Below are 60,948 nucleotides of genomic sequence, written 5' to 3'. Positions count from 1 at the left end.
CCAATTTTACACGACTTTGAAGATGTTATAATCAGTTCTGCTTCCATTGAAAAGACGACACGTTCTTTGCAGGGTAGTTCGGGAGCTTCGGGAACAGATTCTGAGCATTGGCAGACGGTTTTATTACGTCATGGGGCTCCCAGTTCCCACTTGAGAGACGAAGTTGCAACTCTCGCCACAAAATGTGCAACCAATTCTTAACATGGTCGAAAGTGCAAGCACTGGTTTCTGGAAGGTTGATTGCGCTTGATAAATGTCCTGGCGTGCGACCTATTGGCAGAGGTGAATGTCTTCGGAGAATAATTCAAAAAAATGGACCTTGAAGAAACATGTTCGACTGATCAATTAGCTTGTGGGCTGAAAGCTGGCGTTGAAGGTGCAATTCATGCGCTCTCTGATGTTTTTGATGACAACAATGAAGATGGCTGTGGCCTGCTGTCGATGGATGCATCAAATGCTTTTAACTCGCTCAATCGTGAAACAGCGTTGTGGAATGCTCGAATATTGTGGCCTAGATGTTCTAGATTTCTCTTCAATGCTTACAGAGGCTTCGCATCGCTTTTCGTTGCTGGCGCCGATGAAGTGATATACAGTAGGAAAGGAACCACACAGGCAGACCCACTGGCAATGTTCTTCTATGGTGTTTCACTTCTTACCCTGATTCGGAAGTTTGGAGCAGATCACGTGTTCTGAGTACAGCTTATTTGTGGATTGGTGCTCGTGTTTTCTTACAAAGAGATCCAATGATTAAAGCATCAAAAGACATTCGAACACTTATTGGACGGCGCATTGAAGACTGGAAGGAAAACAAATTCGACAAGTTGTTGGCGGAAGCAGTGAGATATGGCAAAAGGAAACAAGTAAATCAAGATAATTTGGACGACAAACAGATCTCGAAAGTGTTTGGTTCATTAATGATGAAAGGCAAAGTGAGAAGTGCTATGCGGTGGCTCTCGGAGAGAACAAGCGGGGGTGTGCTTGATCCGATGCAAGAGGTGAAGAAAGGTGTGACGGTTTTAGAGATTTTGAAATCAAAGCATCCAGAGCCACACAAGTCACATCTCTCTTCGCGATTGCAAGTGCCAATTTTACACGACTTTGAAGATGTTATAATCAGTTCTGCTTCCATTGAAAAGACGACACGTTCTTTGCAGGGTAGTTCGGGAGCTTCGGGAACAGATTCTGAGCATTGGCAGACGGTTTTATTACGTCATGGGGCTCCCAGTTCCCACTTGAGAGACGAAGTTGCAACTCTCGCCACAAAATGTGCAACCAATTCTTAACATGGTCGAAAGTGCAAGCACTGGTTTCTGGAAGGTTGATTGCGCTTGATAAATGTCCTGGCGTGCGAGACCTATTGGCAGAGGTGAATGTCTACGGAGAATAATTCACAAAAATTGACCTTGAAGAAACATGTTCGACTGATCAATTAGCTTGTGGGCTGAAAGCTGGCGTTGAAGGTGCAATTTATGCGCTCTCTGATGTTTTTGATGACAACAAGGAAGATGGCTGTGGCATGCTGTCGACGGATGCATCAAATGCTTTCAACTCGCTCAATCGTGAAACAGCGTTGTGGAATGCTCGAATATTGTGGCCTTAGATGTTCTAGATTTCTCTTCAATACTTACAGAGGCTTCGCGTCGCTTTTCATTGCTGGCGCCGATGAAGTGATATACAGTAAGGAAGGAACCACACAGGCAGACCCACTGGCAATGTTTCTTTGATAGTGTTTCACTTCTTACCCTGATTCGGAAGTTAAAGGATCCGAACAATGTGTTACAAAATTGGTTGCTGATGATTTTGCGGCCATAGCAAAACTCAAGAAATTGGCGATATGGCTCCAAAACTTGATTGAGGAAGGTCCAGCCTTCGGTTACTTTCCAGAGCCTTCCAAAAATTTTCTGGTTGTCGATAAACAATATGCTGATGAAGCGCATCACATATTTGACAAGTATTCGATTACTATAGTGGAAGGGAAGAAGGTTTTGGGTGGTTTCATTAGAGACGGAAATGAGAAGGACATCTACCTGAAAAAGAAAGAACTTGAGTGGGTAGACAAAACTGAGAAACTTTTTTTTGTGGCAAAAGCAGAACCACAGTGTGCTTTATCAGGACTGACTCAGTCCCTACAAGCGGAATGGAATTTTTCCCATCGTGTTTTGGGTGGTTCTAGTCAGCTTTTTCAACCGCTAGAGAACCTTCTGATGGAGAAATTATTACCTGCGATACTTGGAACTTCGTCGATTTCATCAATGGAGAGATGTTTCTTTTGTTTGCCAGCAAGAAAGGGTGGTTGGTCTTAGAGTGTCTAACCCAACCAGTTTCGCTGATGAGTCTTACAACACGTCACCGGAAGCAGTTACGGTTCTTTATGATGCTATTGTTGATCAGCACGGTTTTTCCCATGGAGACCACAGAAATCAAATGTCTCGATCGCGGAAAAAAACATCATCGAATATTGGAAGAAAAACATGATGAGTTGTTGGGGGAGTTATTGAATGAGCTACCAGCAGACCAAGTTCGCGCAGTAAAAAGAATCAATGAAGGAAGCTTATCTGCCTGGCTGACAGCGTTACCGATTGCTGCAGAAAACATTGATCTTTCGGAAGTGGAGTTTCGGGATGCATTGAGTGTACGGTATAACAAAAACTTGATCGCTTCGCCAACTTTTTGTGATAGTTGCCAGTCAGTAGACGACTTAGCTTCTCTAGTGTGGAAGGATGTAAAGAGAGAGCTTGTTATTAGAGAACACAACCCGCAAGATGAGACACCCGCATCAATTGCAGATTTGTTTTGTCGTGGTGTTTATGTTAGACAGGGAGGAGCGTCTTTTGATATTCGTGTCTCTGACACCGACGCCATCTTTTATCAGAACAGAAGCCCCATGAGTGTTTTGCACTCAGCAGAGGTTGAGAAGAAGACAAAATATTCAGACGCGTGTCAGGAAAGACATATGTCTTCCACTCCTCTTGTCGTGTCTGTTGATGGGATGCTTGCTCCAGAATTTGCAAGTTTCCTTCGGAGAATATGAGAAGCATTATCTACCAAGTTGGAGAAACCCTATAGTAAATCTATGAACTGGGTGAAGTGCCGGCTGTCTTTTGCCGTGCTCCGTGCTTCCAGTGTGTGCTTCCGAGGCACAAGGACCAAGTGGAGGAGTCTTGGCTCAGACCATGATTTCTTACCCTAGAGAATTATTTACGGATGTTTTACAATGAAGAGAAATTGGCTAGCTATGTGCAGACTCTGCTAGTAATGTAAAACGTGGACCTAAACGAAACAAAATGTTGAAAAAATGAACCAAATAGATAATTTACTGATTACACTATAAAAAAAATATTGTTGTGGAGAAAGAAGTAACAGCTCAAACAATGATGATATAGAAATAGTTTAGCATTATTAGTAAGGGTACGCTGACTATGTTGATTATTCTTTTGCGAGGAAATCAACCTTACGCAATTATCGTTCATGACGCAAAAACTGAAGACTTGTGTGACCTTGTTAATTTCTTTTTCATTTGAAATTAAACCCAAGCTGGTGCATGAATGGAGCTTTTGAGGATCCAAATCCATTTAAATCGACGAATCTGCCAGGCATTGCACCATAAGAATTGATGATCAACAAAAACAGGATTATCCTGTTGGTCAACAAACTCTAGTGTGGTAAAAAAAATTAGAAGTAGTATTTTAACTGGAAGTTATTTACCCAGGCGTCCACCTGCTTTTAGTTTAAAAAAATCAAAGCACTTCGTATTAATGAAGAGAAGCCAAAATCATTCACACGCGATGTTTTTAGAAGTAAGTATGTGTTCACATTGGGATAAAGCTGCGAAATACTAAAACTCAGCTGGAAGCAATCTTTAATAAAGAAAATTGAAAGTTATTAAACCTCAAAAAAGCCACACAAAAGAAGTAATGAGAAATCCGAATGGAAGCTTGGTTGAATTCGAGCCTTATGATTTTTATTGGATAAATTTCGTGATTTTGATCTTTCCTTATACAAAAATTGTTTGACAAGTTTTCCAAATCTTTACTTTTTAATGCACTGACGAGACTTAGTTTTCTCGAAAAAACCTGCCAGAACCATGATAGATCGCAGCAATTGGTAAACACATTTTTAGGAGACATTTAAAGCAAAAAATTTAATCTTATTGTTTTGTAGTTTAATAAGAACTGAATCGTGATTACAAATACTGATTAGTAACAGAGAGCATCATTTACTTGCACCAAATAGAAGTTTCGAAATTTCAGATTTAAAAAAAGGTCTAAAAATTGTTCATGCTGTTTTCCTGAGTGCTACCACATGGGATAGTTTTGATAAGAAAAAGGTAATCAATTGAAAATAGTGTTTGAGAGTCAGATAACCGCTCATGTTGTGTTGCAAGGCAAGCCCTTGAAAAAATCAAAGGAAGAAAAGAAAACCGAATACGGTTAAATCGGAGTCACTATTTCGTAATTATTATCCAATTAGTGGACGCTTAAAAAACCACTAGCATCAAAATAAACAACATATTAGTGTGTTTATGATGACTTCAACACGGACTTTGATTGACCCTTAAAATGCCTAATATTGAAATTTTGTTGGCAGATTCTTTTATAGTTAACTTTTCATAATTTCTCAATGGTTGCACATTGAGAGAGTTTTCTTAGAGAAAAAAAAAACAAAAAAAATTGCAAAAAAATTGTTCGAAAGTATACAAGTAAGTGCATCTCAATTTCTTGAAAAGATCATCTGGAAAGAATTTGCAAACTGAACAAAACTGAAATGGAAACTCTCGCTCTAGCAGTAGGGCTATGCATTCTATGTTGATATTTTGATTTCTGCAAAAAACATCGGACTGCTCTGGTAAATTGGAAGCCACAGGGGGTACACAATCCAGAATCTTTTAAAATGAACACTTCAATAATTACCAAAGGTACCTGTATCTCACCACAAGTATTGGAGCAATATATGCGTTAGTGTGGTAGTGATGATTACAACTGGGATTTCAAATGAAACATTGCCAAATGATTGACACGTTTATGAAGTTACGTGCTGGGCCGCGCTACTTGTCAGTAATGACAAGCCTCAAAAAAACGCTTGACGGTTTCACAAAAAGTGATTTGACGTTTAATTGAAACTTTGTTAACAAAGTTGAGACTAAAGATATATAGCATGCTGAAAATATTTTGTAACATGAAATTAGCATCGAAACAATAAAAAAAAGAAAGACATTCAAAAATTGAAAATGGGCCAAATTGGCCAAATTGGCAAAATTGGCGAAAAAGTGGCCAAATTAGTGCACACTTTTTTATGATCTTTAATTATTCTATAAATATTAGCTTAGAATAAAACCTTAATATTTCCGAGAATTTTGTTGTCTCAGCGCACAAACAAAAAATTGAAGTTACCTTTCAAGGTTGATATAATTCGATTTAGTCCTACGCAGTCTAATCGGAAAGTAAATTCTCACCTTTAATGGAAACGCACAGTTGTTTTTTCCGTTTGATTACTTTTTATTATTAGGTTAATTTTGTTTTAGGGGTTTTCAAACTATGTTTTAATTAATTTTGCTCGTTTCGTGCTCAGTCAGACTTTTACAAAAGAAGACTAAATAATCAAATGTCTCGAGAAGTTGACTGAGACATCATAAAGATACATGCAAAAAAAATTTGAAATATCCAGATTATTTTAAACATAGGCGCTACGCGCAATACACCGAAGGCATAGAAACTGAAGCAAAAACCAAACAACTTGAACAACTAATAATTGAAGAATAACAGTTCTAGAACAAAAAATCGTACTAATACATGTATACACCAAAATTTTGCTATATCGAGAAAGAGCCTGAAATAACAGTTCTAGAACTAAAAATCGTACTAACACATGTATAGGTTAAATTTTTGATATATCAACGAAGATCATAAAATAACACTTCTAGAACTAAAAATCGTACTAACACATGTATACACCAAAATTTTACTATATTGACAAAGAGCCTGAAATAACAGTTTGTGAGCTAAAAATCGTACGAACACATGTATACACCAAAATTTTGCTATATTGGCAAAGATCATGAAATAACAGTTCGAGAGCTAAAAATCGTACTAACACATGTATACGTCAAATTTTTGCTATATTGACAAAGATCATGGAATAACAGTTCTAGAGCTAAAAATCGTACAGACACATGTATACAACAAAATTTTGCTATATTGACAAAGATCATGGAATAACAGTTCGAGAACTAAAAATGGTACTAACACATGTATACAATAAAATTTTGATATATTGACAAAGATCATGAAATAACAGTTCGAGAACTAAAAATCGTAATAACACATGTATACACTAAAATTTTGATATATTGACATAGATCATAAAATAACAGTTCGAGAACTAAAAATGGTACTAACACATGTATACGCTAAAATATTGCTATATTGACGAAGAGCCTGAAATAACAATTCTAGAGCTAAAATCGTACTAACACATGTATACACCAATATTTTGCTATATCGACAAAGAGCCTGAATAAACGTTGTAGAACTAAAAATCTTACTAACACATATATACACCAAAATTTTGCTATATTGACAAAGAGCCTGAAATATTGACAAAGGACCTGAAAAAACAATCGTAGAACTAAATGTCGTACTTACGCATTGTAGATCAATTTCTATAGCTATAATAAAATACAAAAGATTGTGTTTGTATGTGTAGCAAAACGCCTCCTGTCGTTTCAATCGGCCAATCGTATAAATTGGCATGTAGACTCATATGGGTCTCCGGAATAACTAAAAATCGTACTTACATATATACTTACAAGAAAGAGCTAAAATGAAAAAAAGCTATTAGTCTTATTATTTTGAGAAATTGTGAAGCAGTCTCAGAATTGACAGTATGTAGCAGTAAAACAATCCGAAAAACAAATCCAAAAAACAAAAAAAATACTTGCAAAGACATGACACAGATCTGAAAAATGTACCAATGTTGGTATTCATGAACAAAACTTCAATCAGGTAAAGATATCAGTTAAGTATTCCACAAAATCAAGTTCAAATTCAACCTTCAAAAACCGGCAAGTAATAAAATTGACATAAAACTTCAACGTTCAGCGTCAAACTGATTACGGAACGTCAAATTTAAACGGACGCCATTCGATTTCTCAAACGATCCATAACAATATCCAAATATCAACAAATAAACAAAACACACCTGATAAATAAATAAGCAATAAAAAAATAAATCAATACATAAATAAATAAATAAATACATAAATGAATACATAAATAAATAAATAAATAAATAAATAAATAAAAGCAAAAGTGAAATGTACAAATAATTAAATAGACATGAAAAAATATATATGAACAAATAACCAAACAAACAGACCCATAATATGAATAAATGAAAATAAATAAATGAAATAAATACACATACATAAATAATAAAAGCAAAACTAAATGAAAGAAAGAATAATTAAATAAATATAGAAATAAATATCAACAAATAAACAAAACACACCTGATAAATAAATAAGCAATAAAAAAATAAATCAATACATAAATAAATAAATAAATACATAAATAAATACATAAATAAATAAATAAATAAATAAATAAATAAAAGCAAAAGTGAAATGTACAAATAATTAAATAGACATGAAAAAATATATATGAACAAATAACCAAACAAACAGACCCATAATATAAATAAATGAAAATAAATAAATTAAATAAATACACACACAGAAATAATAAAAGCAAAACTAAATGAAAGAAAGAATAATTAAATAAATAAACAAAACACGTGATAAAAATAAACAAAAATAAATATGTACATACATAAATTATAAATAAATATAAGCAAACTAAACATAATTAAATAAATAGAAGAACAGATAATTAAATAAATAAAGATGAACAAACAAAGAAACAAACATACGCAATCACGTGACATAGCGCGATATAGTCCAGCCCACATGATAATTGATAACTGTGGACGTTATTTGTCGACACTTGACAACAGACAACATTAAAAAAAAAACCGTTACACGATACCATAACACCTTGACTAAAGTCTTCGGTGTAAAAATGAGTACCCAAATAAATCATCTGCGAAAATTGTGAACTTTACTCATATCAAAAAATAGAGGTACTATACGTCATTTCAGGTGTTGCGCACCCTCAGAACGAATAAGAATTTTATGGTGAAAAATGTCCACGGCGAGTTCTAAAGTGAGCTCACGAGGAAACTTTTCTATGAGGAGATAGCAACCAACTGTACAAAATTATTAGATATCTCAATTTCTTCAAAACATCAACAGGAGAGAAGTAGCTAACTGAGTAAGGCCGAAACAAAGAAATTCAGGATCGTTAGTATCGATATGCCTCTCATGTTAAGAAGTCAGTTCTGCTACCAAATTTGTCTTTTCCTGTGAACTGAAATTTGAAATGCTGTACAACTCGAAACCTTGTAGAGTTAAATAAACTAAATTATGTTCCAAACGAACCTGCATCTCACCGCAAGGGTTGAGGAGCTCTTCCAAGCTTATTTTTCTACTCGACAACGTATATGTTACTGTGGTGGTGCTGATGGGATTTCAAATTTTTTTGAAACTTCGCTAAACAGACTGTCAAGAACATGAGTCAGCGTATTTTGGCGGAGCTACATGGCAGGAATGAGAAGCTTCAAACAAGTCTACATGAAATCAGAAAAAGGGATTTGAAAATTGCCAAAAAAAATTTGGCAAAACTTTTGAAGTAAAATTAAACTGATAGCACAAAGTTCGTAAGACAATTAAATTCAGTTAACAAAAGCCGATTATTACTCAGAAATTTCAAACCTCTAAAAAATTTAGATGCAGCAATTTAGGTGCAAACTTTTCGGTAGAATGTATACTTTCAACGCAATCTCAAGAAGTGAAAATTGATTTTTCTGATCACGATTGATATAAATCCGTATATCACAAACATATTAATATGAAACTTAATCGCATCTCTGTTGGCATCGCAAGTTTTTGATTTCTTTTATAGAATTAGCTTTTCTATGGTTCTTTTTGATAGAATAACTTTGAACAGTAATTTAAAAGTTTTTGCCAATTTAGATTAGTATCAGGACTTTTTTGTCAAGAATCAATCTTTATAGAATGAGCAAATACTCCAGAGATATTTAAATTAATGGTCAAAAGCACTAGAGAATTCACCAATCAATTGTTTCAATTCTGAGTCATGAATCAAAGTAAGCCATGAAAAAACACGCACGATTACTTCAGAAATAGGAAATTGACAATACCACATAGATTCCACCTTTCAAAAATTTGACATTAGACACAAGTTATTGACACGTTGACACACAAATCGTATTGCATTGAAAATATAAAAACAATTAACGAAATCACTAAGAAACTTAATCATTCTAGAAATCACTCAACTGAAGAAATGATTAGATTATGTAGTAAGCAAAATTTTTTTGTTAATTTTTTGAATGAATTCGATTTGAACGACCTAAACATTCATGAAAAACGCAGCAAACAATTGCTCATTTGACATCATTAGTGCATTCTCAATGGTTTTTCAGATCTTCGATAGAATTACAAGATTTTTAAAACTCTTGAGTTTTTCTCCGTTTAACTTTGTGTATATGCAAATTATGTACTTGAAACATTTTACTATAGTCCTTATTTGAACACTCAGTTAAGTTGGAGTCTTCTAAACAGCAGTGTTTAAGTAGCCTCTGATAGGTGCTTCTTGTGTACAAATTACCTTATGCATTTCTTCGCTGGAAACGAAAATTAAATGATTGTTTGACAAACAAAAATGACTCAAAGATTGTAAAAGGTGATCAATCTATTTCAAAATTTTAAAAGTAAGTAATTGCACAAAATTCGTAAGACAATCAAACTCAGTTAACAAAAATCTAACATTACTCGGAAATTTGAGAAGCATTACTTGCATTTTTTTTATTCGGCAGCCACCTTCAAAACGAAATCAAACGTCGACACAGAGGCGAAGCAGATCTTCGCACCATCTGTGATGCAACAGAAACATTAAAAAAACCTAAAAATGAAAAAAAAACAGGTGGACCAAAATTTTCGAACTTCTGGATAGAAGACAACTAGGGGACTAAAGCTGGAGGTACGTGTTTGTTGTTTTTTGACTGTGTTATACTGATGTGGGACAAAAGCGGTTTTTCAAACAGTGGAACTGCCCAAAAATTTCAGTTATTTTTCTGCTAAAATTATTGTGAACAGTGGAAATTCATTTGATATTTTTTATTTTTGCTATTGTTCGCTTGAAACAAAAATTAAATGTTTCTTTGACAAACAAAAGTTACAAAAATCACCCAAAAATTCTACAGAGTGATGAATCTACTTAAAAGGTTTGAATTTAAAATAATAGCGCAAAGTTCGTAAGACAAGGAAACTCAGTTAACAAAAGCCGAAACTCACTCAGAAATTTGAGAAGCATTACTCAGAAGCAAAAGACAACCCAAAAGATAAAAAATGAAAACTGACAATTTGTTCAGACCAAAGTTCTAAATGAATTTAAAATTTAAGAATTTCGCGGCGATAACCGGCTCTAATTTTCGTGTAAAGTCTTACCGTCTCGTGGCAAGCTCGGAGCATGTTGGCGCGACTGCGGCGGTGAGTATATTGCGAGTTGTCGCATCAGGCTAAAAATCGTTGCGGGGCGTTATGATTAGCATGTGTAATGTAGGGAGAGATGCTACTCCGGTCACTGTATTTTGTCTATTGCGAGTTTTATTTTTAATGCGAGTTGTCGCTTTACGGTCGCCATAACATCCCCATGAGCCTTCTTAACTATCTATCCATCATCATAATAATTTTAACTGATGAACTTGAAATAAGACAGTAAAATTGAAACAAGACTGTTCGTATATGAAGGCAAAGCCCTGTAATTTCCGACTGCTCCTTAATCTATATCGAAATGATTCTTGGAAAAATCAAAAACTGATAAAATATAAGTTTTGGACAATATCAAAAATCAAGCGTAAAAAGAGTCGTACAAATTTAATACGATCGATTAGCTTGCCTCAATTCAATTTGGAACAATTTTGTTGTGCGGGATAATTTGAAACGCATAAATTATTCGCATTACGCTTTCAGAATTATGAATAAAGACTCCAAAACGCGCATAATTCAGTCCAGATCATGGTCAAATTGGCAATTTTCAAACTCCCAGAACTTTGCAAAAAAGATCAGAGGTAAAATATCTTTTTCAATTTGATTTTAGGGAGTCAATATCTTCTAAAGGGTATGAATTTTTCTGTTAAAAAACATTATTTTGAAATTTTTCAAACTCAGATTCTTCAAAAAGTCAATAACTTCAATGGGGTATATAAAACTTAGTTGAAGTTTATTATTTCGACCGGTGAAAGTTTACTGATTAAAGAAAACCACACCAAGCATGAATATTCCATTTTCTTCGAAGTCGGAACAACTATGCCACTTTTGTTTCGCATTGCTAACACTTGCGAAAGCATGTGTCTTTTAATTTGCGATCTAACTACCGAAAAAGGTACTGAAGCAGCTTGAAACTGATTTTTGTGTCAAGCGGATGGCATACACAATTTCAGCATGTTTGCGTCTCAAATAACCGGTATAATCAATTTTTTAGGTACTGTTTTCTAGATGGACCAATCTGGTTCTTTTCTATTTTTGTTTAGTTTCTCGCTTAAATGTTTTTTCAATTTCAGCTTTTTCATCGGATAGTTTGTTTCCATTTAGTTGCTTGATAGTAAATCAGTTGAAAAGCAAAAGAAGTCTTGTGTATTTTTCAGGTTGACCGTGAGCCTTGCAATTAGGAAGAATAAATGAATCACAATAAAACTGAAAAATAGATAAAACTGTTCAAATCGGGCAAAACTCTGAATGTTTTGACTGCTGTTTAACTTCTTTGGAGCATTAATTGCGTAAAAAAATTGATAAAATTTTCAAAAAAATAAAAAAGAAATAATTTTTGTGAAATTTTGTGTTTGAAAAACATCGACTTCCCCACACACACTATTTCAAGTACAAAGGGATATATTTTGCATATCGCAAAATATTATATGGACCAACAAGGCTGCTCTTATCAGGGCAAAGCCCTGAATGCTCCGACTGCCTATTAATTGGACTCGAATAGTTTTTGGTATACGAAAAATTGACAAAGTACACATTTTAGGCTGATAATATCAAGTCTAGATTAATTTTTGAGTCGCTTATGGAATTACTATGACCAATTAGCTTGCTTTAGTTCAATTTGGAACGTTTATGAGTGCGGATAACTTGCCAAGCATAAATATTTTGCGTATTCAAACCAACTGGGTTGAATGATATTTCATTTAAAGCCTTTTAGTCGTGATTCAAAGGACAGCAAAAAGTTCTCAAAAAATTCCCAGTGTCGAGAAAAATAGATTCGAAAATTTTGATTTTTCGTCTTTTTTCGAGCAGGTAAAGCGATAGAGTAACGTTCGTTGTATGAAAATTACCAACTTAGGTTAAAATTGATAACTGTATTTAAAAAAGTATAGTTTTGGATTCCTTATCTAGCGCTCCTCAGGCTGGATAATTCCCAGATAATCTTTTCTAGACAATATTTGTAGTCGTTTATGCCTAATTCACTAAATTTCTACGCCTTTGCAATGTTCTATCCTGAAGTACAAGAAAAGACACTACATTTAAAAAACATCTGAGAATTTGGTCGGAATATTGTGCTACTTGCCTAGCAACTGGATGTTCTTGTTTTAAATAGGAAGTATTTGGTTGCTTACTGAAATATACTGACGCATAATAGAATTATACTGAAGCTCTTGTTGAACTATACTGAAGCATAGTTGATTTTGTTTGCAAAATTTGCAGGAATAAATTCTTCTTCTTCTTTTTCTTTTTTTTGAGCCGTTCATAGCATAAGAGCCAAGCGCGATTTTATTGCAGGCGTGACAAAACGATGCGTTATAGAATCGCCAATAATTACTGACAAATTTGGCTTTTTCTGCAGACCGAGTACTTTTTTGACAAACCGGAGAACATCGCAGATTTTCCTATATGATTTAGTTTATTTTCGAGAATTTTTTCAGTGATATAATCTGATAATCAAAAAAATTGTCAGTGCTGACCTCCTCACCAAGAAAATGATACAAAATTTGCAAATGGAAAACTGGCAAAGTTTTGAAGCAGAATCAAAAAGAGGTCGGAAAAATCAGGGCGATCAATTGTAAAAGCTGGCACACTCCTCAATCAAATAAAAAAGTTTTACCAAGCTTTATTTCTTACTAATAAGACTAATGAAATATTACTGTCAATCATAGTATCAATAATTATTTAACCTAATTCATAATTGTCGATTGAAAAAAATACTGCACCGAAAAAGTTTCCTGATTATGTGGCAATGCTAACAATTTGGAATTTAAATTATTCTACTTAATGTATAATGAGGCCCTACTATTTGCAGTTTTAATAATACTGTGAAGTAAAAACAGCAACCCAGCAGTTTGCATGGTTGACTTCTTCAGTTCTGATGTGTTGCGGGTATCCTTCTCTATTTGCTCTCTGATTTCTTCTCTTAAATGTGAAGAACAATTGAAATAACCTTATTTCATGCCCCCAATTTTATGCAGTTTTTCACTTTCTGAGCGTTTTTCCAAAAAAATACCAATAATGGCGTTTTGTAAGTTTTTGGAATCAATTTTGAACAGAAAAGTTAAGTCGTTACTGGCACTTAATGCAGCTTTACTAAAATTTAAAGGTGGGTTAGATGGAAACTTAATGAAATTATAACAAGAGGCGAGCTGTTTTAGCGAATCGTTTTATTTCCCGCACCCGAACTCCGCCACTGCACTTTTTTATGATAATTTCTGCTCTTTAAACTGTGATTGGCCCGTTTTATGATCTTACTTTTTAACTGCAATATGGTTGGCGAAGACTCCCATGTTTACACCTTCGATATCGGTGTTGTCTACGGCTTGGGGGTCGTCCTGAAATATGCATGTTATTTAATTTCCAGAAAAAATTGACATTTAACCTAAAACATTTGAACAAGTGTTAATTAATGAAGTCACGGAAAAAAATGACTGAATTTTTTGAAGCCCTTTCCAAGAAAAAAAATTTTACCTGGAAGCTTTTTAAATTGGTCAAAAACAATTGAAGAAAACTATTATTTTTTTTACGTCTGCTTTTAAATTTGAAAGCTAAAACCTAGTATTTTAAAGTTAAAAACCTTTTTCTTAGACCTATTGTATTTTTTTGTTAATTTTATTTATTGGATGAGTTAGCAGTGAACTTGAAAATATCAAAAGTCAAATTTTCGTAAATCAAACTTGCGCGTTAAAAACTCTTTCTGAAAACAAAAATGCCATAGAGTTATCTTTCTGAAAACGAAAGAGCTGTCCTCACATTTACTCGCAATCAGAATTTACGTGCATTTACTCGCAATCAGCAATAATTAGCGTCAAACCTGTAATTTTGGTTTATTTTTCCGCGTTCACCATAATCTTTATACTTTTTTCACACTATAATTGACTAACAGAGAGCAGAGCCCATTTTACTCGCAATTTGGTTGAAACCCTATTTTTTCTACCAGGCAAGTTTTAGGGAGCCTAAGCTCGAAGTAAAATTTTATAAATAATTGTGCACGTTTTAACTCCAGTCAGCAAATGAAAATCAGTAAAAATGACAGTTGAGTCTCTGATTGCTCACCTTAAAATCTTTCTTTCTCTACTTATTTGACCTTTGACGTTTTTACCGTCAGCTAGGGGCCATACTTAAGCTAGACGAACAATTTTCCTAATTTTTTAATTATTGTTTTGATGGTAAAGGTAGTGCAAAATTTTAAAAAGTGTGTCAAAATGTCAAAAAAACTGGATTTGGATCACCCCCAATCAATTTAGGTCGGATATGAATTTTCCATAAGCTAACTTTGAGAAAAGCCAGGAAATATCCAAAATTAATCGTTTTACTGAAAAAAAATTGAATTAAAACATTAATCGCGCCGTTGCTTTTTGAGTTACGACATTTCTTGAGTCGCGCCGCCTCCACTTCGGTCGCGGAAGCCCTGAAAACATTTTTCTCAGTCGCGCCGTCTCCATCTCGGTCTGGAATGTCTGGAAACGGTTGAGCTTGGTGGCGCCGTTTCCTGAGCCGCAGGGTCGCGCCGTATCCGCCTTGGTTGCAAAAATCGCGCCTGAGTTTTTCAGTCGCGAAAATCTTGAAATAGCAAAACTTGGTAGCGATAGTCTGGACATAACAAATACAAGTCGCGATTTTTTTGTCGCGCCACCTCCGATTCGCTTGCGAAAGTCGCGACGGATAATCATGGTCGCGAAAGTCTGGAAATGACTAATTTTGGTCTGGTCATGCCAAAATTTTGTCGCGAAAGAGTGGACATGAGTCTGGGACCTCGAATCGGGTCTAGGCAATTAACAGTATACAAATGCGATCCCGCATACAAATGTAAGAATCAGTTTTATTTGCTCGATTGTATGAAATGCATATTCTGTACAGAATCAGATTAAATACATGCATGGGGAGGGCATTCTACGGTACGTCACTTAGGGGGGGGGGGGGGGGGGGGGGGTATTGATTATACGGTTGATTCCTGAATTTGCCCCCGAGGTCATGGTTGATTCCCTATAAGAAAACGAAAGATTGTTTTTTTTTGCAGGGGAGTCTTGAATTTTTTCTCAATCTCAGATTTAGGACTGTCGTTTTCGGGAAATTTAACACAATCCAATAGAGGGGTGAGAAGGTCGAATATTGAAGTTTTTTTCAAGCCATAGCCATTCCCTATCAGAATGCGGCAAGTTTGCTTTATGCAGGAGATACTCTTTCAATTTATTCTTTCAATGCTTAAAAGTTATCCCTTTGTTATCATATCCGGTACATTATTTTTCGAAAAAAAAAACAACTTCCAGAATTTCGCACAATGGACTTTTGCTCAGAACAGAAATGCTTTTCTATAAAATTAATGCGTAACCCCAATGCGAAAAAAATCCCAGCCCCCAGTTTTTGATTGAGCCTTAATCTAATTTTTTTTGGCAGCATGTTCTTATAGAACTCGACACAATTACAAAACACGGTCAATTTTTCATGAACAATTTTTATGGTCATATATATTTTTAAAATCAACAAAACTGGCCGAAATTGCTTATGCAGCGGTTATCCTAAAACACGATTTTTCGAGTGAACCCGTTATCTGAGATTTTGTGTTGTAGTTTTTGAATAAACGAAAAAAATCCAAAAAAAAAGTCATTATTTCAAAATTGTTTATCTACAAAACTTAGTTTGTAGCCGCCTTGCAGTAGATGGAAACCCTGAACAACTAGTGATGAAAAATCAACAACCCCATCATTTTGAAAGTTTTCATTGACGTTAAGTTAAATTTACGGCAATCATTGTCAAGCAAAAATATCATTTTAAGTGCACGCGTTCATTTGTAACCACCCAAAGGAAATATCTGAAAACCGTAGAAGTCACTATATTTAATCGTCGTCTTTTTCTCCAGGATTATATGAGTAAATTCGTGAATTATAAAACCATCCGCATCCAAACTAAAGCGTTAATAATCAATTATTTTTTAAATTTTAGTATTGGTCTTAATTAAATTGAGAAAAAATCTAACATAATCAAATAAAATCAATTATAATCTGTTTTCTTTAAAAACAAATTTTAATTGAGTTTTAACTTATTTCAGTCAATTATAATCAATTTTTAGTACTTTTATTTTTTGATTCAATTATAATCGATTGTAATTAAATATTTACATCCTGATGTCAAATGAATTTGGTTTGCACAAAAGCTGCAACTTAATTGATTATAATATCCTTTTTTGCCCTTTTCATCTTCGATATTGCATTTAAATTGCTTATAAATTATGCTTTTTGTAGGCGTTGGTTCTAGTAAAAAAAGAGAAAAAAAATCGTTTTTGCAGTTTTAAATCAATTCGAATGAATTTGTATGTTTTCATTTCTTCTGGATTTGAAAACATATCAACTAATATGATTTTTCAACTAATACGAAGGGATTTCTTCTTTTGTTTCGTGGTAACACTTGGTGTTCAGATTAAACGATATTACAGGCCTTTATTTTTTAGAGGTTGGTTATTAACAGAAAAAAGTTAAAACACAGGAAAAAGTATATATTTACTTTAAGTGCGATTATAAAGAATTTAAAGATTTTTTTTCTGTCTGAACCATAATCAACTGTAAATATTTATGAGATATTATAATCTCTTGGAAATTATCACAATTATAATAGATTATAAATCCTTTAAACATGCATTTTCGGTAATTAGAATCAATCATAATTATCAAAAACTTAGCAGAAAACCCGTTATAATCGATTACTTAAACCTGAACTTGGATGCGGGGATATCCAGCATAGATAATTTGCCCCCGAGGTCATGGTTGATTCCCTATAAGAAAACGAAAGATTGTTTTTTTTTGCAGGGGAGTCTTGAATTTTTTCTCAATCTCAGATTTAGGACGGTCGTTTTCGGGAAATTTAACACAATCCAATAGAGGGGTGAGAAGGTCGAATATTGAAGTTTGTTTCAAGCCATAGCCATTCCCTATAAGAATGCGGCAAGTTTGCTTTATGCAGGAGATACTCTTTCAATTTATTCTTTCAATGCTTAAAAGTTATCCCTTTGTTATCAGCTCCGGTATATTGATTTTCGAAAAAAAAACAACTTCCAAAAATTGGTCAGAATTTCGCACAATGGACTTTTGCTCAAAACAAAAATGCTTTTCTATAAAATTAATGCGTAACCCCAATGCGAAAAAAATCCCAGCCCCCAGTTTTTGATTGAACCTTTATCTAATTGTTTTTTTGGGCAGCATGTTCTTATAGAATTCGACAAAATTACAAAACACGGTCAAATTTTCATGAACAATTTTTATGGCCATATATATTTTTAAAATCAACAAAACTGGCCGAAATTGCTTATGCAGCGGTTATCCTAAAACACGATTTCTCGAGTGAACCCGTTATCTGAGATTTTGTGTTGTAGTTTTTGAATAAACGAAAAAAATCCAAAAAAAAGTCATTATTTCAAAATTGTTTATCTACAAAACTTAGTTTGTAGCCGCCTTGCAGTAAATGGAAACCCTGAACAACTAGTGATGAAAAATGAACAACCCCATCATTTTGAAAATTTTCATTGACGTTAAGTTAAATTTACGGCAATCATTGTAAAGCAAAAAAATCATTTTAAGTGCACGCGTTCATTTGTAACCACCCAAAGGAAATATCTGAAAAAAACCGTAGAAGTCACTATATTTAATCGTCGCCTTTTTTCTCCAGGATTATACGAGTAAATTCATGAATTATAAAACCATCCGCATCCAAACTAAAGCTTTAATAATCAATTATTTTTAACTTTAGTATTGGTCTTAATTAAATTGAGAAAAAATCTAATATAATCAAATAAAATCAATTATAATCTGTTTTCTTTAAAAACAAATTTTAATTGAATTTTAACTTATTTCAGTCAATTATAATCAATTTTTAGTACTTTTATTTTTTGATTCAATTATAATCGATTGTAATTAAATATTTACATCCTGATTTCAAATGAATTTGGTTTGCACAAAAGCTGCAACTTAATTGATTATAATATCCTTTTTTGCCCTTTTCATCTTCGATATTGCATTTAAATTGCTTATAAATTATGCTTTTTGTAGGCGTTGGTTCTAGTAAAAAAAGAGAAAAAAATCGTTTTTGCAGTTTTAAATCAATTCGAATGAATTTGTATGTTTTCATTTCTTCTGGATTTGAAAACATATCAACTAATATGATTTTTCAACTAATACGAAGGGATGTCTTCTTTTGTTTCGTGGTAACACTTGGTGTTCAGATTAAACGATATTACAGGCCTTTATTTTTTAGAGGTTGGTTATTAACAGAAAAAAGTTAAAACACAGGAAAAAGTATATATTTACTTTAAGTGCGATTATAAAGAATTTAAAGATTTTTTTTCTGTCTGAACCATAATCAACTGTAAATATTTATGAGATATTATAATCTCTTGGAAACTATCACAATTATAATAGATTATAAATCCTTTAAACATGCATTTTCGGTAATTAGAATCAATCATAATTATCAAAAACTTAGCAGAAAACCCGTTATAATCGATTACTTAAACCTGAACTTGGATGCGGGGATATCCAGCATAGATAATTTCTCCGTTTTTAATTGAATAAATTCATGAATTTTAAACCATGTCCTGCATAGATGATATCCGGCGATAGTTACGTATTAGTAAACAAAATTGAGTTTTTTTTAGTGGCAGCCGATGAAAAGAAGTAGCGTAACAAATAATTTGACACGCTCACGATGTGCCTAAAATAATTGCGATTAACATTTAGGCTTGATTCTTATAGTTGATTAACAAGTTGTTAACATCACTTACATCCATGGTTATTAAATCCATAGTCACATCAGCTGATTTGTTTGACTTCAAATCGTCTGGGTCTGTGTTCAACATGTCCAGACATGGCTCTGGTTCCGGTGGACATCCGTTGGCTTGTCGTCTCCTCCTAATTCTGCTTTCTTCATCTGACCTTCTGAGCTTTTTTATTTTCTGCATGTTGCCAAAGTTGGGTTTTTCTTCCTTAAAAGTCTTCGGGATTTCAATTTCATCCTCGGCATTTTCATCCACGTCATACACGGCTCTGCTTTTATCATCATAATCGTCGTCAATGATGGCATTGGAACCCATTTCAGTCATTTCAGTTGTTTCTTGTTCAAGGCCTACATTATTATCATCAATCGTTGACGACATTTCTAAACTTTCTCTGCTCCCATTTCTCCAGTTTAAACCAATCTCCGATCCATAGCGCAAACTCAAATTATTCTCTCGTCTAACACGTCCAAATTTAACGGAGTTTTGATCTAGCAAGTGTTGGAACTTCTGGTGGACTTGTCCAGGAGAGCAACTCCAACATGGCTTTATAACAATATAGATCAGGCAGCCACAAGAGTTCGAATCTTGCCCTGGGTCCGTCGGTTTGGTGGTGGTTGGAAACGTTTTTGGGAAAGTGAAAGTGCTGGTTTTTGGTCTGCGGGTAGTAGACACAGCTTTTGTGGTAGCCCCTGGATTTTTTGTTACAACCCACCATGGTCGCTTTGTCGTCGTTGTCCACCAATTAGGATATGTTGGCCTGACATTTGATGGAGTTGTCTGCCAATTAGGATATGTTGGGCCCATGTTTGGGGCAGTTGTCCACCCATTAGGATATGTTGGCCCCTTGTTTGGTGCAGTTGTCCACCAAATAGGGTATGTAGGCCCCATGTTTGGTGTTGTTGGCCTTGGAAAAGGAGTTAAGGGTTTACTGGCAGTCGAAGATGTTGTCGAGGACGTTGTTGAAGATGTTGTCGACGACGTAGTTGAAGATGTTGTCGAGGACGTTGTAGAAGATGTTGTCGAGGACGTTGTTGAAGATGTTGTCGAAGACGTTGTTGAAGATGTTGTCGGCGAGCTAGTCGAAGATGTTGTCGACGAGCTAGTCGATGATGTTATTGGCGAAGACCAGGTTCTCGAAGTTGTTTCGGTCTGCGAAGTCGTTTTGGTAGGAGATGTGGTTTCGGTTGGCGAGGTCGTTTCAGTGCGCTTTAAAGTGGTTGTTCTGATAACAATTTCGTCTATTGGAGTAGGGAAATTGGGCTTCTCGTGAGGCGGGTTTTGGCATATGTCCCACATAAATGTCTCGGGTGGTTTGACAAAAACGGGTTGTTTTTTACCAGGCGTGACCACCGCTTGAAAATCGTTGTCAGATAGGCTCGGATGAGAATGTGAAAACGAGAAGAAAGCCTGCATATTAAAAGACGAACTCATTTGAAATGATAAAGCACTGCCTCTGTCATAATTCATGACCATTTTATAACCAGCGCCCACCGAGGCACTCTTGATAGCAAACTTCTTCCTGAAGTGGTAGTTTGGATTGTATTGGCCTATTCCACCATTGGACGGATCATTGGCAGTTGGTAGCGTGGGTCTAGACTGAACAGCAGTAGGGGCTCGGCATATCTTGAGAAGAAGCCCATTCACGTCGTTGAAGAGTTCTTTCGGCTTCGGGTAGAGTAACACGTTCTCATCTTTCACGGCCATCACCTTCAGTTCGTCCTCGTCTGCTGATCGTTTTGTACCCACAGCAAACACATGCACTCCTTTCACTTCCTAAATTTTAGATTTGACTAATGATTTTTTACTGCGTTTGCTGTTCTAGTTTTAGGTGAGGTTTTCTATACCTGAAATAATAAGTCATTTTCGAAAGAATCAAAAAGGTGACATTTATTTAATTTCTTAAGTAAATGATATGCTTAGTAAATTGAGAAACTCATCCTTGATGTTTTTTGTTTCTCGTCAAAATAGACAAGTTCTGGACGTACATTTCTGAACTTGTTCATGGCGCTTCTCAGTTTGGTTTCGCTCTTGCTCTTTCCATCAGTGATGACCACCATCACTTGTTTCACAGTGTCGTCCCCGTACCTGGACACACGCATTTACTTTGATTAATTCAAAACTCTTTCGTGCATTCGAAAAATTGGAACTCGAGAATAGGAACGAAATTAAGCTCCGGTAGAGGTTTAAGCACGGTACTTCTCCCTCAACCTTTACACTTGAATTCTAAACATCATTATACAACTTCCAGTTCCTGAGACGGGAGTTTCCCCAGACAGAAGTTTTTCCCAATGTTTTTTTTTGTTAGGGATGGCGAAAATTTCTGACACAGTTACCTGGTTCCGCTGCCCCTCAATATCAGATCCCTGGCCGAATCAATGCCATTGTGCGTATAAGTCCCATACCCATTTTTGTAATAACTTCGAAACAGTTGTTTCATTGCATAATCCCTCTCACTGTACGCTTCCATGTACTCATTCACTTTCATGTAGTCATACACAAGTGTCCTTTTATGAAAGAAAACTATGCCGATCCGAGATTGACTTTGCTTCAATCCAACCGGCAACAGAGTCGCCATTTTCATCATGAATTTCTGCACATAGTGCCACTCCTCATCATCTATACTTGAAGATGCGTCAATGACAAAGGTCAAATCGGCAGACTGGAGAGAACACTGCATGCAGCTTTTGCCGAAGAGGCTCAAGTCCCACTTTTTAGAGATCTGCATGAACAAGTTCTTGTAGTTGATTCTAAAAAACTTTGGGTTTAAACGAGGAGTAAACGGTTGCTGTGCAAATACCCCATAAGGTTCCGCCCACTAAAGTAAAAAAAACTTTGAGTTAATTAAGCAAAGTATGAATAAAGCGGCTCTTTTTCATGTTGACATCAGCCTAGAAAAAAAGACACCTTCAGTACTTAGAATAAACTTTAAAAAACGCGTAAAATTTACTTCAACAAAATGGCAAAGTTGGTCTGCAAAGATCACAAGCCTCAGTATAATTATTTTTAAAATTTTTTTGGAAAAATAAAGATCATATAGCTCAACCGACTCCTGTGACTTTCATTTTATTTACGAATAAAAGCAAACGAATCTAAAGTCTGTTTCAAACTTCGATGAAAATATTTCCTCCCTACTAAGTTGTAATACAAATTTACTTCAATACTACCAACTCACATTTTTTTAAAATATCACCTTTTGAATTTCTAATAAAAAAATAGATGTCATTGAAGCTCTTTGAATTTCTCGATCAATTTATGACTGAAACTTTTATGATTAAATTAACCAATATCATTAGGTGAAATTTTAGGTCACAGGCAAAGTTCCCCTCTTTCCTCTTATAACTTGCAACGAAACTATTATTTCATTCAATTACGAGCACAGCCATGAATTTAACCCCGGCTGCGTAGATGCATGGCAGCTAGCTAATTAGCTGAAAGAAACCGCAAAATCTCAAATAGCAAATAACCATTTGACAGCAGCTAGTTCAAGACAGTGAACAAAAACCCGGCGGCTCAGCTTTCACTTCCTTCACGCGCAGCCTTGACAAGAACACTCAGCCGGAACAAAAACGGCAAAACCACTCGAAGTGATTCCACCGACAGACCGTCACTTCGCAATTCCAGACAAATATTTGCCATTGGACCAAATGATCAGAGGAAAAGATGACAACGAGAGATTAAATTTTCTCGGGGACACGGAAAACTGAAACGTTTTTTGTGTCCATGGCAAATCTGGGCTTTGTTGCAGAACTTTTAAGCTATTTCAATCTCAATTTTATCAAATAAACACTGTACATATTCAGATTGGCGGCTTTTATTCCCCTGCGTTTCGGTTTTTCTCTGCATCAAATAGGTTCGACCCACAACAATTTTTTTAAGATCTGATTAGCTCTTTTGGAAATCGCACAGAAAAATTTTTTGTTTTCGAACAAAACGACTGGAATGTTTTTTTTGTCCCTATTTGACAGTGAAATCAAAGGTTGTTAATTTCATTTTCATAGCAAAAGTTCAAAGTAAGGTCTGAAAAAGACCTACAAAAACAATGCTAAATCAGCCTCAATATTAAAAAAGATCCCAGCTTTAAGTTTTGTTCCTTCCTCTCTGATGTCTGGTCTGCGTTTGATCTAGACATCAACAAAATTTGCGCCCCTACTGATGAGTTCGACATTCCAACTGATATTCTCGAAAAAAAATGACAAGATTGGGTCATATTTTGAGAAAACCTTAAAAGAGAAACAATTCTTCGACCATAGCGTGATCCTTTATTCTCCCCAACTCTATAGATTCTTTTACGAACAAGCGGCGGTAGTTCTCAATCGTTCAACCAATGCAGTTAAGGCTGGCTTAGCTTAGCTGCGTTACATTGCTTTTCCAGGGCAGCCACTGCTCGATTCATACTGTTTTAGAAAAATTTCAGCTTGAAAATTTCAACTAAAAGCTGGGAAATTTTTAAAAGCAAACAGTGGCACCACCAATCAAACCCGAGAAAAAAACGAAAACCTAATGAAAAAGTCTACAACAACTAGCTCCTACGATGTCTCAGATTTTATAAATTCTGTTCAACGTCTGTCTGAAATAACGCTATCGTAGATTTTTATGTGTCATATTGTCGGCACAATTTTCTTAAGTTGTCGACATTTTGATGCATTGTTAATTGGTTTTCCATCGTAGGGTTGTAACTTGTTGAAATGTGATAGAGACAAAAATATCAAATAATTTGTTTCTTTCCTACCCCGCCCCCCATACCGGTTTCCAAGTACAGGGGGATTTTCTGGTTTAGGGGTCTAACTTTTATCTAATTCGAACTACAAACTTGAACCCATCGGGATTCAATTCTTTTATCATTTGACAAAGAGTCATAACTTTAAACCATAATATCAAGTGAGCTCAGAAAGTGAGTAACACCTTTTTGCTTTAATACTTCAACAGGTTGGTGGATTTAAGACGTGCGTTGAATTTTCCACGCCTTGAACTGAATTTGATTTTACGCGCTTTTCCAAAGTTGTCAATGAAGACAAGAGAACTGAAATAAAATATAAAAATCGACTTCTTTTGAACACTTCAGTTTCGAAGAAAAAAGTCGCACTTTGACACATTTTTCATAAATTTAACCCACTTGGAAGCTTGAAGTCATTCGAGTTTTTTTCTGTGTGGCATTTTTTTGTCTTCCTTTGAGGAAAAAGTAATAAATTGAACTTCAAGAGGAAACAAAAATCAAACCGCAAAAAAACTGTAGCTCATTTTCCAAAAAAAGCAAAAACTGCCACTTAAAAAATGTCGTCACTTTGTTCATTGACGCTTACTTAAAGCGGACTTTAAGTCAGGCCACAAGTTTTTGTTACAAAAAAATGTCTTTTGAATTAGTACGATAAATCCGCCCCTGCGACCAGGTTCCATCATTGCGTCGATCAGGGTTCGATAGATAATCGATCAGTGTCGTTAGATGAGCCGTCTAATCAATAGATGATTTGACCACGATCGATCTGAGTCGACAAAGAGAACCAGAATAAAAAAAACGAGTCGACGATTTTACAGACACTTTATTTTTAAACAAGATTGGCCCATATGAACAATCTCCCCTGAATAAACCAAGTGAACAATCTCCTACAATCTCCTTCAGTCGAATTTTGTCTGAAAAAAAAACCATCACGAGCAGAAATATTCGGTTACTTTCGCTACGAAATTCGGAACAGTAAGAGAGAGATCGTTCACTTGGTCCACAATATTTGTTAAAATGGATTTTAACCTAAGTTTCGATGTCAATCTTAAACTGAAATTTTGAATGTAAATTTCGTAACAGTAAAGGCAATTTTCTCGTAATACATGGAGCCAGAAATTTAACTTACAAGAGCGAGGCTGACATTGATGCTGTAACTTTCCAGAAGTTAAATTGATTCTAAATACATCAATTACTTTTTATCTTCGAATATTTTATTAAATTTTTTTTGGCTTTTGCTATTATATTATGCTTTCAAGTAATTTACCTGATAGCGATTGTATGGCGGAACAACTTGCTGCTAAAACGAAATGAGTATTGAAATAAATTTAACACTCGAAACGAAATTGTAAAAAAGTAATATATAAAAATTACCCCTCCAGATATCATCATGTTTTTGTTGAAAGTTACTCCAGCCTAAAAAAGAAAATAAGAATAAATAAGTGTTATTGAACGAAAAAAAATATTGGATATTGTGATTCAGATAAACCTTATGGTACAATTGTAATAGTTTACATGCACCCTCATCGGATATGTCTAACTGAATGATCGAATAGTCAAAAACTTTGGCACTTTTTAGTTTCTGGAAATCTCGAAAAATTACAAAAAAAATCGCCAACAGACCGTTGGAAAAGAGCCAAGGAACGCAAGTAAACAAAAGAAATATTGACTTATTTTTTGAAAAAATCTGAACTCTGAAATTTTTAAGAAGAAAATAGATGACAGTAAACTTTTTTCTTTGAATCTCTAAAAACAAATTATGATTACCAGTTTTGTGAATAAATTTACCCATTTTGAGAAATCTGAAAACTAAATTCCACTTTCCAAACTAAAAGTCGATCACGTTTTTGCGACTTTTACACTTTTGGTGGTCGGTGCCTTCCTTTTAACAAAAGAAATGAAGTAAACATAAAAAAGACCAAAAGCCAAACCGCGAAAAAATAAATTTGAGCCCTGAACAAATTTTCGGAAAAAAAATGAAAAAAAAAAGAAATCACCAAGAGTTTTAACTACGTTCATCGACTCTTTATAAAAAATAAAGATTTCCATACGGTAATTTGCATCAAGGATAGGTTACATATATTATAAAAACCATATTATAAGCCATTTTAAACAGAGCAATGTAAAATCAGATTCAGTTTATAAACTAAAGTGCAACTGAAGAGCTGAAAAAATTTCCTTCAAAACATAATTTTTCAGTTACAATTTTAGGTTATGGTGGTTAAAAAGGTTTGGCTTTTGGTTAGCTTTGGTTAAATTATTCATTTGATCCTACTAATTGGATGGTCCAATTCCATATGTACAATGACCCCTTTTCAACTTCCTCCCCTTAACTTCAAGTACCTCAATTAGTATCATAGCTGCCAGTCCGGAGTATATGGGCTTGTTCATGTCATCAAATGTGACTTGGGACCAGATGATGCAGAACTTGGCCTCTATCCTGACAGAGAGTGACTTGTCCTGGTTCACTATCTGCAGACTGGCCTCAAACATGGCCATATTGATGCTCCAGATCCCGGCTGCCTTCCTGTCTACCATCTTAGCTCCGAATGACGTCATCATCGCAATGCGATTCAACAGAAACTGGTGACTAAACAAACAAAAACCGGATCAATAGACTCTTTCTTCATTCGCTGAAGTACCTATAAGTTCAAATCCACTTTCAAAGCTACAAGTCATTCTCGTTTCCCCGCATAATTTTTACATGAGTTAAGAAGAACGTAATTTGCCTGCCATCCTTTTAACATATGAATTTCAATAAAATCAAAAGTCATCAAAAACTATCAAAGTATCTATACTAGAGGACATAATTAAGCGCTTTAAGGACCATTTTGGACAATATTTATTTCGAGTTTTAAGAAAACTATTATGCGACCGACAGCAAGTGATCTGAACTACCCTCTACGGAAGTCTCAAGTTCTACTTTGAAGCACTTGCCAGTTTTTTCCGGGTCTGAAAAGGCTAGTTTTCACCGTCTGCGCTAGATTTTGCAACGCAGTTAACTATTTCTCGTATAAGTGGAGTAAAAAAAAGTTGTTCATGCGCGTGAAAAATTTTCAACAAGAAAATTGAAAAAATTAGTGTGACAACTTTACTAAACTCAGTTGTTTCTTACAATTTCACGAAATTTGAAAAACGTAACGCGGATGATGAAAACTGGAAATTTCAGACCCGGAAAAAGTGGCAAGTGCTTCAAGTGAAAATTGAGACAACTGTAGAATGTATTTCAGATCATTTGCTGTCGGTCGCTGTAAGAAAAATGCTAAAAATTTTCCAAAATGGCCCTTAAAGTTAACTTTTTTAGCAAGTAACAGCCTGAATTTGCGTTTATTTTTGACCACTAGTGTAAAAGTAATCAAAGGTCACGCCGAGAGAGATCAAGTTTGAGCTCAAGCAACTTTTAAAGTTTTCACACTTTACGCTCTTGTAAAATCACGTTTATATTTGTGTTACTTGTTATCATGGCGTAATTTATAATTACGAGATGTTTTGATGTAAAACATGAAAAAAATGGGTTTGCAAAAGTTAGTTTGCTCACCATGCAAGCTTTCATCGCAATATGAAAAAATTATAACTTTTCAAAATTGAATTTCATGAGTGAGGGAGAGGGAATTTGGATTAGAATAATTTGCTCTTTAAATCACGCTGACATGCTTTATTGCGTATGAAAAAGTAAGTTTGACACAGAGGCGAAGCAAAGCTTTGCATCACTTATGATGCAACGCAAGCATAGCATTGCAAGCTAACCAACAGAGAAGGAAACAACTAAGCCAAAAAAATGTTGAACAAAATGAACATTTACATTTAAAAAAAACAGTCGAAAATACCAGCTTTATCCGTTTTTACCTTTTATCGAGCCGTCACTTAGCGAGTAGACGACCGTTGAGCCGAAAACAGAAAAAAAACGTTGAGCCGAAAACAGAAAAACCAAATTATTTTTTCAACTGACTTAATATTAGTCGACAACACCTATACAATATGAGTGAGCCGAAACCAGGTGGGCCGAATGAACCTTTTACTAAAAAACAACAAAAGGAAAAAAGGTAAATACGCAAAGCCAGGGAGAGTTAATTTTAAATTACTTGAAAAATCAACAATACTTGCATTCGCAGGGAAAACTTCAAAAGAAACATTCCTGATAAAGCAACGAAGCCGATAAAACCTATGCAGACAAGCATTAGGCCAACAACGCAATTTTTCGCAGAAAAAAAATTCAGGTTCATTCAAACTGAAACAAAATCCAGGACTCAAACAGCGGAACTTAGGATGTTAAGACAAGCGCCGTTCCTTCAGACCAAGTGGGAAGGAGACTAGAAGTTTCTAAAGTTCAAAAATAAAGCAAGTTAAATTTTTCACAAAATCGTAATAAAAGTGCTATTTACGGGAAAAAGTCAAGTTCCCAATTTAATTAGAAGAAAAAGCATTCTTAAATCAAAAAACAAAAAAAGGCAAACTATTCAACACAATCTCTATAAAAATCATCACTACATTCAGTGACACTTATATGAAATTCAGTTTGCTCTCAACCAGCAGCTTCAGCCTGCAAAAACGTTTTCGTCATTAAGCAAGGCAGCATGAGGCCACTAAACCGATACGGCTCTTTTCAAATTCAATTTATAAAAGTCGGCTATTCTCCAGTCCCCCTTTCAAAATACTGAGTTTTATGTTTGTTTTACGTGTTATTACGGCTAAGTGCGTGATGTTACGCTGTAAAGTAAGAAGAACAAATCTGATTAAAGTTGTCGATTTGTTCACCACGTCAAATTTCATTGAAATTTGACAACAGTAAATAAGTTTTTCAAAATTGAATTTGAAAGGGGGGAACTGGAAAAGAGCCTAAAAGTCTTTTCAAAATGAATTTTCATGTGATAAACTGCAGTAAAACGTGAATAAGCTTTAGCAACATTTCATGCAAAATCCCATAAGAACAATTTTCGAACAGCTTTACTTTGTCTTTTTTGCGAAATTGCAAAGGAGCCGCCATTGTAATGTAAGCCGAAAATTATGAAGTCAAAAATTAAAAAAAATTACACAATGAGTATGTAAATTTAACACAAACACAAAAAAAGTCAATTCAAGAGGATGTCGTAAATAAGTAGCCAAAAGATGCGTCCAGAAAATCAGTCCAGTTGAGCTCTATGAACAAAGTTTGGCTTTTTTCTTCTTTCCACCCACCTCGGAATTTCAGTTTTCAAAACTTCTCTAACAGTGTCATAATGCAATGAAATTTGGCATGTGAACAATTTGAAAATTGTGAACTGATTTGTTCTCCACACTTAACATCGTAACATTACGCGTTGAGCCATACTTACACGTAAAACAAAAAACTAATTTAGGAATGTTTAATGGTTGGGGTAAGTGGAAACGTTAATGCTACATAGCATTAAGTTGAAAGTATAGCATAAAATCAGTATAGTCTCTTGTAAATACCAGCAGTATAGCCTAGCGTATACATGGTGCGTTCCACGGAGTTCGGCCTGGATTCGATTCTCACCTAAGTCGTTTCATTTGAGAATCCTATTTGAGCCGAACCTGATGAAACATAAAATGATAATACTTTATGAAAATTGGTTTGCAATTGAGTTCCTGTTAATTCAACTGCATGAACTGAATATGATTTCATTGTGAAAATCACAAATCACCATATCAGCGCATGTTCAACCCCACTTTTTTGGCTTGATACGTTTAATGTAGTCACATTATTTCGATCATATTTAGTAAATTTAAAACCGATTCTGTTTTGTTTTTACTTTATAAATTGAGCAGAATAGGAAAAGAGCCCAAAATTTTTTACGAGAGAAAATTGGGCTCTTCCTCTTTCCCCCTTCTCCCATCTACAAAATTTCATAAAAATAATAACATTGTCCGATTCTTATTAAAATTTTATCGGGAAATTCCTCGCGGTGAGCACAAACAAAATCTTTTCACTCCCAACGCACAAAATCGTGATTCTTTTTTCTAGTAAAATTTTTCGCCCGTAATGAAATAAATTGTCCTACTTTTAATAAAGGGCTCTTTTCCAGTTCCCCCCTTTCAAAATACCGAGTTTTATGTTTGTTTTACGTGTTATTACGGCTAAATGCGTGATGTTACGCTGTAAAGTATGAAGAACAAATATGTTGACAGTTATCGATTCGTTCACCCCGCCAAAATTCATTGCATTGGGACAAGGTTAAATAAGCTTTTCAAAATTGAATTTGAAAGGGGGGAACTGGAAAAGAGCCCCCGGGTATACAATATCCTTGCTAATCGCAAGAGTAAAATGATTGATATCTTGATTTTCAGTTTTAGGGGGGTGGGTGTTGGAAAACAGCTAATGCCATAAGATGTTGATTAGTGACCACTCACTTGACAGTGAATACTCCGAACTCCTCTATTTTGGTGATGACCATGTCTGCGACTTCACAGCCTATCTGTCCAGGCACAATTGTCAAGTCCCGCACCCCCTCCACAACCCCTCCACCCGGCAGAAGACACACAAACAGGACACACGTGTAGACGCACGACAACCCCACCACATTCTGTATCTAAATAGTTGAAAACACTTCAAGTCTTATTTACATTCCAGATTCCCGCGACCCCTTTTCTTTAAGTTACGGGCTCTTCTAACTAGACTATGACAAACAAATTTGATCTTCTTAATCAATGTTAAGTTATTTCTGCCTCGTTTCGGTTCCGAGGTAGATCGGTTTCGGGCAGCTGGCTGATCAACAACATTTCATTTCATACGTAAATTAACCTTAATTATCGGAACTTACAAGTCAACAAAGAAAAACGAGATGCCATAAATTTCGGTAATTAAGAGCTGAATTCTTTGTCATAAAATACGCAAAATGAAACTGAAAAACTTGTGATCTTTGTTTTTGTCTTCCAGTTTTTGACTTTTCACACACCGATTTTGGTTTTTCTCGCTACGAATTCTAGCGATACCAAAATGGATGCTTGTGAGGTGGAGGAAAGAAAAAAGCCAAATTGCGATATAAAACTGCATGTAAATTGTTCAAATGACAATTTGCGACTCTTTTCCAGTTTCCCACACCCCCCCCCCCCCCCGCCCCCAACCTCGTAAAGTTACAAAATGAAACTGTCCAAAAATTGTACACACGGCATTTTGCATCTAGGAAACGTTGTAAAAATTTGTTCACCTGTTCACATTGACATATTTTTTTGCAGTTTATAACATGGAAAGTCATTTTAAATAGATTCTAATCAAAATAATTTCAGAAAAATCAAAGGGGGAACTGGAAAAGAGCCCAATTTGCATATAACAAACATTGACCCTTTTTCCATTTCCACAACCTTACGTAATCATCAGTTTTACAAAGTTAACTATGAGGACCTAAGAAGTTTGAATTGATCTGGATGCCGATTTTTGGAATATGCAGGTGGAAATTCGCAGGTGGGGAGAGGCAAAAAGCCAAAAAACATTTTAAATCTGATCACATTCACATTGACTTACTTTAAATTCTTCTCCCTAGAACTCGTACATCAACGAAGAACGGTGTGTGAAAAAAGGGGGCGTTCAACAGTGCCGAAGTACAACAATGCCGAAAATGAAAAAGTATTCAACAGTGCCGAAAATTGATGATTTTCGGCAAGGTTGAACAATAAATTTGTTAATGGCACTCTTGAACTTGGGCACTGTTGTACTGCCCCGAAAAAAGTCGAAAACTGAAAGATCGAAACAAAGTTCACAAGTTGTTCAGACGCTGTTTTAAAAATGATTCATCAATATTTTCATTTAACGTATTTTATGACTGAATTCTGCTTTTAAATACCGAAAAATATGGTGGCGTCCCTCATGCTTGAAGGAACGAATGCTTGAAATTAATTTTAGCTTACTTTCAGCAAATCAGAATTGAGTATTCAAAATCTCAAAGTAAATAGCGACAATCTTAAAGTAAGAAAATAAACCCAGGCCATTAGTGTTAATATTGAAAGATTAGTTAATTCAATTTTGAAAAGTCTATGTAACGTTGTCATAATGCAATGAAATTTGGCGTGGTGAACAAATCGACAGTTCTGAACAGATTTGTTCTTCATACTTTACAACGTAACATCACGTATTTAGCCGTAATAACACGTAAAACAAACATAAAACTCGGTATTTTGAAAAGGGGGGAACTGGAAAAGAGCCGAGTATTGATATTGGCCGAATATACAAACTGCAAGTATGCAAAATTTTCAAATTGTCATTGACCGCCGCAAAGTTTAGACAAATTTTATATTTCAAGGGTTTCGTTATGGAAAAAGCAAAATACTGCTTTATTTAATTCATTTTAATTGAATGGCAATTGCTTCTTTTTAAATTTTATTTTCGGTCTTTCGCTCACGAATTTTTTCGCTCATTCGGTCCTTCGCGCATGAGAGTAGCCCCCGAAATGTTGTCAATCAGCCAGCTACTCGAAACCGGTTACGTAGCAGTATTAAGACAACCGCGTATTCAGAAGACACGTCAGTATTTAGACAAATACTGTTAACCAATCAGAATCGAGACAAGGAAGCAATTAATAAATAATTATTATTTATTTTGGATTATTTATGTCTTATCTCGATTCTGATTGGTTCATACAGTATTTGTCTAAATAATGACGAGTATGAATACGCGATGGTCTAAATACAGACCGCACTCCCTCGAAACCGATCTACCTCAGAACCGAAACGAGGCAGAAATAAAATGATGTACATAAAATGATAAGCCAATTTAAATAGTCTTTAGGAAATCCGGTTTTAGTATACCAAACGGAGTGGGAAACTGTAGAATTGGCTCTTCCCCCTACCTGCAAATTTTTATAGTTAAAATTACTCTTCACATGTCCGAAATTGACATGCAGACTAATTAGGCCATGACAAACATATTTGGTTCATAATCAACCTTGTAAAGCCACTCGTTAGACCATAAAATTGATGCTCGTGTGAGGTGGGGTGAGGGGGGGGGAGAGAAAATCTTTTTCGAAACTCTTTTTTGAAAAACAAAATATAAATGTATAAAAAAGTCAAGGTTATTTGATCTACACGAGTTTCACTCTAACGGGATTGGAAAAGCTAAAAGCTAGCTTAGAGTTGTTAACTTAGCTCATCAATCAATTTGCACAATTTTCTGGAAATCTGAAGAACCTTTATCTTTCCATAAAACGATATTCAGTTTCAAAGACCCAACCCACAAAATCAAAATTTACTTACGCTTTTCCATATCATTTTAGTCGTTCTTCTTCCGAGAATTAATTTTGAAGTTATGGGGAACTTCTAAAAGACGCGGTTCATTCAAAGCAGATGTCAAATTTAGTTCCAAAAGGAATCACAAGAACTTTAACTTCGTGACTTTAAATACTCGGCTATATCCAATTGCAGCCCCCCCCCCCCCCCCCAACATATTATAACGTATCCATAGCCAAAACCCTTTTGTGGTGGTTATAGTTTTGGCTCTTTTTCCTTTCCCCCCCCCCCCACCTGCAATTTTTTACATGTAAATTTTTGACCACATTGTCTGATTGTTATGAAAATTTACATACAGACCAATAAGGCCACGACAAACATATTTGGTCTTCATACTCAACCTCGTAAAACCACTCGTTACACTAATAAGTTGAAACTAGCGTGAGGTGGGGGGGGGGGGAAGGAAAAAGAGCCATAGTTTTTGTTACTGGTCTGGCAACTGTAATATAAAGCAATCAATTGAGTAACGACCCCCCATTTCCGCTGGAATAGGGCTCTTTTTTTCTTTACCAACCAACCCCTCCCCACTTGCGAAATTGCAAAATTAATTTATTCTTTCACAGTGTCCGATTCTTACAAAATTAGGCTCTCCACCCCCCCCCCCCCAACCTCACATAAACATCGATTTCATGGTGTAACGAGTGGTTTTACAAGGTTGAGTTTAAAGACCAAATATGATTGTCATGGCTTAATTAGTCCGTATTGCAGGTGGGGGAAAAGGAAAAAGAGCCCAAAATTGGCATGCGGACTAGTTGCGCCAAGGCAAGCTTCTTTTCCAATCCCCCCATATATGATATCAGTTTTAGCGTGGTCATAATTTAATGGAATTTTGCATGGTAAACAAGCTAACTATTGTGAACAGATTTGTTCTTCGTAACTTAAATCGTAACATCACGCATTCAGCCATAATAACAGGTAAAAAATTAAGAAAATTGAAAGTTTGAAATGAGAGGCGGGGGGGGGGGGGGAGTGGAAAAGGGCTCTTTTTCCTTTTCCCCCCACCTGCAAATTTTTACTAGTCTTCATAATTAACCTTGTAAAACCACTCGTTAGACCATAAAATTCATGTTTGAGTGAGGTGGGGGGGGGGGGGGGGGGGGGGGAGATAAAGAGCCTGGAAAAGTATCCATGCTAAATATATTTGGTCTTCATACTCAACTCCTCGTTAAACCATAAAATTGATGCTTATGCAAGGTTGGTGAGGGGAGCCCGGTAAATATCGGTTTTTTTCTCTTTTTCTTTTCCCCGCCTTTTAAAAGCATGAAACTTAAATCCAATTTAGGAGAGAAATATGGATTTTTCATGAGCTAACTTTGAGCATAGTCTAGGTTCGTTCAAAGTTAACCGCATTAGTTTTCTGTTTTTCTGCTCTTGGACGCATTCTGCTCTTAAACCATTCTGCTTTTTGCTCCGACTCCAAAATAACTATTGTGACAACATTTGTTCTTTATACTTTTCATCGTAGAATCACGCATTCACGCATAATAATATGTAAGACAACTGAAAAAAAAATTGAAAATTTGAAATGTACTGGGAGTGGAAAAGAGCCGTCATTTTTTGTGACAATCTGACTTTTAGACCAAAAAATTTTTTTTGCGAAAAATGGTTTATAGGGGGAGGAAAAAGTCAAGACAGCTTAATAAGTGCTTATTTATAAGCAAATGAAAGTCGATTTAAGTATTTGAAACCATGCTCCAGATTCCTCAAAAATGTGGAACACCAAGTTTTGCATATCGAAATCCAATCATTTACCTCAGTATGAAAAAAGTAGAATGTTCAGATTTTCTGTCATAAGTGTAGAAAAAAATCAGCAATTAAAGGCTGTTTTCCAGCCCACCCCCATTGAATCTTTTCTATTATCTTAATTGGTTAACGTATTACTTTGGCTATAGAACAATGTTACGATGTAAATTATAACGAACAATTATGTTCAAAATTATTGGTTTCTTGTTCATCATGCAAACTTTCATTGCATTCGACAAACTAAAAATAGTTTTTGTTCCGACTTTCATAACGAAAAAAAAAACGGAATATTTGAGCTCGGGTGGGTTTTTTCTTCAGACAAATTTCGAATTTTTAACTAGCCATTTTGGACAGAAATTTTTTTGTATCATTCAAAAATTATTGTTGCCCTGAGCTTAAATTTCTCATGATCTTTTTTTTGTAAAGTTATTGGGGTTTAAAGATTGCCATTTTGGCTGATTTGGGACAATTAACGAGCGATATTTCTCGCTATTAACGCGTAAGCGGAGATTTAATCTCTCCTAGAAATCGTTCCAAATTGTAAGAAGGAAGCTTATTTGCCAGTGATAGGAGCGAAACCTATCACTTCGTTTTTTATATGGCGTGTGGGGGGATGATTTCACAAAAAAAAATCAAATTATTAGATTGTTTCTTTTAATTTTTTCCTATTACTTTAATTTTTCATGTTATTACTGCTCCATAGATCATAAAGGGCAGTCGGAACATTCAGCACTCGGATTAAGATACAAAATTAGAGCGCCATCAATCCTGGAATTATGCGTTCTTTGCAGCAATGATCGCCTAAACAAAAAAGAAAACAAAATAAGTATTGATGCTTTTTTTCAGTTTTTTTTTCCACATTAACATTAAAATAGCTACAGTTGGCCCCTTGAGTGCATGCTACATAACCAAACTATAACGCCTTTGCTGTGTTTTGCCATTTTTTTGGTAGGGAGATAGCTCATCTATTGGTCACTTTCCATTTTATTTCTACAAGTGTAACAGCAATATCATTTTAAAAGTAGTCTGACATAGGAAGGAAACTGAGAAAGGCATAGAAATGTGTAAATAGCTTGCACAGAATATTGTAAACGTAAGAGAAACTTAAACTTATTCAGCATGACTGACCCGGCAACCCAAGCGATAGAGTAGTAGCTCAACGGAGTTTACTTACACTGCATGGAAAGCCCACATTAAATGTTGGAACCCAAAGAGAAGCTTCCATTTCTCAGCTAGTGCGCAGAAATAATGTAATGGATTCTCTGTACGACACTAAATGAGCGGGTATAGTCAACTGGTGGAAACATTCAAAACTCAATTTAAAAAAAATCCAAATTTTGAATTAAATTAACTTTGACTTTTTGTTTCTAGCATCGTATCGACGATACAGACTCCATCGTCACAGAATTGCAGCGAGTTCAATTCTTCTCTCATTGCCACTTTCACCAATTGTTACCTCAGCGCAAACTCGCGAGGAGTCAAGTGATGTTCCATGCTTAACTTCTCTTGGTAAGGATTCAGATTTTGAAAAAATATTTCAAAACAGTTCTCGCAGTGTCAAGAACAAGTCTGTTTTCTTTTTGCTGTTCAATCTGTGTTTCAGTGGCGACTATTTTTAGACCTTTTGCCATAACGAGTATTCACTATTTGAAAACCAAGATATTAAGGCTAGTTTAATTTTAACAGGGTTAAAAAAATCAGACAACTAATGATGCCAAAAATCTACGAAAGTTTTTGATTTTAAAAAAATAGGATAAAATTACGATGGCCGGAAAACTCAATAATACTTGCGCATAACTGACTAGCATAATTTTTTTTCGATTTGGTTATTAGAAACAAACGGTTGAACTACAATTCTCTAAATTGTCATGAAATGCACTCATGAAAGCAAGAGATCATAAATAAAAACTTTTTTTGAAAACATAAAGACACTTCGAGTTTCAAACATAAAAACCTGAGCTTAAAACTCTCTGAATTTCAAGAACAAATTATGGTTGACACTATTTTAGGTAACATTTTTCCAATTCGAAATTAATGTATCAATATGCGCTCAGAAATCTAAAAATTAGACAGAGGCAAAGCGGAGCTTCGCACAAATTGCAATACAACACAAAGATGAGAATCAACTTAAGTCGAATATTTAAATGGTGAAAAAAAACTTGAACCGAAAAATTCTTACCTCTCGATAAAAAAACAACTAGGGACCCGTTAAAAGCCTAAGGTACGTGTTTGATATTGAATGATTTTGGTATACTGACGCGGCACAAAAAATTTTTGATTTCAAAAATTGGCCTTTGCCCAAAACTTTAGTTATTTCTCTACTAAAATAAGTGAGAAGAATAAACAATTTTGAGATATCCAGTTTTCATAAGGAGATAAAACTTCTCTAACAAAAACTTTCGGAGTCGCCCATTCAGCAGGAATAATTATTGAATCGTTCTTTCAATTGAACTTTTCATATCTGATTTGATTTAACAATATCAAAAATTTTCTAAAAAACAGTCAAAAGTTCTTAAAAAACGGTTCATAGACTTTTCTAAATCCATGATCTTTTTCTACAACAATCAGGTTGTGGCCGCTTAACCAGAAAATATTCCCAAAACAGGGTTTCTCGATTGAACACAATCTGAGATTTGGCACGGTAGTTTTTGCGTAAAATCAGAAAGCTTCCAAAACCTTGTCAAATTTTCAAAACTTGGACTTGTTTGGAGGCCATAAGTTTTTTCTTGAACAAGCTGGTCATAGTCAGTTCTTAAGGTAGGCTTTCAACAAGCTGCTCTTACGATTAAACTTATGATATCAGATTTGGTAGGATAGTTAGCGAGAAAAACCAAATCTTATCAAAGTCAAATTTTAAGGCTTTTTCCTGAAAATTCTCACGGTTTACATCAGAATCTTCCCTACGTTCATCAATTTTTAAATAGACACTAAACAGAAAAATCCTATGTTTTTTTGGAAAAATGTAGCCTACTAAGACATAGACTAGCTTGTGTAGAACCTGTAGATTGCAACGCTACCTTGCAGTTTAAAAAAAAGCAATTAAGCAAGAACGTCTTATAAAAATGGTCGACCTCCAGAAAAAACAGTCTACAGACAAAAGGAAAAGAATCAATGAACGCAAGGAAACAGAAAAACGAAAGTAAAAAATAGGGCTTTAGAGCTCTTGTAATTTTAACTGATGGTTGACACTTTAAAAATAAAATTAACTCAATTTGAGAAAGCTGGACCAATAATCAAATTTTATTGCACTGGGAAATCTTAGAATTAAGTTCCACTTCTGAAACTAGAAGTCTATCACGTTTTACGTGACCTTTACACCTCCATACTTGGAGGGAGCAACTTACGTGTTTTAGCAGATGAAATTGAATTGAACTCAAATAGTACATAGATACCAGGAAGCATCCATAAAAATATTAATGTATGAATACAATTCTATGAAATATAACAGCATTTAATGTGTTTATTTAAAATATTATAGCATTTAAAAAAATTTTCTTAACAAATGAAAAAAAAAATCACCACGACCTAAATAAGCATTTTAACTACATTCACCGACTCTTAATAAATGCTGATGCAATGCGATATTCTAGCTGATTGAACCTCAGCTAAACTTATCATTAACAGTTCTCGGTACTTTAAGTTCACTTTGATCAACAGTTTGAACAATTTATAATTAATGCCAAACCGTTGGCAATATGATTTTCAATCTAAGAATCTGACGGAAAGATTTAACCTAACACTGTTCATTTTGACGTCGGAAATCAATAATTTGTAATAACCATGTCAGCAAACCTAAATAACTGAAGCACCGTTTTTTAACCGCTTAAGTGGCTCAATGTCACTGATATAGCCAAAAATTTGGCATTAACTAAACCTTGTTGAAAATTATTTTTATGAAATAATATATATTTCTATAAGCATCTGGACACTTTCAGAATAATGAATGCATTAATGAACAATGTAGCAGTTATGTAAAAGATGCCGAGTACGAAGTCTATGAGTTTTGCGATCAGTTGCCACTCGGCTACAACTTGAATGTGCTTGCGCTTCTTATAGCAGGACTTGTCCAGACCATAGCGGAGTGAGTCGAACTGCAAAAAAGTCCTTTTAATCGATTTTTCCAGACTATTCAACTTGTTTCTATTCGCATCCTCCTCTCTTTTCCTGAAAAAATTCAAGAAAGATTACAGTCAAGTAACTTTTCGCTGTTCGTACATACATTTCAATTGGACTGAATCTACTAGCATCGAATAAATGGATAACCTGATTTTTAACTACTTGAAATAATCGTTCACTACGAAATTTAAGGGTGCCAAGAGAGCATCAAAACTTTTCGAACAAAAAATGAAGCTTTTAAGATCATAAATTACACTGAACAATTTTGAGAAAATCATTTCAATAAATGTATTTATTTTATATTTGTTATGTATGTATTTATTTCAAAAATAATTTCAGTTTCAAATTAAAAGCTCCATTTTCGACAAATGCAGCCAATTCTGAACTCACAGTTCCCATTTGGGATGCAGTGGTTTGAATACGTCCTGTGCGTCCATGAAGTATACAAGATCCAGGGGCATAAGGTGTTTCACAAAGGCCACTCTGGCGGCCACAAATGCCACACACTGTACTCTCTTCCTCAGCCACATGGGGGCCCTGGTAGATTCCACACTCTTGAAGTGCATCGTCAGAGCAAGGGTCGACTAGAATGCAAAACACAATCATTATTTTACGTCTTTTTTTAATTAAGTCCTTTAATTTAAAGTTCAGATTGTTGAGAGTTCAAGTTTTCTAAATAATTCGAAGAGTTTTGTCAGATTACTGATGCCAATGTTACTTAGGGTGAAGCATACGCCTGGCAACAGAGTCAAATGCTTCTTGAACCCTTCCATGACCGATATCAAAGTCAGCAATCAATTTACTTCATATTCATTGAGATTTACAAATTTATGTCAAAGCCGCTACTGGGTCCATTTATTACCACGCCACGCCCTTTCGACTCTTAATGCTTCATCACATTCGTTAAAATAAGCTCTTACTTAAACTTGATCAAGCGCAAATCCATAAATCATGCCGCCGCAAAAAGCTATATGCTCTACAAATTTGAAGACATTTTCTTATAAAAACCAATACTTTAGAGCTAGTTAAAATTGTATAACTTAGGGAGGGCGGCTTGTTCAGATTGTGCAGTCACAATGGTAGCTATAAGTTATATTAGAGAATTCGAAGTGACATTTGTGCCAGAGAATTACGTTTACCTGTTTTCCGGCCAAGCGAAGACCAAACGAATAACAATATCAGCTCAAGCCCGCCCAAGATTTTAACCGAAACAAAAGTTTTGATCATAACTGTATATGGATAGAAACATCCTAAGGATATATTTTTAGCCACCAGAAAACGTTGTCATGTTCTTAGTTTCAGATCTGTTCTTGCTTCCTTTCGCTATTATTCACAACGAAACATGACACGGATAGCCGATGACTGTGCACTGCATGAAGTAGCACAGAATGTTTCGAACACAATAATTGAAGAAAATAGTTCCAAAAATAAGAAAAAATTTAGATGAAGTCGAGAACTTCAATGTTTTTCAAACAAAATTGAGTATTGAAAAGTAAATGCCCTCGACGGGAGTCGAACCACAGGCCTCGAGTATCGGAATTGACTGCCCTCAAATGTGCTACTGACGCTTAAAAACCGAAACACTAAACAGTGAAAAAGCGGAGAATACATGATATTAATCTGCCAATAAATTTACTCACCAAAACGGCACTTTTTTATGCAAGTTGGATTGGAAAAGGAAAGCAGTTGGAAAAGTTGGATAATTGAGTAATCTGCATCTAATAAATCCAATGTTAAAGGATCATATTTATAGTGCTACTTGCAAAGCGATCGGTGACTCAAAACAAACACAAACGCACACATAATTTAAATGTTCTATATCTTAATCTTTATTGCACGAAGTTTTGATCCAGCTCCCTTCCTCACCTGTAAAAGAGACGTGGCAATAAGGAATATACAGACTAGATAGTACACTCCAATGTAGGGATATTTGTTACTGTTGTTCGGAATGCGGTTGGCCACAGTCAGCAGATTCACGTAGAGAGTCAGCATCATACTCATGCTGTAGGCGATCTTCTCAGTGGAGCCATTTGGTATTAGAAACACAAACATGCAGATCACACTGATTACCACAGTCGGAATCACGATCACTGAAACACAACACCGGTACATATACCCTAGGGTGCAATAGCTTCGGGCGGATAAAAGAAGGAACTTATTTCTCATCAAATTATACATAATGCAACAAAATCTGGAGAGGACAGACAACGGGATCATGAAATCCACCAAGCGTCTGCCCATATACTGCAAGTAAATATGTTATAAATAACAACAAATCAAATTAACAAATAGCAACAAATAATGTTTGTTTTTCTGAATGAATTTCTAACAAGTTAAATAATTTTAAATTTCATCAATTGACAAGCAGATACAGAAACTAATTATCAATCACTATCATGACCGCACTAATCAGCTGCCAAAATAATGTTATTAAAATTTGAAGAAAAAACTCAAAAAAGTTTTCCACCCAATAAATCAAATGGACTACATCGTATTAAGATGAAAACAAACACCGAGAAAAATTTGTTTTTTACTCAGAAAGTTTCAAAAAACTCAAATAAACGCGATATCTCGAAAACTAGAAGGTTTTGGAGGCTTATTTTTCACACATCTCTTAAACTTCCCCTCCCCCCTTTCGCAAAAGGGCTGAGATTCGTTACTAGGTTCAGTATTCACATATGCTTAACCCTTAAACTAGTTCTTTATAGGAAGGGGGGATTCGTTACTACACGCCCCATATCCCTTCGTGAAGGATAGTTTAAGATATCACCAATATTCAAATCATGGAAAATTAGCTACGTTTTCTCCCATCAAACTTTTCGAATTAACAACATAATTGATCTTCTCGTTTCAACTAAACCCAAGGTATTGATTTTCAGACTATTGTGTTTCTTTTTCTTCTAAATTTTGAAATGCAATTGAATCAACGATTAAAAACAAATATGGGATAGTTTTAACCGAAAAAAAAACGTGTTTAGATTATTTTACGACCAGACATTACATAAGCAGTTGAAAAAAAAAGATACATAAAAAAGCGTCAAATGCCTCTCTTTTTTGTTGCATGATAACATCAATCTCTCTTGAATGGAAAACGCTGGCAAAACGATAATTTTTTTAAATTATGGTGACACCCAGAACTTCGATCTCGTCGACTACTTCGATGTTTTTTGGTTTACAGGCGGCAGTTTTGCATTCGGTTTGAAGTTTAACTTTAAAATTGGATTTATCTTCGTTTAAGGAGGAAGTTGTTTTCTAAATACCACTTTTGGATAGAAACTAGTGTATTGTTCAAATTACAAGTTATTTTAATCCGGTAATGACAGTTTCTGTCATGCTAACTTCATCATTGTTGATCCATTTAAACTTCTTGAGACGTTCAAGTCGTAGTTAGGACCGTTGTCGATATAAACACCCTATGAAACTGGAAAAAGCAAAGAAAAAAACAAAAAAACAGGCTGGTAAGACAACCAACCTATAAAAAGCAATTTTCGAATAGGACGGATTTTTAAAATGCTAATATAACATGCCAGGGTGATAACTTTATTGACCACATCAAAATGCTGACCAACATAATCAAACTAAAACTGACCTTTTTGCTGACCTGTTTCATACGAAAGCTAGAATATTTAAAAAAAAAGTTTTGAACGCCAAACATTGAATTTCAATGAATTTCTTCATTTAAGCATTGAAGAATTGACATTATTCGAGTCCTGCTTGAGTCTGAACACAGCGCCGCTTTTCGACAGTTCGAGCTGGGTTGTTCATTTTTTCACTTCTGAGAGTTTCCGTTCTGCTTCTTCCATTTACTTCAGTTCTTTTTCCAGGATTTTGTTCGACTTACTTCAGTTCTTTTTCAAGTATTTTGTTATCTTTTCGTTTGAAAACATTTAATTCTGTTCAAAGACCCGCGGAGTTCTGCGATGCTTATTCTTTCTCCGCGTTGACCTTATCGACTTCTTCTCTTTAGCGTTTATGGGACGCTTTGATACTCTCCAAAACAGACGCAGGGGATCAAAATCTTCAAGTTATCCCACTCAAAATTGTCGGCGATAACACGATATGCATTGTACATCTCCAGCCGAAGATTGCAACGACAACCCTTTTCGAAAAGTTTCATTTTAATGAAACCTGGTCCAACCATCATATCGTTTCCTGAGCGTAACACATGAATGGTCTTGCCCGCTATTGATGAACTGCATCCCTTGACCTCTGTCTATAATTTTTGGACAAACATTCTTCATTTTCGCAACAAAACCCACCATGAACACCCCGCATGGTATTACAGTTATCAGTCATGGCACAAATCAAAATCATTTGCAAAAGTGATAATGCATTCAGAGCTTCCATGGTTGCATCAAAAACGGCATCGGCCAAGACTAGTTTCAATTCATTCAAGTCATGGCAACCGGCATTGTTGAAAAACACCAGCGTCGAAGTCCTTTTTCAACTCCTTTGTCACGACAGAACGGGTATCTGGTCAAAACGTATCTCTGTCTTCTTCACTTTTCAGTTCATAAAACCATTGGTGCATTGCGAAGTATTCTATCTGTATTTGGCTTCTCTAGCATTCGTTCAATGTAGTTATTACGTTTTTTCCGAGTTCAACTTAATTTATTGCATTTTTCATTTATATACTATACTAACGTAAGCTTTTCCATTTAGATACAAACCTATAACGTAGAAACCGGGCTTCCTGTGGAAGTTGATCTGGTGCTGGATGAAGCTCTTCTTTCGCCACTGTTGCTCCACGTAGTCGTACACTTCCAGTGACCTGAAGATGGGCGTTTGTGGCTCCAGGGTCCACTCGTGGTGCTCACTCCTTCTTATCAAATCGTCATCTGGTCCTTTCTAAATACAAGCGTGCTCACTATAAACACACTAGAGCCAGAGGAAACAATGATTTATCAATGACAAATTAAATCAATCCTACTCAGATTACTTCCCAGCTCTTTTGCCGACCACAATAACCACACTATGTCTTAGAGGATAACACAGGGCTGAACATATCTTCTTACTTGTTTCTCGAGTTTGACATCGTCCTCAAAGTTGGTCCAGGATGCCACTATGAGGTTGCACTGCTGCCGGTCCCAAGGAAAGTGTCTAGTGTCCATGTCACACTGCACAGTCACAACCATCGGACGAAGATACGATACATGGCCCTACAGAGCAGACAGGAAAAAATGCATAGAAACCAGAAAAAAATACATGCAGAAAAAACTCCAACCCCAGACTTTAGGGTGCAAAACCAACCGAGTTACCTCTAGACCGAATCGAAACTAGTAAAATTCAATGATAAAGCAAGTACAATTACTAACAGATTTGTCAGAAAATTTGTTTGCGGGAAAAAACTCTAGTTCCCGACTAAAAAGGGGTCCAATATTAAGTCTCGTAAAAAGCTGACTAACATATCAATATCAGTTAGAAATACTGGCCATGATAGCTCAGATAAGTTGCCGGTTAAATGAGGGGTTCCTCAAGGTTCAATTGTAAGTTGGAAACTTTTTTCAAAAACAAAATCAATGACCTGCACCAAATGTGTAACAATTTTGTAAGTATTCAACGAGATGAAACCGCTCTGATATCTGACTCAAACGATTTTATTCTGCAGATAGAACTTGCCCAAGTTTAGTACTGGTTGAGAGCCACTAAAGTAGCAATGTTCCTTAAACTCGGGCCAAGCACGCATGACGCGCCCCCTGTGGGCAACTAACAACAACAGCCACTAAAAAACTTTGAATACTAAGATCAACAAATGCCAATTGATAACCTATCAACAATCAGCCCACCTGTTTATTTTATACTGAATGGTGCTAGCATTGCAAATGCTTTAAATATCTTGGTCTCTATATTGACGATCACCTTACATTTAAATCTCACATAAATTATATCTCCTAGACTGTTTCCAAATTAGTGTGACTTTCGTTTAAATTCAAGGTGTTTTTTAAACAAATAGCTGCTACGAGTGTTTTATGGTTCGTATACGGATCTTATAATTAGCCCCAACCCACCTACTGCAGTTAAATTAAGTGCTCAAATTGTAAGACTATTACGGACTTTTGATAATCAAAAATAAAAAATTTTCTTCTGATTGAATAACAGTTCTTTATCATAAAGCAGTAGGCAACTCATTTTTGATGTTGTCTATAGACATACCTTTTTAGGATTGAAATTCATTATCATTGGCTGTCAGTCTGAGATAAAATAAACCAATTAAGGCATCTTTTGCATGTCGGTTATTCTCTTCGGTGCTAGAAATGTGTATTTGAATTTATGCACTGAAGAAACTTATAGATAATTCAAACAAAGAGATATGTACGATGGACGCAACCTAAGCAGGAAAAATGTTATTGTTTAGCGTCACGAACCCCTTGAACCCCGCACGAGCTTTCTCTGAGGTATTCAAAATCGGCTGGGATAAGAAACCCACCCTAGGTCATATCTCTTCCCACTCAATTCTGAAAGTTCAAGACTTAGGTCTACTGTATCTTCCAGCTGGTACAAAAATTTCCGTCAAAAATGTTTGTTAAATTCATCTTAAGAAAAAACATTACACTGAGCTCAACTATTCCATTCTTGTTAGATTGAGACCAAAACAGTAACCGCCTAATCCTTACCTTAAAACCTCTGTAATTACACGCTGTATCACATAATTCAGTTGGCGTTTCAAATAGTTCAAATTAAGAACTATGACAAAAAAAATGGAAATGAAATAACATCCGACATTTTATCTCAACCTTGGTTAGTAGGCAACAGAAACCACGCGGTCTAACTTATCAATACCACAGTTTTGGATAATATAGCTGGAATTTCAAAAAATGAAAGCTAAGCCGATGTAAAGTGAAACGAAAACCACTAACCCAAAACATAGCCAATCGAAGATTGGAAAGAGTAATGAACGCAAGTAAACATAAAAAAAATACTTTGTTTAAAAAATCTCAACTTTTGAATTTCAAAGAAAAAATAGATGCCATTTACATTATTTGAATTTCTAGAACGATTTATGACTAGCGCTTTTTGATAAAATTAACCCAACTTGAGAAAACTGGATCAACAGGTAAAGTTTTTAATCCGCTGGAAATCTAAAAATTAAATTCCACTTTCGAAACTAGAAATCGTTCATGTATTTTAGGCCATTTCCACGTTCGTATTTGGAGAGTGCTATTTAGGTCACTTTCCGCAGATGAATTTCAATTCAACTCAAAAAGTGCATATATTCCCAAGTGCATCAGTATTTTACGACTTTTTCCTAAAAAAAAATCAGCAAGACCTTTATAAGAGTTTTCACTACGTTCATTACTCTTAAAAAAATCCCAGTGAGTTTCATTCAAAAACTTTATTTATACCCATTAAGAATCCAGTAGTCTAATTTGAATTGTTATCAGCACTCAGAAAAAACTGCAGCCCCCGACCGTACGGTGGAAAGGTAACCGCGTTACTTCTAGGCCAAGAAGGAAAGCGGCTGGAAGTTGTGAAGGTTCAAATATAAAGCAAGTAAAAATATGCTAGCTACAGATTTGCAATAAAAGTTGTTTACGGGAAAAAGGTCTAGTTCCCGATTACAAGACACTTGTTTTCGCAATTGTAGTAACATATTTATAATTGCACTCAAAACTCGAAACGGCATTACCAACAGTTGAAGAAGCTGCACATTTGTACCGAATTAAAACTGCCGCTCCAATATATAATGAAAGAGAAACGGCCGCCCCTACTACATACTATGTAAATCAACTTTGATTCTAGTGAGAAACAATTTCTGTAACGACTTTCGAAGTAAATTTATGCTCGGTGTGGTTTTTTTCAATTTTCGCCGATCGAAATAATAGTTTTCAACAAACATTTTTTATACCCCATTAAAGATATCGACTTCCTGAGTTCAAATTTAAAAAGATATTGTACCTCCGATTATTTTTTGTAAAGTTCTGGGGGTTTGAAAATTGCCAAACTTTTCATGTTCTGGACTAAATTATGCGCGCTTTGAAGAATTTATTCATATCGCTGAGAGCGTAACGCGAATTATTTATGCGTGGCGAATTATCCTTTGCACAACAAAATCGTTCCAAATTGAATGGAGGCTAGCTAATCGGATCGGCCGTATTAATTTCATACGACTCACCATTTCACTCTTCGATATTGTCCAAAATTTATAGGTTTTCAATATTTTCTTTTACCGAAAACTATTCGATATGAATTAAGGGATAGTCGAAACATTCAGGGCTGTGCCCTGATATACGAGCAGTCTTGTTTTTCATACAACCGAGCAAAATAAATTGACTGGATTCGAAATTCCTGCAACTGATCTCAAACTGGCGTTTAGCGCAGAAAACAACATCTTCATATCCTGGGTCTCTATTTCGCGCATTACGACAGCGCGTTACGATAGCGCATTACAGACCACGCTTAAGGTTTTTCACCAAGAGTAATGATTATATGGATTGTATTTGACATTTCACCCAGAGAAAGTGAACTTAAGTGGCACTAACGCTACCTTATAACTCACTGCCGCCAGAATCTGATTGGTCTTCTGAATCAGAGGCTCGTCATCTTGTCTGTTTGCAACTAGGATATCCGGCATCCACATCCGCGCAGGGTTCACTGATATTTCTACAGAACATTAAATATTTAACACAGAGATAGGCTACGCAATGGAGCATTTTCCGAGCTATTACCTTGGAGGCCTCCATAATTACTGCTATTCCAACTCAAAAACTCATCTCTCCACAGAAGTAGCATCCATAAATCTAAATCAGCAGAGCAGTACCGATAGTGCATAAATAACTATTTCACAACTTAACACATCTTAAAGCATTTCCTGCAGTTAGATTTCAGATGAGGTATCAAAATAGACAAAAAGGTGTTCATTTTAGCAAATTTAACTACCATCTTACAGAAGTTGGAGCTACTCTATAATCTAAAATACATACTTAGCTTGACCCGCTGCGTGTCTGCTTCAACTCCAAGTATTTGGTACACATTAGAGGAATATACCACGACCACTGGCTTGCTCTGATCTACCCTTGGCTTCACAAATCTCCGATAATTGCTAAACAGCTCTCGCTCTAATATCTTTGCTGTGGGTAAAATCGAATACTTCCCTATTGTAACAAACAAATGATGTCATCTCAATAACCTGGAAGGTAAATATTTGGAAATAAAACTCACCAACAACACCTAAAACGCAGAAGCAAAGCATACAGAACAAACTAATCATTATGAAAATGTGTTCTTAACGATTATTGTAAGGAAATATATCACCAGATAACTTTCATACAATCCATGATAAATGACACTCAAGACATAAAAAAAAACAAATCTGTATATAACTGTAAGGCAAATATGCTGAGTATTTTATAGTCTGAACTCATAAAACAGTCCGTCTGCTGTGTATTATCAGCTTAACAGCTGCTTCAAATTTAACAGGAGTTTAAATGCCAAGATCCCAAGGATATCAACCGGGTCTAACTAATTCCAAAAACCCTTTTACTGGTACCCGCTTAATTCACATTCGTTGTTTATTATTTCTCCGAGCAACATAAATTTCACAGTTGAAGTACTAGAAATTTCAGATTTACCATACTGGCAATGAATGACATAGAATAGCAGAAAATGTTTGTTTTCATTTTCAGACAGTAGGTAGACTTCGTAGATCTAATTTACTTGTGATTTTCGCGTTCGTCCCACCAAGAGATCAGTTTGGCCCCAAAAACCACGCAATTCAATGCAATCTCTAAAACGCAAATTACTGCCGATGTCCACTGCTCGAGTGATCAACCAAATTGATTGTCCTGGATGAGTATCATGGTAAAATACGGAAATACAGCTTTCAGAGCACCTCAAGCGAATATCTCTACTAAGGTAGCATATTCTGACACAGAGGCGAAACTGATCTTCGAAGCACTTGCGACACAAAAATGAATGAATATAATAGCAAACAAATGAACAGACAAATCAAAAATTGAAAAAACCTTCAAAACAATCGTTTCTCTCGACAAAAAATTACTAAAAAAAATTGCAAAAAAGACGAAGTTATCTTAGAAAAAATTACCTGCACCATTAGAAACTTTACAAGCTTTCAAAATGCTAAAAAAACACTTCTCTGCTGGACCTAATACAATATACTATTGCTCGCTGTGGTCGTTGTATTGTTATCAATTGGGTTATCACAGTACCTTCGACTCAGGGATGCGCTTTACGATGTCTAACCTTTCTTGAGAGTCTTTCTATACTTTGAATTTGAAGAAAAAAAAGAGTATTATTCATTTAACTCAGAGCTGACTGATTCCAGTTCGCTCAGATTTTCCACTGGGATCTACTTAACAATCTCTACAAAGGGGGGGGGGGGGGGGAGATTGTTAAGTAGGTCAAAATGGTCGATTTTTCAACCAATCAGAATGAAGCAAAATTAGAACTCTCAACAGAAAGCTCAGTGCTCATTTACTGTATTTATTTATAGGGGTGGAGACTCTTAAGTAGGTACCATAGGGGGGGGGGGGGGGGAGATTGTTAAGTAGATCCTTCCACTGCTCTAATAACTAATCCAATAAGGTTACTAACGGTAAATAACCTAAGGTAGGTGTGTAGCACTATCACTATGTTTCATAAGCACACTTACTGATTCTTCTCTGGCGATTAATTTTAGGGTAAAAATCTGATTTTTAAATACCTATGAAACTTCAAATGAACGTTGAATCGAAATGAAATTATGGCGTATACACGAATGGCCTTTAGAGCTGAAAGCATATCATGGTTGAAGCATGAACATGATTTAAACAATTTATCGACAAGCAATTTATATCTGCAACTCAGACAATTTCAGATTTATAGATGTTTACATGACTAACTAAACTAAATTTTTTAATAAAAACTAAATTACAAAAGGGGCCCTTCCGTTTAGTTACGGTAAGTGCACAAGCTGGATAGGGCCATACCAGCGATATAAAAACGCATATATATATCAGCAATAAAGTCACCAGCCAGCATTAAATGCATCGTCGTAATGTTAATTTATCTTAGCCGTCCTTCCTCTACAATAGCGCTCATGGAGTTGTCGATAAAATGAACTTTGCGTAGCGATCTGCACCCCTTATACAAAGTCTACAAACTAAATTGAAGTAATAATATGAAGCTCAAAAATACACGAATGCTTGTCCAAATATCTAAATCAAAACTCTCAACTTTATTTCAACTATTGCTTCGATTATAAATCTGTTACTTTTCACTCACAAACATTTACTCAGCTATGGCTGGAGATTGAAACATGTTTAAAATTTCAGAGATGCGTCTCGATATAGAGATCGATCAAGAAATGATCAGAGCTAAACGTAAAGCCACTTCCTAAGTCAGCATGAAAACGGTCTAGAAAGAATCGGGTTGAAATGAACGGAATTAAATTAAATTCGGGAAGAGGTTTTGAATTAACCATCGGTATAAAGTATAGAGAAATACTGAAAGTGTACAATTTATGCTGGAATGGTATTCGATGAGGAATGTTTATTGATTGTGGCACAAAATGTTTATGACGGTGTCTCGGGTACTACAGGACGTGTATTGCTGTTTCTTCCGGTGTCCTCTCAAGGCTATCAAGGCAGTTTTCAGGATGGTGAAGGAGAGCTTCTTCCGGATATAGTTCATAGTGTCCGCATACGTACAGTTCAGCTTCTCACTCATTTTTTCCGCCAGTATAGCATGATATCGCTCTGCCCTCACCCATGGCGCCGTTGGTCGCAAAAATCAAGGGGGTAAAAGAGGCATGCTCTACCTGCAGAACGCGGTCGTTGTATTCGACTTTTTTCCGATTCTCATGAGTCTTTAGGAGTGGCTTCAGTTTTCGGTTCCTATTACTTGGAGCGTTCGGGTGTGTGAAACGGACGTCAAGAAACATTTTCTGCAGCGGCGCCCAAAAACCTCGACAAGAAATATCCAGTCTTGCATTGTCTTCCAGATTGCTTCCTCAACTTGCAAGTTCTTCATTTCCCGTCAATTGGATCAGACCGGGCTCAACGCTCACCTCCTTGCACAGGTTACGTAAAAAGTCGGCTTCGACGTCGCGGACAGCGTTGTGACGCATTATGACGAAACCACCCAGCTTACAAATCAAGGCATGGTCGATATCATTTGCTGCGCCACACTCGCAAATTTGAGCCTTTCCTTTCAGGTGCCATCCATATCGGAGACATAGCGCATTCCGGAACTCGTCTCTGTTCATGTAAAAATTCTGCTCCCTAGATGGCAGACAAGTCAGCCATGCGGATGTTCCTTTTGGCTGTAGCAGGTCTAGCGTGCGCTTCATTTCATTCTCACTTCGGGAATACACAATTTCGAGGGCTTCTTTAGCATGTTTACGGTTCGATCCTGAAATTTCTGATCGTCCAGTTCTATTCGTGTAGTCAATAAGATCTTGTTTAGCAATGTAAATGCGATGAGTTCACTCGGTCACACGGACCCGTTTTTTGTAGAACTCAAAAATAACGCTATCAGCTTAAGTGTACTCCTCGAGTTTTGCATCTGATCTGGTCAATTCAGTGAGTGAAATAATGAACTCCACTGCATAATGGAGTGCCGGATTGAGGGTGACGAAGAAGGCTAACACCACCATGTTATCTTACACGACGGGCACAAAACAGATAACATAATCTGTTAGGTATTCTAACAAACCCGTCTTTCGCTCCACATCACTATCCCTCAGAACATCTGCACAATCATTTCTTCAAAAACCGGATCGATTACCAGCATTCCATTGCCGAAAAAACTACGCAATTCCCTCAATACAATACATGATATTGGCTACTTATATTTTTCTATGAAGGTCGTGCAATGGTACCATATTATATGAGGTAAGACTGCTCAATACTCATAAACCAACAAATAGATAAACGAAAACGAGATTTTTAAAAGTCAAATTAACTGGAACGAATTCAACGAAAGGTTGAAGAAAATCGAGCTGTAAAACAAAATTTCTGAGATAACGCCGGATAAACTGTAGTTGGATGGACATAAAACGTTATTCTAAGTTGAAATGAGTGGGTAAGACCTTGAAGAACTCCAACTACAAGAATAATTTGATAAATAAGTAGATAGGGTGGAAGTTAAGTACGGCAACGGCAAGTTCGTTATCCAAGTTGTTATTGCCGGAGGCATTCACCGGTTCTAACGGATTTGAAAACTACGTAAAACACTTTGAGCTATTAGCCGAACTGCAAAACTGGACACGTACTGTAAGTGGAACCGAAACTGATGAACGGCCGCATTTGTTCCCGTTAAGGTTGCAGATATCTGCTATCGAATTATAGCGTACCCTCCCAGAGGCTACTAGAAATAGCTATGACGAGACCGTAAAAGCCTTTCGAAGACCTTACATTTAAAAACCGGAGGTTTTCGTGGAGAGCTAGCGCGTCGCGTACAGCAGGAAAGTGAAAAGTTAACAAATTTCTTGGGGGATTTACAGCAATCGGCACTGAAGGCGTACCCAGACGCGGTGCTTCGAGGTTTTCTAGAAAGGGATCCACGGTCAAGTTAGACTTGAACTCCGCAAGACAATTGGGGTCAAGGATAAGAACATCGTGAAAGCTTTAGAGCGGGCACTTCACCTGGAATCGGTAAATACAATTAAACAGACGCCACGAGTAGCAGCCATACGGAGAGATGAAAGAGAAATAGACTCGTTGAACTTCTTCAGCAGATGTCGGTTGATAATGAAAATAATGCCCGGAGCAGTGACGGTCGAAGAAACAACAGCCACTGGGGAGGAACGCGACGCGGTGTGAACCGATATAGGGAACAAGGTCCAAGAGACCGAGCAAGAAATCCCACCCCAGAACCAAATACGCGCAAAAGAAGTGACAATCCCAGAAAAGAAAACAACTATGTCGACTATGTGGGCAAAAAAACTCATCTGGCAAAGAACTGCCGTAATTGGTTCACTTGTGGAAGTTCTACCCACATTAAGCGAAATTGCTCTTGGAAAAAAAGGATGGAACAAACCAACGTCATCAGGATGTGCTCAATTTACCGATTTGAGAAATCAGATTCAAGTAAACGGACTCTTCTGTTAGCAATTAACGACCGCAGCATCGGGAGAACTTTGAATTAATGTAACATTCGCCCGGAAGATACATATCGACGGAAAATAAAGCTAGGTTCTAAGACGACTGGCCAACGTCTAAACAGAGCTCTACATGCTTTTCACCGTCTCTACCAAGCCAGTTCTTTTGGTGGTCTTTCCAGCATCGGGTCGACAAAAACGTTACTGCTTTCGGCTTCGGTCAAAACACTCAAATTAACTAGGTTACATGCAGAAGTAGTGAGCTCATGGCTGGGTCTCAGTATCCCCAGACCACGAGGTCACTCCTAAAAACAGGGCTACTACTATTTATTGAATTATTATTGTAGATGTAAATCATCATCTCCATCGAAGATGGATCAACCCTTTCCCCCAACTCCTAGCTTCTCATCCTAGCAAATTGAATTCAGATGTTAATTAAATTCAATTCAGGACATAATAGGGAAGCTAAAAGTTTGTATAAAACGATAAAAGTTCCAGTCCCGAGACCCCTCCGGATTCTTCCACCCTTCACCGTTGTTCGCAACGGCCTTGCAACTATTGTAGCGACACAATAGTTGCAACTCGGATCGGTCTCTGCTACTTCTGCAATTTGTTGTTGTTTTCCAATCACAATTCTCGTCGTTATCGCTATCGCAACTAATATTGTTGTGTTTTATTTCGGTTCTTCCGCCAAAATGGTCGTTTCTGGCATTTCTCAGAAATATGACGTCATAGTTCGAAAATTAAAAAATTTGAAACTCCAGAATATTCTAGCCTTCACCGTTTGGCTAATCGTTCCAATAACACTGCTAATCCTTCAAAACTGCCAATTCGGAAGGCTAGCTTCTAAAATTTTGAATCTGCATTTTCGTTCATTCTGGTCGAATGTCACATACTCCCCGGACAGTCCGGTCAACGTCCTCATTGAATCTCGCAATGTTCGTAAAATTGGTACAGGGTCATCGAACAGAATTTACAAAATGCACGAAATTACTTTTATCCGCGTCACATCGACTCACTGCAGAATATAAATGGCATCATACTACATCACTAAAGCCTTCAAATTTTTTCACTAATCTGCACATTGAGGATATGACAAAAGATAAAAACATCTTTTCTGACTTCCAATGTCAATGCCCTGATTAAAAACTTTTTCTCCTAGATTTTTAAAAGATTTTGGTTTGCAGGACAGTCCTGCCAACCAACAAGCTAAAATTATCCTACTATGCTTCTTCCCTTCGGAAATCTTGCTTGTTATTGTCCTGAATATTAAAACTAAGAAACTCTGTGGTTAGAAAGAACAATGAAAGAATCTCCCTCTTCGAGAGATTACCTAGCCTTTCATATCACCACAAAGTGATCAGTTCTCCTAGTTTATTAAAAACAATCATGCAGGCTGGAATATTTAAATATACTCTTTACCCAAGCCTTTCTAAATAAATAGTAAGTGTCTCTAAAGCCACTGACTAAAATCAAAATGCAAATTTATAAATGCAACAAATTCTTTAATGTTCAAAGCTCAACTAAATGTTTCAGCTTTCAATTACAACTTGGTTGCTTAGTTTCTCACTTGAGTTTTTTCACACACATAAAACAATTCTGAGTTTTAACTTTTTCTCTTTCGTCACTCCTTTGTTTCTCTTCTTTTCTTCGTTTAGAAGTTCTAAAACTTCCAAATTCTTCTAATTTTCTTTCTTTTTGCCTCTTGTTCTTTCGACCGTTTGTCAATGTTCCATCTCTTCCTCCTGTGACACAGACTCTGCACTTTCAGTTTCTGTGTCTTGCAACACATCGTTAGCTATTCTGACGCTGTTGGAAGCAGTCCTCCAACACTTCTGCTCTTCTACCCTCTGTTTGCAACAAGGTAGGGGATCCACGTTAGATTCTCTGTTTCGGCAGAAGCTGTTGTGGAGACACAACGTCACGTTTCTCTCCAAATCTTCCTTCAGCATCTCTTCCTTCTCCTTTCCACTACGTTCACTCGTCCTGGAAATTCTCTTTACAGCGGTGGTCACTGCATTCCGATGAGTCACGAAAGCTCGCTTGAAAGCTCCTGCTCCAATGTCCAGCTGATATCCACTGTACACTCTGCCGTGCCTCGACATATGCTTTTTGGCATATTCGTACAACCATGCAGTCATGTTAGCTCTGAATCATGGCATCAATCGTCTTCTTGCCCATATCTTTTTCACTTCCATCGGAATGTTTACAATCTTGCACATTGTCTCAAAAAGATCTAAATCTTTTAGACAATCCAATTTCTGCAATTGTTCTCTCGTTGGCGCTTCCTGCCTATTGTTCTCTCTCACATGAGCTTCCAGCCATCGTATCGCCATCATAACTCTCACTATCACTTTTGTTATGGGCCGTGATGAGTCTGGTAAACCCATGGAGAGCAGCTCTCCAGAGTCCCAGATCAACACCAGATTACTACGCTCGGGATACCACCAGGTCTGCAGCAAGCAGTGGCTGGGAAACTCGTCATGCGTCAACATGATGCTCCTCCAATTACGTTTTCCCGAAGCTTCCAGTAATGGTTCCACTTCCATAATCACTCGGTGGACTTCATCATTCTCGTCTACTGTATTGTAATCCGTAACGGTTGATCCTCTCTAATTCTGTCTTTCAAAGTCACTGAAGTTCCCACTCACGTATCCCATGAACTTCCTTCCCAGTATCGATTCCAACTCCTCCTTTGTTCTATATGGAACTGCTGAGAACATCTTACATATTAACTCGTGACCTCCACAGACGTGACCTTCCGGTCCACAGACTTTCGCCAGACAGCTACCAGGTTTGACCCAGTCTTCTGGTCCCCAGCCAGGCAACTCCACTTTGTCTTCCCCGTTGCTCCTAGTTATGATCACATTATATATGATGGTAAAGTCACGCAGGTTACAGTCTGCATTCAGCTCCCTCTGCACATCTTGTGTCGCCCGTAATATTGAGTCAGCAGTGGGACTAGGACACCATGATGGTCTCATCAGTTCCCACACTACCATCACGCGCGTTCTCAGTAGTTCATCTGAGAATCCCAATCCAAACTCCACTCTTTTGTCGGATTTTGGTACGGAAGGTGCAGTCACCTCTTCTTCCAAGACCAGTCCCAATTTGTTCTGCGGATTGTTAGCGCTCTCGATCGTTACAATTCTCGACGTTCAGAATCTTAGCAACACTGCCTGCTCGCAATCAAAGAAGCAATCGCGTATGTGTTCATTCAGGAAAGGGTTGTACGCTATCCCTATGATTCCGGACACGTAGCTGTACGACTTCTTCTTGATCGGTCCACAGTACTCACTGGATTTCGGCAATGCTCCCATAGATTCTTTAGTGAGTCTCAGCTCCTTGTTTGAAAATCTCCTGATTGCGTCTATTTTCCTCATGGGCTCCAACTCCTCAGGTTCTTTCATATTCACCCTCATCGGCTTGCTTTGATGCATCTCCAGCAGTGCTAGCAAGAGTAAGGCTTTTGCTCGTTCATCGCCCTCACTAAACATCTTGACACAGGTGTTCAATGCTGGTACTGAAATCTGCTCTATCAGGAATCGAATGAAACAAGGAGCGTCTCTCCGCTTCGCGCACGCTACTGCTGCTCCCTCTTGGGTTATCAGATCCCTCAGGTTCTTTCTCTTCTTTTGACCTTTTCCTTTCTTCTGAGTCATATTCCCCGCGAGTTAATCCCATCATGCAACAGGCGACCTCAGTTGTAATTCGTTTCTTACGTAGGGTACTACCATGAGAGCGTGTATTCTCGGGGCAGTCCTCATTTCCTCTTCGAAGTACTTCAACACCACTGCTTTCCATGGAAGGCTCACTAACTGCTCGATCGTTTCCGCCTGCATCTCGGATGACGCTAAAGCTCATACGCCTTCTGCTTGAGGGTGGTGCCTCGCAACATTGTCTCCAGATAACCTTCCATGGCCATTTCGTCTTCCAGAGCCATCACATACCCTCTAGCCGAGTTTCGGTATTCTAACATCTCCATGTATCCACCGGCGGGTTCATCTATTGCCACCGTCTCCGACACTGTCAGTCGGTTATACTCCACTGGTACTAGTTGTCCTGCGACACTTCCCTTTCCGTGGTTCATGGGAGATGGTTTAAAGTCTTTCATCGTGCTTTCTCCACATTGACTAAGTATTTCCATTTCTAAGGTTGCTCCAGTCAGAGTGGGGTCACTCCTTTTGGATTTGTAACCTGTTGACTTTATCCCTGCCATGAGAATAGGTGGCACCATCGCTACATCGGTTAACATTCTGTCCGTGCCAGGCAATTGATAATCAATCACCTTGTCCCAAATCCATGGCCTCTTTGACTCGTTTTCGTTTCGCTGAATTGACAGCTTTCATTGATATCTCTGAATCCACCTTCGTCTTTCCTACTCTCCTCGGCATCACTTTGCTGCCTTACTTCATCTTCATCTCATTGATCTTATCAATCACCAATTTTGATCGCATCGTTCCCCTCCTGAATCTTGACAGATACACCACCTCTCCTTTATCATCCTGCGGTGTCATATTGATGGGAGAGTTTGCCTCACTTTCATCAGTGGCTGAGTCAATCAACAACTCACTCAATCTCCCTTCAAACTCATCCAGTTTTTCAAGGACTTCCCGCATCAATGGTCGGTTGAGACCTATTTTCAAAATGGACTGGATCCCATAGCTCTGAACCACTGTCCAGACTTCTTCCATGAACGCCACTCTGTCCAATCTGCATCCCGTCCTTTCATGGTCTCGATGATGTGCTTCCCACTCTTCTTCGGGCAACGTTCCCGAGAAAGGTACTCTGGCTGAGCCCTCTATTCTTCTTCTCCTAGGTGATTCCATGAGGATTCTTTGTTCGTTCTTTCTCAAATTGCCAGGAAAGCTGCTCTCCGGCAAATTCCGTTTCATTTCTGTAAAGACTGACGGAGGTTCCAGTGTCGAAATGCCTTCATCAGCTGGCTCAGTCGCCTCCAACCTATACGCGTTGTTCTCAAGATCACTGAAGATATTGAAATCCAGGCTGGATACTCCTCCTGTCGATGCCCTGTCGTCTTCCCCACCAGCTTGACTTGCATCTTGTTGCATGGGTTCTTCCGCTTCACAGCTTCCTCCCTGTCCGTCATCTCCTTCCGACATATCCTTCTTCGAGCCTGAGGGTCCTTACTTTTCCTTGTCGGCCCCTTCCGGAAACTTCGGTATGACCAGTGTGCCGGCCGATTCATCTTCTTCTTCCCCATGGACCACTTTGATTTCCTCACAGCCGAAGGGTGCTAGGAAGGTTCTCGTCTGCAACGTTCCTTCTACTTTCAACTCCGGTTTCACACTAGTCAGGATCAAGGAGGCCTCAAACAATTCGGTCCTGCCTCTCATCTTCATAGGCGCTACATAGGCATTCATCGTCAAATCTTCCAGGCTTGGGAGTCGCGGCGTTGCTTATTCGCCTTCTCGTCGCTTGATCCGTATAGGCAAATCGTGTGTATTTCAACACGGCGGCATTTCTCCCCACAAAGGCTGGATCCATCATTCCCACGAAATTCCCTATTCTCCTTTCATTGGTTTCAAATGCTCTCAACCTAGGATTTTGTACCACGGAGACTGCTCCGAGCAACATCCTTCTTATCAGAGGGAATTCGGGGATTTCTTCCGGCAGCTTCTCGTAATCACCCCAACCTTTCGTCTCTTCTCTCACCTTGTGATATGCTGCAGTGAGACGAGGCACTCTGGTTATCTCACCATTCGTTTTATCATAGGGTCTCAGATTCCAAAGCTTCGGAAACACCTCGATGTGTCCTCTCTCTACTTCTCCCATGCGATCACGGAAGTGATCGTCAAAATTGACGACCGTCATTTCTGGCTCTGATATCTTCGCAAACAACAGATCTTCGCTCATGAGCTCCCGCAACACGTGCTGCTCACATCAGCTCAGCGCACTACCGTCCACTGCTGATATGAGGTTCAGGTGCAGCACCGACCTCCTATACGCCTCCACCTTGACATCAGGGAACGCAAATGTGACTGCTGGTCCATAGATCACTGTCACAAACTCCGTGGCTCCTCTGATCAACGCTAAGGGATCGGTCCTCATAGCCAAGCTCAGATCAGTTAGTAGGGGCATGCCCCCAATATGTCGTCTCACATCTTCTTCTCTCTCGATAGTCTCATCTTCTCCCGTTCCAAAGCGATTTTGATGCAGGAGGTACTGGATAAGAGTATGTCTCAGATCTCTTATCTTGTTCCACGAATCCGTGGCTTTCTTCATGTCTAATTTCCTAACCTTCTCTCTCATCTGCTCTGGACAACGTGTCAGCTTCATTAGTCCTCCCAAGTTTCCGTGGGTAATCGCAATCAATGTTAGAAGCCCATCTAGCCGCAGGTTCTGAACTCCCTCGGTGAGCAGCACCGCCGGTCCTTTCACGAAACTCTCTGCTCCAAATGTCACGAACAAGGCCAGTAGTTCCACAATCGATACTTCCACTACTGCTTGGAGGAATTCCTTTATCAAGTAATCAGAGGCTTTCGGGTAAACTTTCGCCAAGAAGGACACAGTCCATCCGGCTCCCAACCCTTCCAGCATGCTATCTGTCCGTTCAAAGCCTTCTTCCCCCTTCACTTCCTGGGTCCAGAAGGTTTCCAAGGTAATCTGGCACATTCTATTCACAAATTCAGCTGTCTTTTCTTCAGCATTTTCCGCTAGATTCACCTCCTTCAACAAGTAGGCATGGATTTTCTTAATCATTATGGGGTCTTGCTCAAAAGCATCTGCACCCAATGCCGCTACTCGAGGACTTAGATGTATCCACTGGTTGGCCTCCGGTTTAGTCCTCAAAACCATCGCCTCCAAATGAGCTCTAGTCTCCTGTGAATTTTTCCTTCTCGCTTTTTCACCTGTTACTTCCATTGCTCGGAACCATAAGTCGTTCGACATCGCTGTGACCACTCGATGGTCGTCGTCTATTCCCGGTTTAAGTTTGAGCTGTCGACTGAAATTGGACAGTTCCAACCCCAGTACCTCATCCAACACTAACCTCATCCAGCTTCATTAGTTCGTCCTTGTACACATGCCAGGGAGATGGTATGGGCCTTGACCACATCAACGAGCCTCTATCCGGGTGGCTCTCCTCTCGACTGGTATTAGTCTCCGATCTCGTGTCTGATCTAGACGTGCTAGTTGTCTCTTCCATCGGGTTGACTGGCCCTAGTCTTCTCCTAGGATGAATTGTCCTCCTCACCGGCGCTTCTCCCAATCGATCCTGAACGTCTGTCCTTTGACCTGGTTCGCTGGAGCTCTGTGGTCTGTAGTTCGTGACGGCCGGGACCGTCCCCAAGCGTGTTTCCAGGCTAGGAGGCACAAAGGTGGTAATCACCGTGTCATTCGATGTTCCTTCCTCCTTCAGCACTCCTGTGTCAAAGAGTTCTACTTCTAACTCATCCAACCGCTCTTGGTAGACTCAATTCAACCAAGCCTGTCCTTCTAAACTATCGAAGTGGATGCCGTCCTTGGTCAGCCTGGCTTGATCCATAGCTCTCAACTCATGTTCGATGTCCATGAGGATCATTCTTCCGGCATTCCGACTTGCGAGATTCCTCAAGATATTATTCCACCTGACGACTCCTTCGTTTTGCCTTCTCCCTGCTGCTGTCAAGCTCCTTGGGTTCATTGGCACAGTGCAAACGGTCAGTACCACGCAGTTGAATTTCTGCCAGAGAGTAGTAAACAAGCACACAATCATTGATTCCCATAGTGCT

At 37.1% G+C, this 60,948-nt stretch overlaps 2 protein-coding genes across 2 annotated transcripts; both read right to left on the bottom strand.

The window, feature by feature from the left end:
• Positions 1-13,875: 13,875 nt before the first annotated feature.
• Positions 13,876-33,300, bottom strand: LOC134839812 (uncharacterized). The gene is made up of 8 exons (XM_063855435.1): positions 33,286-33,300; positions 30,451-30,629; positions 26,446-26,692; positions 21,722-22,203; positions 21,374-21,473; positions 20,318-21,161; positions 19,395-19,735; positions 13,876-13,959 (listed from the first exon to the last, which is right to left on the bottom strand). The coding sequence occupies exons 1-8, from the start codon at positions 33,298-33,300 to the stop codon at positions 13,876-13,878; spliced, it is 2,292 nt and encodes a 763-aa protein (XP_063711505.1).
• A 5,158-nt stretch (positions 33,301-38,458) lies between these two features.
• On the bottom strand, positions 38,459-49,161 carry LOC134838848 (acetylcholine receptor subunit beta-type unc-29-like). The gene is made up of 9 exons (XM_063854135.1): positions 48,747-49,161; positions 48,099-48,269; positions 47,844-47,915; positions 47,663-47,778; positions 44,193-44,336; positions 43,848-44,025; positions 41,044-41,267; positions 39,568-39,761; positions 38,459-39,225 (listed from the first exon to the last, which is right to left on the bottom strand). Exons 3-9 carry the CDS (start codon positions 47,905-47,907, stop codon positions 38,973-38,975), a joined length of 1,173 nt encoding a protein of 390 aa, XP_063710205.1. The 5' UTR covers positions 47,908-47,915; positions 48,099-48,269; positions 48,747-49,161; the 3' UTR covers positions 38,459-38,972.
• Between the last annotated feature and the right edge of the window lie 11,787 nt (positions 49,162-60,948).

The sequence above is a fragment of the Symsagittifera roscoffensis genome, chromosome 2, assembly GCF_963678635.1.
Source record: "Symsagittifera roscoffensis chromosome 2, txSymRosc1.1, whole genome shotgun sequence".
Taxonomy (NCBI): domain Eukaryota; kingdom Metazoa; phylum Xenacoelomorpha; order Acoela; family Convolutidae; genus Symsagittifera; species Symsagittifera roscoffensis.
This window is presented reverse-complemented; position numbering and strand designations above follow the sequence as displayed.

Coding starts and splice junctions, on each gene's coding strand:
- LOC134839812 (XM_063855435.1), bottom strand. Junction 21,474..21,721: donor TTGAGGGGCAGCGGAACCAG/GTAACTGTGTCA, acceptor GCGTGTGTCCAG/GTACGGGGACGACACTGTGA. Junction 19,736..20,317: donor GACAACATCTTCGACTGCCA/GTAAACCCTTAA, acceptor ATAATAATGTAG/GCCTTGAACAAGAAACAACT.
- LOC134838848 (XM_063854135.1), bottom strand. CDS start 47,907: ATGCTACTTCTGTGGAGAGATGAGTTTTTGAGTTGGAATAGCAGTAAT. Junction 44,337..47,662: donor TGGCGGCAGTGAGTTATAAG/GTAGCGTTAGTG, acceptor TCTGCTCTGTAG/GGCCATGTATCGTATCTTCG. Junction 41,268..43,847: donor GCCCGGTTTCTACGTTATAG/GTTTGTATCTAA, acceptor GTTGTGTTTCAG/TGATCGTGATTCCGACTGTG.